Source organism: Eucalyptus grandis, chromosome 2 (assembly GCF_016545825.1).
Source record: "Eucalyptus grandis isolate ANBG69807.140 chromosome 2, ASM1654582v1, whole genome shotgun sequence".
Classification (NCBI taxonomy): domain Eukaryota; kingdom Viridiplantae; phylum Streptophyta; class Magnoliopsida; order Myrtales; family Myrtaceae; genus Eucalyptus; species Eucalyptus grandis.
In genome coordinates this window covers 19,267,524-19,338,631 of record NC_052613.1, presented here as the reverse complement: position 1 = coordinate 19,338,631, position 71,108 = coordinate 19,267,524, and the positions used below count along the sequence as shown (strand labels likewise).

Here is a 71,108-nt window from a genome sequence, read left to right as displayed (position 1 = left end):
TTTTCAACTTTTCGGCAATGGCACTTGCTAAGGAGACCCTTTCTTTGAAGTACCGAGTCCATTCTTTTATCTTTCCAACTAAACTCTCACGCATACCAGAAGGCCAAGTCATGCAAATAGAGTTTGTTGTTTGAACTATCTTCCATGAGATTAAGCTCATAGGGCTTTTCTTTCAGTAGATATGTCTATTTCTTACACTGCTTTATTTTTCAGGCTAGACAGAAATGGTGTGAATTTTGGCACTGAGGACACAATGCCAAATGAGGATCACAAAGAACTCACTGACCACCAGTTAGATCATCTGAACAGGTTGATGAAACGTGAAAGGGCGTTTCAATTGGTTTACGGAGTATTATTGTTTGTCTTCGGGTTATTTCCAATTCATATACATCAGCTGGTAAGCCGATCCCAGCGACCAAGCACGTCAGGGTTGCTGAAATTCAGTAACCCAAAGGTTATCAGTGACATTTCATTGTGGGAGATTCAAAAACATGACTTATATATCGTGAATTTGAAAGTTTTGAAATGGACAAGTTCATATTTTTGGGCTAAATGTTCACATTATGTATTGGATTGAGCAAGAAAACACCCTATTGCAGATAAATGTTCAATGGCCATTCCTATCGGAGGATATCGAGGTTCCCAGGTGAGAAATTTTTTCCCAACGAATTTCCCTGTATATTAATAAATGATGGGCTTTGAGTTGATGACAAAAAAATTGTATTGTGATGCGAGGTTTTGTCTTCATTTAGGGGCCTTATTATTGTGGTGTTGGGACTGATAAGTCATCCGACTAAGATATATCTGATGATCGCTACAAGGCTTGCTTATATGCTGGTATCAACATTAATAGCACCAATGGAGTGGTGATCTAGGCCAGGTAATACCTAACCTCCAGCTTGCTTGTTATTTCAAAAAGGAAAACAGAAAGAAAAAAAGAAGAAGCACAGAGCTATTGCTATTAACACTGGCTTCTATCTTGCAGTGAGAACACCAAGTCAGACGAAGCATGGGAATTGAAGCAGGAGATCATCTCTGGTGTTCAAGATACCTTCTTTAGGTGAAAATTCAATTACTTGCTCAAGAAAATAATGAAATTCCATTAACAGCAAACAAAATAAGTGCATACAGACATGTTCTGAGGTATTTAAGTACTTGATTGTTTATTTTTTTTATACAACAGAGAATAACCAAGCAAGCTTTACCAAAAAAAAAAAAAAAAAAACTGAGCAAGCTTGTGTTGTCCTCATGTAAAATCCAAAGCCAATAGAGGTAGCTGACGTCACTATCACCATTTACACATTATTATAACCCAAAATTGATAAAAGCATTCTCTTCCTTCTCAGGGTGACTACAACGGTGCAGGATGCCATACTAACTAACAGGTTCGCACCATAGAAATAACTTGGACTTGTTTAAGAATTTTTGTTCAGTGAAGGACCTTTAAGAGTGTGTTCTTTGACTTTTCTGCAATACAAAAAGCATGAGAGAAGAGGGAGGCTTTGAAGCGATAAAGAAGGCAATTCTGAATCTCTCACTTTGCCATGAGGAGCACATTAGCGCCTATGGAGAAGATTGATGGGAAAGCATGAAACAGTCAACACCGACACATTGTCTTCAGTAATGCTCAGAAGAAACAAACCAACTACTAGTCAAATTTAAAGATTGCCCTGCTAATGAACTCATATTTCATTGTGATGCCTGAATTACTTGTATTGTTATGCAGGGAGTTGCCAATTGTGGTTGATCAATCTGTGTGGGCCGTGACAATGAGAAGCAAGGAAAAGGTACCATAACAATGACCATACCAGTTCCCTTCTGTGCTCTATCTGAAAATCATTTGGAGATGCTCAACTTTATCAAATGATTCCAGAAACACTACCACGAAAAAATAATACATATAAGTATTATTTATCCTTTCTAGTCTCAGTCGATTCCATGATTGCAACTATGCACAAGGAATTTTGACTTTTTAACAATCATAAAGCATTCCCACAGTCTTGCTTCCTAAGCTGAAGTAAGGACTTTGGACATCTTGGTTCTTTTAGTGCGTCAAAAACTTTCTGAAATGCTTCACTATTTCTGAATCGATAAAACGTACAAGTTCACCTTCCTTGCTCAGTTAGTTAATGGCTTAAAATGATATACAGGTTACTTGGAAGACAGGTGTCCTGCCTCAAACAAGAACTTATACGCCGTGACCTCATTACTTGCTGAAACTACAATTGGGAGCCCCCCATCAAGGCTGAAGCTCTTGCTGCTGAGAAGCAAGCATTGAAGGCCTAAAATTCGAACTGCTGGCTAAGAACGGCCAACTGCCTTAATTAAATCAGTGGAGACCTCCAGGCTGAGATACTATTGAACTCCTTTTCATTCAGATTTAGGTCATTGACAGAAGATCCTCATGTAAATAAGGCTTCCCAGAGGGAGAGAAATTAGGTGTCCAAGCTTGGACGTGATCTCCATTACATTGGTTTCTTCCTGCATTTGCGAGTAGTTTCACCGTTATGGGCATTTGAGTTCACCTATTTGCCTTTAGTGTCACGGATGACTTCTTGTCTTTGCATTCTCAGTTACTTTGATATGTCAGCATAATTCATCCAAACTTTGAGTGTCCTCATAAGCTCAAGTCATTCAATTTGGCATGTCGACCTTTCTTTTGAATAAAAAGGCCGTTTGACTTCTCATTCACTAAACATGAGATTCATGAGTCAATTTCATCTCTTCCAATTTCTTATTAAGAGAACTTTGGGAAGAAGGTCGACCGAGTTTGTCCGTGCAATTTGGCAAGTTCATTTTATTTGCAAGGTGAAGAAATGTTTCTCATTTACATGGAAAGTGCAGTACAAACATTGAAATGCAATTTGGCAATGCCTACCATTTTTTGCTTCTACGAAACTAAAAGTTACTCTGGGCCTTTTTCTTTTCATCTCCTCACACCGATCCAAACTTCTTATTTGAAAATAGAACGAATATTAAAAAATGATACTAATGCTAATTTATAAATCACATATCTAGCAGATAGCAAAATAGCAAAATTCAAGAAGCAGGATAGGTGTTTCTCTAGACATACGGATGAGATTCGGCAGCAGAGGCACATCGTAGAGTGGTGGTCGTCGCAGTGGCTTAATTCAATGCACTCGAATGTAGTTCTTCGGATGGAATTGAGTTCGGCCCTGGTTAGGCTATGTGCTGGGCAGGGTTAAAGGGATCGCATCTAGACACGACCCCTTAACGCAGCGACACAACTGATATCGGCCTCCACCACGTCTCTTCCGATCTCTATCACCGCCCCGCCTCTCCCTCTCTTCCTCCCTCCTCCATACCCATCGATGAGATGACAACAATCGCGAGAGCCTTAGGCACCAAAACAGGTCTCTTACACTAAGGATGTCGGTGCTATATTTTGACCGAACAACTTAAATTCAAATGATCCATCCAAGTCCTTCCAGATCACCCAGCTTGAAATGATTCATTGTTCATGTCCACTGACCCTCAAGCATTCAAAATCAATGTTGCTCATCTGTTCCTGTACATGGAGATGACCATCAAATAGCAAGAACTGGCTTAGTTTCAACGCGACTATGTTCAAACGATAACAAGGAAGAGACAGAGTAGCTCATTGCAGATCAACCGCGGTTAATACAGAACTGGGACCGACTCCAAGCACTGGGTAACCCCACAAATTTATCTGGTGTCTAAGCCCGGGAATACACATTAAACCGACAATAAAGAAAAACCAGACACATATAAAGTTAAGAGCCATGCATTAAGGTCGAACGTAGGACTTAAGAGTGACCAGCAACCAACAACCAACAACCATCTTGGACTTGATGTTCACAAAGCCCAACTCCAACAAAAACGTACAAAGCATTTCTAGAGGCATAGCCCAATCCATGATATTTAAAATTCGAAGAGAGCGACAGGATCTTCAAGAGGACACTGTTTATCGTTCACTTTGATACTTGGAAGTGCACTTTGCAAAGAACCACCACTGGCATACCACCATCTTGACTGCAAGCCCCGTAATTCTTACTCAGAAGGCTCTCAGCGTGGGCTGCACAGGAAATGCACAAAGAAACTACTTCAATGAACAGAAAATATGCTAAAACTGTAGATACTAGCACTATGCCACCATAAACCAGATAAATCCCCTGGCTATTGGTTAGTAGTAAATGGGACTGATGAATTTCAACAACATAATGAGGGAACATACTTCATTTATGCAAATTCAAAGTATTAATACTTTCTCTCGTAAGAAAATTTGAAGTACTTTACCATCTTTATCAATTCTCTTGCCAATAGAACATCATATGGGTGTCACAGCAAAAGCAATCACCTGATAAATATCAATTGCTATCGGTACAGCACCTAAAGTTGAGTAAAATATCAAAAAATACCGCATCATATGCACCTGGAGGAATTCTCACAGATCTATCTCAACAGAACAACCTATGCCATTTATGGTCAACCACTAAATTTGCAACATAAAAATAATTACCAAGTTCATGCCAACCTAATCGCCAAGGTCATATTCCGAAAACAGAAAATTGACTTTGATGAAAGGAAAAATTATTTGACAATTGGATGCAGCGCAAGGAAGAGATGCGTTGTTTCCAACCAAGACTAGAAAAACAACAGATATACCTGTAAGACTGTGAACGAGACCTTGAAGGACTGCGAATATTGCCCCCTTGGACTCTGAGACCTGCTTGCTGGATAACCCTCTCCTGAATGGGACTTCGACTATCTTCCCTTGGACTTGGAGACCTCTTACTAGACCGCTTAATCTTTTGCTCCTGAGGATATGGAGAATGTGGTACAGACCCAGAACGCATTGGAGACTGGTATCGATCCTTTGCCCCACAGCTCCTGGTTCAAGGAATTGGTATATCCATTGAGATGGGAAATAATAAAAATGGAACATAAAGATTCCCTTACAAAAAACAGAACCCGATCTAGGGTAACAAAAGATCTTACAAGGAAACATTGCTCGGCTTGAAGCATGAATTTTACGAAAAAAGAAAAAAATACCATCAGCAAAAGCTAATAAAAAGTACCAAGAAAATCTGTTTTGCAAGTAAAAAAATTACACTCAACTTACAAAATCATATAAGCATCAACATGATGGCATCACTATCTAACTAATTGAAGATGACCGTTACCTGCACCTTAATAAGAGTTCCGTACAAATTACCAACTTGGGCCCAAATACTGGAATTAGTCTCATTAACGATGTACCGGTACGTCAGCGTCCAACAACTGCATGGCTCTCTTTGGCCCAACTTTCTAAAACCTCAAACTATCTTTGACAATGTCATCATATCTCTACACCGGTATTGCTTCCCTTGATTGAGGATGATTTCTTTCTTTGGCCATAAAAAGGCTCTAGTTCTTTTCTTAACTGGATGGTATATGCAAAACAAAATAAAGCTTCAAAACCTTTTCATTAATAACTATGTTAGATCACAGAGATAACAAATAGTGAAAAAAAGGTACTTTAGTGATTTAATCATCTGCTGACAGTGCTTTACTAATCAGTTCAGTTGCAACTGCAGGCCACCAGACCTAGTAAGCAAAAGCCCATGCTTTGACAGTAATTGGCGAAGGTGGGATAATAACATTAGAAAAGCTTTGACAGAATGGTAAGGAGTTGTCCATCTCTCTCTTTTGTCGTTTAACTTTATTTACCCATAGGTCTTTAAAATCTTCCTGTTCACTTTAATATCTGCATAAACAAGGCCACGAGCAGATACTGTTCAATACCACAGAAATGATGCTGCACTGCATCAATCACCCCAAATCGATAAGAACCACTGTAGTATGAACATAATAGGATAGAGATGCATCAGATTACTAATACTAAAAGGAACAGGCCAGCAAAAAAATAAAATTCTCATATACAGCAATCTGCCATGCTAAAGTCAGCAAAGTTTTCCTTTCAATTGTACATGGCCACTCTTTTTCACTCAAAAGCATAATGTGATTGGTCCACAACTAAACCATTCCAAGAAAAATGGTTGGCTAGGACGATCGGTCGCCTTTGCCACTCATTTAGCCAGTCCTAGATATTTTAACAAAAGGCTACTATTTCAATAAATTAAATTTGAATAGGTCGCCATGGTCTATATCCAGAATAGACAAACAGCTTCCTATCTATAAGCACAAATGTCCAAGGGAAATAAACAACAAAATGTTTACCTATATTGACAAGAAATGAATAAAGAATGCATAGCTTTCCATTCAAAATTTAGCTAGAGTGAAAATCCCATACCACAATTACTACAAACATACAGGGCTTACAAAACACATAAAACTATAAAAAGAGTGTGAAATTCTACTACTTTAATGCATTGGGCAATATCATCCACTAAAGTTCACCAAGGATGAGAATCGACAGATAACTCAAACTACTTTTTATATAGCAAAGATTGAACTGAAATAACTTGATCTAGATTTCACATACCAAAAGATTAAAACTACAATGTACAAAGCATTATTAGTTGAAAATACATATAGACAATATAATATCACGTTATACTTGACATAAAAGTGAAAGAATGCCACTAAGAGTTCTGTATATTCTTCCCAGGCCAATAAGGCACCCTTAGTACCGTAAGTTCCTAATATGCTCAACTACAGTGTACTTATCATCCTAAAAGAGGAACAGAAAAGTATAAAACCAGTAACAATGCAATTAAATCCACTGACAAAAATGCCAAACCTTGAGTCATGCCTATCTGGTGTTGGTGACCTCGAGTAAGCTGTAAGAAAATACAAAAACAGAATAAATTCTCCAAACTCACGAGGATGTCCATCATGACAGACTGCTCCATTCGTTGTACAGCCCAAAGGGAGAGAAAGCCACAAATCAGAATGGACATGAAGTCAAAATTACTGACAATGATTGTGGTGTCTTGGAGACCTTGATGTACTTCTCCTTCTTTCCCTGTGTCGCCCACTTCATTTTTAAAATGGGGGAAAAAGAGTTTACCAAAAAAAACCTGTCATGAATCGATGGAAACAAATGCCATAAAGACAACCTAGTGAAATGGAGAATGTGACAAATTGTACCTCACACGCTCAGTCACGCGCATCTCGTGAGGAGTTTTTCTGTTCTCCTCAGCAAAAACAATTCTTATCTCACGTCCTCCAATAACAGTATGATTCATTTGCTGCTTAGCCTCAGCTGCATCTTCCGCATATCGGAACTTCACAAATCCAAAGCCACGAGGCTCCCTGTTAATGCAATATACAATCACTGAAGTCACTAAATTACATCCCCCGTGATTGTTGGAGATGAGATATAAAAAGATCAACACGTAATGGTTCTCCTCTCTTCAATTTTTGCCTATTTCTGAAATCCCAGTAGCTTAATACCAAAAAAGAAAGTAGTATACAGTTTATTAGTTTGTATCAGAAAACAGCCAAACAACAAGCCTCTCAAAAATGGCACCCACGTTGTAAACACAGGTAAGGGAAACCTGTAAAACAATGGCAATATGGCACACTCACAAATGCGGATGTCTTGTGACAAGTACCATCCTTTTTTGACAAAAAAGGCGACAGCGAATTGACTTTATGTAAGCCTGGAATTGTAGAACCAATCATTCTCTCAAAAGTTCTTTACATCATCTGTTCCTTCAATCATATGCAGCTTGGCAGCTCAATGTATTCCAAATTAGTATTCCCATGGGAGGGATGGAGGAGGAGGAGAATCAATTAAAACAGCAATTCTTCCTCCAACCAGAAACCAACACTAAAAACAGGTTTCTTCACCAACCATATGTCAAACAGAAAAAATAGTAGCTGTAAAACGAATAGTCCGTCATGCAAATTTTAAAACAAGAAGTCGAATTTTAGAACCGTGAAACAAGGATGATATATGACTTTACACAATCTGCAGAAGCAACGTGGGACAAAGCCAAGATTATTATGGTATCGATTGATAATCTAACTTTATACTCCTGAACAGTGAAATTATAAGTCCACGACTATACAGCTAAGAGTTACTAATTTGCTCGTCAATCAATTGGCTGCTTCGAAAACACAGTTCTTGCCAGACTTCAGTTTTCCAACCGACCACCATCAGCCACAAACCTTCACTTAATACACAGTTCGCACCATGTGAACCCCACATACCCTGTGTAATAATTCTTAGGAAGGTAGACATCCTTCACAGGACCGAACCGCTCGAATGGCACCCTGAGATCTTCCGCCCTGCAAACACAACAGCGATAATTAGACAAAAATCAGCCGCGACGACGCGAACAACGCCAATCCCACACTGCCAAGAGCCACCGACAGCAAATCCAAGTCGAACATCGACACGACACTCGTCGCTCGCACACCGTACGCTTCAACGTCACTTCCACCAAGCAAACGAAGCAAGTACGAGAATCTACAACCCAACTCCGACATCCAACAGCGCGAGCCAAAAACACTGAAGACAAGGGGGAAGGAAGACCTCGTATCGAGGGGGAGATTGCGGAGGAGGAGGCCGGAAGGAGCGGGGGAACGGCGGTCGCGGTAAGCGCGGCGGTCGCGGGGGTCGCGGGGTCGTCGTCGTAGCCGTGGCGCGGCTTGCGGGCGCGGGGCGGGAGCGGCTGCGGCGGCGGGGCTGAAGCTCCGGCTCCTGCTCCGGTACCTCGCCATGGCTGGCTCTCCGATCGGGGGCTGCTTCCGGTCGACGATCTCCGGCGAGAGAAACCCTAACCCTAGCTGGAAGGAAAAGGGGGCGCTGTGGTTTTTTGTGGTGCGTTTTTGGAGGGAGAAAAGAAAGGAAAGGAGCGACTTTTTCCTTTTCTGGTCTTCTGCTTTCTTTGGGGTCTTTCTAGGGCCTACTCGGCGAGGGCATTTTAGGCATTCTGTAGATTGGCATTCTGACCAAAAATGAAGATTGGCTTTTTTTAGCATTTAATTTTAAATCTCACATTGCGCATTATTTTGATTTCATTTTAATAGTTTTTTTTTTTGTCAGTCCTACTCTATGTCTATTCTACACTCACTCTCAGACTTTTACCCTGCCTCTTACAAGGCGTTGGAGTCAAAATCCACTCCTGAAACTTACGCGTCCCTACCCCATCCCCTTAGAAGGTGAAGAGTTGAACCCCTCACCTCCCCATTCCATGTTGAAAAGATGGCCACTAGGGTGAATCCCGGTGATTTTTCATTTTAATAGTTGAAGTGCTAGGTAATAAAGGGAAGAACACATTAGAGGAGGGTGACCACTTTTGTCCCTACACTCAGCTGATTGCTATCAGCCTCTGTTTGAGATGTCCCTCGACATTAAACTTAGGGAGTAGAGGCAGCCCCCACTCCACGCCTCAAAAAATATAGTGATTGAGAACATCTCCATAAAAATAACGAACCTAGACAGGTCCTTAAAAAGTCTACTGGGAAAGAGGGGGAACCCTTTAGAAGAGGATGATCCCCCATTTTGCTAAGTGATTAGGCTCACTCCTATGGTGGGAGTGAGTTAGCTGATTGCCATCGGCCTTTTATTTGAGGTGTCCCACAGAATTAAATTCGAGGGATAGAGAGGTAACTCCAATGCCTCGAAAAGTATAATGGCTAGGCCCCTATAAGATTTTGAATGTAAGCAAATTTTAAAAAAGACTTCTTCCTAGTTCAATCTAGACCTTAAGACTTTCAAGATGTAAATCTCCTAAAGAATATTCCCTCCTTATAGGGAAAACAAATATACAAAAGGGAGATGGAGGTTATTGGGCATGTAAATATCGACACATTAAAAAAAAGGAATGCAATCCTATCAATTCACTTAGATTATTAAGTGGCTCAAAAAATTTCGACAAGTTATTTTCTTCACTTATTTTGAAAAAAACATAAACAAAATTAGACATCATCATGTACTATCGAAAGGCTATCAATTTTGGAGAAACCAAAAAGATATTTTTTAGTACTTTTTTTGGGTTAGTTACATTTCTGCACTTTACAATAGGGATTAAATGAGATCCAATAACTCAACACTCAAGAGCAGGTTGCTACGACTTGGTAATTAGTCAAAATCAACTCTCTTGATTTCTAGTTGAGCTCAAGCCTAAGCCACTCGAACTTGTTTCACCACTGCTCGTAATTTCACAAGATGGATCAAGCTTCTTCTTCTTCTTCTTTTTAATAATATGTAACAGTTATTAAAATAGACTATTTATATGATCATTCGAATTTTTAATTGGGATAGGATTGAATGTGATAGAATATGAAATCGAGATATTTTACTCTATCATATCCATTCTTTATGATTGCAATAATAAAATCATATATATTTATATCATATCATATATATATTATTTGGTATAAACGGTATATTAGTGTAAATGAACCAAAAATTTTAATGATAAAAATCTCTTGTGACACTCTTATCTACTTTTTTTTTAATTTGTTTTTTTTCTTTTAGTTCCTCTTTTTTAATTAAGTTCTTTTTTTTTTCTAAGTTCTTTCTTTTTATTTCTTTCTTCCCCTTCCATCATTCTCTAATAAAATTTTATTAAATATTAAACCATACTAACATACCTAAAAAAAATGTAATAAATATATATATGAATTTACAGTTTGAATTTATAATATAAAATAGAATTAAGTTTGAATATATAAATAAAAATAAGATTAAATTAAAATAATTGAATTGTTATTTTTGTTATTTTGAATTTCTAATATTAGAGTTCAAATATTATTCATATTCAAATATAATTTTAATTTTGTTAATTTAAGAAGTTTATCATTCGAGGGAAATAATTTTCCTATTATGGATGTTAAAAATTCTATTTAGTTTTATTCCACATCTTTTATGGAATAATTTTATCTAGTTTATATCTTCCTTATATCAAACTTTATCATGTCTTGAGTAGGCGCAACAAATGCAAGATAAGGTAAATGTTATCTTGACTACTAAACGCAGCATAAAGAAAAACAACTCAAGTTGTATTAATCTCGAACTTAGTGCTTCGGTTAAATAAAAGTCGAACTCATAATTTGGTTGTCCATTCAAGTTGAGCTTGCGTGGAGAAACTGATACTCGATCAAAGCTCGAGTCGTGTTTTAAACACCAATGCATGAGTCCAATCAAACTCTAACTTGGCACTTAATCGGCTTGAGTCGGCTCGATTACGTCCCTAGTTGGTATAATATAATAATTAATTTGAAATGAAGCAAGTATGACGCACTCAAATACTGCCCAGCTTCAATATTATTTTTCTTGACCATAAATTCGAAAGTTAATGTTTTGTGATTTCGATATTTCTCTTACAGATGAAAAAGATGGAATCAAAAGTACGTGCTCACAAATTTCAAACTTAAAGAAATTCTTCATTTTCATGTACTAAATATTCTTTTAAAATAAAATGAAAAAATATTTCTGAAAACCAAACTAATCTTGAACTTCCGGATGCCATCTCCAGACATTTCTCTCAAAATTCAATTAACTGGGTGTTGAAGGTCCCATTTGCATCTTAGACGAGGAGTAAAAACCATAAATTTCACAAAAAGAAGAAACCTAGCAGAAGAAAATGGTTTCCCCGGCTCAAAATTAAGGGATGTGAATAGGGAAGGAGAGAAGGGTAAACGACGGCCACCACCTTGCCTAATCCCTATCCGAATCGCCACCCCGGCTAAAGCTCGAGAGAGGTTGGTAAGTCGCAGCCCTAACAATTTATTTGATGCTCAACAAGGTCGGCATCTTCGTCACTATGTAGTGATCGACAAGATTAGTAACCCAAATCTCCTCTCCTTGAGTTTATTATTATTATTATGCTTTTGTAGCATAATTTACTCAACATTAGCAATGAGTCCTGTCACTGTGGACACACGTCATGACATTTGGTATGTGAAAGCGATTGTTAGATGCTCTGGATAGTGATTTCATACCCAAAATCATATGTACTAATGGAAGTTTCCATTATCCTTTGGATGATTAATTTACTGTCCTAAAGACATCATATCCTAATGCTTTTTCCACACTTCTAAAAACGTCATACGGCACACACTTCAAAAGGTTTTGAATGAATGGTCGAGACTTAATTTTCTATGATCTAATAGTTGCCAATCTCCAAGAATCAAATCCTCCACGATCCGTATGATCATGGGGATTCACTCCCAATGTTTCCGAATAAGGTCCATCTCGAAGGCTCCCCCCTGTCTGAGCTAATTATGCCATAGAATGGTAAAAGCAAGTTCCTTTTCCCATCCATGTACACAACACAAAGTAGTGACTACTATAGAATAATGAGAATTGTCCTCAAAATCCCATTGTCTATACCACATCAAATTAATGCTCTCTCCTAGAATTACTCTCCATATTGGGTCTGAGAAATTCTAAAGGGCCCAATTAGCCATTATCAAAAAGAACTTCATGGGCTTAGGCACCGATGGACATCCATCGACGGCGCCGGTTTTGATGCATGAATCCGACGGCCCCTCGATTTAGCTGGCGGTGGCCATCAAGCATCTCGGGCTTGCACGTCGCCGAGAAAAGTAGTCCCCAAATTTCACCCGGTGGAAGACCGATCCTTAAGAACCAAGTTAGTATGAAGCTGGAGAGAGAAACCCTAACCCTAGCTGAAAGGAAGGGGGGGCCGTGGCTTTTTGTGGTGCGTTTCCAAAGTTTTGGAGGGAGAAAGGAAAGGAGCGCCTTTTTCCTCCTCCTAGTTTTCTGCTTCCTTGAGGTCTTTCTAGGCCCTACTCGGCGAGGGCATTTTCAGCATTCTCTAGATTCACTTTTTATTATATTATACTTACTATATATATAATTCAAATCTTATAGAAGGCATACTTTGATTTCATTTTAATAATTGAAGCGCTAGAAACAGAGTGAGGAACACACCAAGGGAGGGTGACCACTTATGCCCCTATTGCAAAATGATGGGGCTCACTCCTATGGGAGGAGTGAGTTGACTAATTGCTATCGGCTTCTATTTGAGACGTCCTTAGCATTAAATTCAAGTAACAAGAGGCAGCTTCCATGCCTCAAAAAATATAGTGATTGAGAACTTCTCCATAAGAATAACAAACCTAGGTAGGTCCTCAAAAGGCCTATATATGGAAATGGAGGGAAAAAACCTCAAAGGGAGGGTGACCCCTTATGCCTTTGTTGCAAAGTAATGAGGCTCACTCCTATGGTGGGAGTGAGCCAGCTAATTGCCATCGGCCTTTATTTGAGGTGCCCCGCGGAGTTAAATTAGGAGGATAGAGGTAGCTCCCACACCTCAAAAAATATAGTTGCTGGGATCTCCTCATGAGATATTGAATCTAAGCAAATCCTTAAAAATACTTCATCCTAATTTAATCTAGATCTCAAGACTTTCAAGATATAAAACTCATAGAGGACATTCCCTCCTCCTAGGGAAAACAACTATATAGAGGGGAGATGGAGGTTAATGGGCATGTGGCCACCGACATGTTAAAATAAGGAACGCAATCCTGTCGATCCACTTAAATTATAAAGTGGCTCAAAAAATTTCGACAAATTGTTTCTTTTTGCTTATTTAAAAAAGTATAAACAAATTAGACATCATTGTGTACTATCAAATGGTTATCAATTTCAAAGAAACCAAAAATATTTTTTGGTACTTTTTTTTATGGTCGGTTATATTTCAAGTACTTGACAATAGGAATTAAATGAGATCCAGTTACTCAACACTTAAGAGTAGGTTGACTTTGACTTGATAATTAGTCGAAATCAACTCTCATGATTTCTAGTTGAGCTCAAGCCTAAGCCACTCAAGCTTGTTTCACCACCACTCGTAATTTCACAAGATGGATTGAGCTTCTTCTTCTTCTTTTGATAATATGTCATGGTTATTAAAACAGACTATTTATATAAAATAAGGTCACGTTTGGTCATCCGAATTTCTAATAAGAAAATTCAAGGATTTTGCTATATCCTATCCATAGTTTTGTAATTGCAATAATAAAGTCAAATTTATTCATATCATATCACGTATATTGTTTAGTATAAACGGTATATTAGTATAAATGAACAAAAATTTAGAAAAATAAGTGATAAAATCTCTCACGACCCTTATTTACTTTATTTTAACTTTTTCTTTAACTTTAGTTCCTCTTTTGTTATCAATTTCTTTTTTTTTTTTATTTCTTCCCCTTCAATCATTCATAGTAAACTGCACTAATATACTTAAAATACTAAAATGCCTAAAATATGTAATAAATATATTTTTACTTATATATTGAATTTATAATAAAAAAATAGAATTAAATTCGAATAATTATAATTTTGTTAATTTAAGAAGTTTGTCATTCAAAAAAAAAAATAACTTTCTTATTATAGATGTTGGAAATTTCATTTACCTTTATTCCACCTCCTTAATGAAACAAATTTTACCGATCTATATCTCTCTTATATTAAACTGTATCTTATTTTAAGTAAGCACCAAATGTATAATAAGATAAATTTTATCTTATCCTAAATTTTATCCTAAATACCGAATGCGACATAAAATAAAACAACTCAAGGTGTATTAATCTCAGACTTCATGCTCCAATTAAATAAAACTTGAATTCATAATCTAGTTGTCTATTCAAGTTGAGCTTGAGTGCAGAAATTTATACTCGATCAAAGCTCGAGTCGTGTTTTAAACACCAATACGTGAGTCCAATCAAGCTCCAACTCGGCACTTAATCGACTCGAGTCAACTCAATTTTGTCCCTAATTGGTATTAAATAATAATTAATTTGAAATGAGGCAATTATGATGCATTCAAATACTGCCCAGCTTCAATATTATTTTTCTTGATGATAAATTTGAAAGCTAAAGTTTTGTGATTTCAATATTTCTCATACAGATGAAAAAGGATCAAGATGCCATCTCTTCTACAACTTCGATGGAATCAAAAGGACGTGCTCACGAATTCCAACTTAAAGAAATTCTTCATTTTCATGTACTAATTTTTTTTTAAAGAAATTGAAAATATTTCTGAAAACCAAACTAATCTTGAACTTCCGTAGATTGTTCCATGCCATATCCAAACATTTCTCTCAAAATTCAATTAATTGGGTTTTGAAGGCCACATTTGCATCTTAGATGATAAGTAAAAACTATAAATTTCACAAAAAAAAAAAAAAAAAAAAAAAAAAATAGGGGATATGAATAGGGGAAGGACCACCTCCTTGCCTAATCTAGATGAGAGTCACCACCCCCGCCAAAGCTCAAGAGATGTCGCAAGTCGCAGCTCTAACCACGTATTTGATGCTCAACGAGGTTGGCATCTTTGTCACTATGTAGTGATCAACGAGATTAGCAACCCAAATCTCCTTTCTCTAAGTTTTTTGTTATTATTATTATTATTATTATTATTATTATTATTATTATTATTATTATTATTATTATTATTTTGCTTTTATAGCATAATTTACTCAACATTAGCAATGAGTCCAGTCATCATGGACACACATCATGACATTTGGTATGTGAAAGTGATTGTCAGATGCTCTGGACAGTGATTTCATACCCAAAATCACTTGTACTAATGGGAGTTTCCATAATCCTTTGCATGATTAATTCACTGTCTTATAAGACATCACATCCGAATGCTTTTTTTCCAACATTTGTATAAAAACGCAGTACAACGCAAACACTTTAAAAGGTTTTGAACGGAGGGTCGAGATTTAATTTTCTATGATCTAATGGTCGCCAATCTCCAAGGATGAAATCCTTCACTATATGTATGACCATGGGGATTCACTCCCAATGTTTCCGAATAAGATCCACCTTGAAGGCTCGCCTTTGTCCAAGCTAATTATGCCATAAAATGATAAAAGCAAGTTCCTTTTCCCATCCATGTACACAACACAAATTAGTGACTACTGTAGAATAATGAGAATCGTCCTCAGGATCCCATTGTCTATACCACATCAAATTAAATGCGGACAGCAAGAACTTCGGTCGTACGAATGCTCTGTCCTAGAATTACTCTTCAAATTGGGTCTGAGAAATCCTAAAGGGCCCAATTAGCCATGATAAAAAAGAACTCCATGGGCTTAGGCTTCAATGGACATCCACCGTCGGCGCCGGTTTTGATGCATGAATCCGAGGGTCCCTCAGTTTAGCCGATGGCGGACATCAAGCGTCTAGGACTTGCACGTCACCAAGAAAAGGTAGTCCCCAAATTTCGCCCGACGGCAGACCTTCCGATGCTCAAGACGCAAGTTAGTTTGAAGCTGGGAGAGAGAGAGAGAGAGAGAGAGAGTAGGCTTGTGGAGTTGAGGAGGAAATAGACGGGCCACTTGTGGACCTTAGGCTTATGGACCATGGACCCTAGCAAAGGCGTGCTCAATAGAGGCTTTTTTAGAGCCCATGTCGATTGTGGGCTTTTCCATAATAAGTAAGCTTCAATTAATGATGCATTTGATTCAGTTTTGCAAATGGCTTTGGGTGTAAAGTGAATACTGAAAGTCAAAACTATTTGGAGAAATGTAAATTGCGTTTGGTTAAAACCTCTTTGTAAATAGACTTTGAGTTGAATGGGTGTTTAGCAAAAAAAAACTTTTGCAATGGGTTTTGGATATTATATATATATATATTTAAAAAGGACCAAATCCTTCCCCAGTAGTTTTGGAATAAAATATGAAATTGGAATTTTGAAAAATTGGTGAATGTAGTTTTGGAATATAAAAAATGAGTTTTAGCATTTGGTTAAATCTAAAAGCTCAAAGCTAGTCTACTAGTTTTGAGCTTTGAGAGCTTTTCAAATGCTAACTTTGAAGTGAAAGCTTATTCAAAAAGTAATTGTCAAACGATCCAAGATTTTTTAAAGAGTTTTGGAGGCTAAAAGCCTACTGGAAATATTGAACCAAATTCACTCTAAAAGGTTTAAAACAACTTAAAGTTTAAAAATATGCGTACTTGTGTCACCTCAAGGGGCTTGCAGAGCTGACTAATTCTGAGCCTCAAATATTTGAGTCGAGCCGAGCCAAACGCGGAATTATGTCACCCCACCCCGAATCGATCTGAGTCCCTAGCGTTTCATGCCATGGAAAACGAAACGACTCCGACCACTGACGCGAACATACGGAGGTTCATGGGTGAGAACAAAAAGCTGTCGATTCGCATGATACCTCCCGAAAGATCAACATCGAACTTGGGCAGTTCCCATCTGATTTTCTAGCTTTTATCTTGGCACCGTGAAGTCAGATCTTTTTGGTTGGCCAAACGTGGGAAAGTGACCGATACGAATTGTTGAGGTACACCCTCGGTGGTCCAAAATTTATTGAGCTAAATAATTCCTAATTATCAAATGATCGGAAGCAAAAAAGCTAGGGCAAATTTCCATGGCTCAGCTAAATCAAGAGATAAGTGCAACGTAAATTATAAGACAGCAAATGTTCCGGGACTCGTGATATACGCACGTGATTAGCTGATCCCCCTTTGAATAAGTCCTTTCCTTTAACAAAAATATGAGCACAGAGACTCCACTATCTGAAGACTCGTGAATGCTCTACAAGTCATATGAGCCCGACCCAATTTACAATTTGAAAATTACCCGATGCCTAGACGATCTATGATTAGAAACTTGTTACGTGGGTTCATATTATGTTAAGCAAAAGTCATGCCCAAGTTGCATGGAATGACATGCTCGGAATCATGACCACGGCACTTAATTGCCTGGGTCAAATAATTCAAATCATGACTTATTTTACTAATTTTTTTTATTATATGTATTTTGACATTTTCCATGATTTTGCCTATTGTCAACACCAACCCTAATAGTCCCTTTTTTTTTATATTCCCGTCGGCATCATTACGGGGAGCATTAATTTAATTCAACGGATAGTCCAATTTCAAATCATGGATAAGATGAGTAATTAAGGAATTAAAAATTATAATGCCAGGACACGTCAAAGTGTCGCCATTCATCGATCCAGGAGGTTCACCCTCTTCCATATACGACAAAATTCATAGAAAAACGAAGGAGAATATTCGATTGAGATATAAACCATCGTGACCCATTAAGTGACCTCATACTTTTCAATATGATGTGAGATGAAAAAAGGAATACATATTTTCGAGCTAAAAAGTTCGTAGAATTTTTAATAAAAAGATAATTCTTTATTATCAACGTAAAAAAACTCTATTATATAATCACTCATTTAACTAGTATTTCTGGAGCACCTATTAATTATATAGGAAAATAACACAAATGATTTTAAGATTTCATAAAATATACACTATGGTTTAAACTTTTAATTCGTCAAATGTGGTCAATGTTTAATGTTGAACAACATTGACTATTTTCATTAACATGGCCACATTAAACGAATTTAAAGTTCAGAGATCACATTATATATTAAGTTAAAGTATAAAAACCGCTTGTATCGTCATCTCTGATTATACTTAATGAAATGATATCTTAATTTCGGTGCACTAATTATGCAAGACAAGAGACATATGCTACCGTAAAAATGTCAAACTTCGATCATTTGAATTTTTTTTTTTTTTATAAGTGCCTTGCGACACTCATTAACAAAATTCCCTTTTTTGGCTGCGCAACAAATATGGAAAAAAATATTTATCTGAAATTAAAAGATTTATCCGGGAAACCCTTTATTAAAAGATATTAATTTACGTGGGTAAGGAGATAATGAGGAATCGCCTCTTGGGGAAAACAAAAGAGGGCCAGCTGCTGCCTCCAATGATTTCGCATCTCAAATGTCATCATACTGCACAGAGCATCTCCTGACACGGTCCGAAGCATCTCCCCCGCCTCCCCCACGCGCGCAGGACCTAGCTTCTGCCACGTGGCGGCGAGGGAGCGGGCGCGTGGGACGTTGGCGCGTGAGGGATCTCGCTGCTGGAGCGCACGCATCGCCCGCTGATGTCGTCATTATTCTGTGATACTTCTGGGGACAACAACAACCTCGTCGCCGCTTCGCACATGGCCAGGCCCACGCGCCCCTCTGCGCAGCTTGGCGTCGCCATTCTCTCCTCCCTTTCTTTTTTTCTTTTTTTTTTAAGGGGATAGGATATCACATTTGGAAAATATTCAAGAAAAAATATGAATATATATATATATATATATATATATATATATAAGTTTTGTAAAATCGAACAAAAGTTTTAAAGTCAATCTAAGGATGTGTGATAGGAAATGCAACGTACCCGTATCGACCTAATATCCTACAAAACCTTCAATTTTAATTCTTGTTTCAAATCTACCTTTTTGTCTCATAAAAAACCTCTACTTTTAGGTTTAATTCCAGTTCTATCATCAACTTTTTTTTTATCCCACAAAAAATTTCGACTTTAAGTCTTGTCCCAATTTTACCCTCAAGTCCCAATTTTATTCTAAATTTTTTACAATCTCGTAAAAAACCACAAAATTTTACTTAAATCATACATCTGCCCCATTAACCCTTCGCCCAAATTTTTTGTTGACAACCGAAAAATGGAAAATCTAAGCACAAGATGTTTGAGCATCTCGAGTGAGAGCTCTTCGACCACGAGAGATTGAATATTTCCAAGCACCAAAGGTCAAAGATCGAGTTGACGAAGGGTTAATAGAGGTAGATTTGAGACTCAATTAAAATTTGATAAGTTTTGATGAGAAAAAATTGGAGAAAAATTGAAATTGATTCTAAAATTGGGATTTTTACGAGACAAAAAAAAACTTAGGGAAAAATTAGTATTGGAATTAAAATTGGGGGGTTTTTTATGAAACAAAGAGAAATTAAGATAAAATTGGAACTGTACCTAAAGTTTGAGGTTTTTTGTTGGACAAATAAAAGTTTAGGGTAGAGTTGGACATGAACCTAAAGTTAGAGGTATTTTATTCAATAAAAACAAGTTTAGAGTAAAATTGCACACGAATGTAAAGTTAGAGGCTTTTTACAAAACAAAAGGTAGATTGAGGGAAGAGTTTTTTTTTTTTTTTTTTTTAAAGAAAATATCATTCATTTATCATAATCAAACATGATTGGAACATCAATGACAACAAAGTTTGGTTTATGGCTCTAAGCGCACTCTCATTCCAAAAAGTTAGATTTTGTACAATATAAAAAACAATTGACACCTGATCACTGGAACCATCAATGATTGGCATATGCCGAGATATTTCCCTCTAGAAACTATGACTTGCACTGTGCATTTAGGTTTTGTGTTCTCAACACCATCGCCATACAAAGACGACAACAACAATAATCTATTGAACCACCAAAGATTGAACGCTTCTTAGAAACCCCCATGTCTAGATTTAGATCGAGAGAGAAAAACTCCCAAATTTAGACCTACACATAAATTCGTATACTTGTGAGAACTACCACGAAAAACCTAAAACCGGTATATTTGCGACAAATTTAACCAAAACTAAAACTCCAAACTCATATCGTACACTTGTAAGAAATACCTTTCATTAGTTTCCTTTAAATTTTACATTCAAATTGTTGAATTGAATAATACGTGACGGTTGATAGGTATACCAATTTAGAATTTTACTCTTTGTCATACCCTGATGCATTTTTTTTCTCACTTTTTGTATAAATACGTCATCCAACACAAACATTTCAAAAGGTTTCCGATGAACGATCGATATTCAATTTTCTATGATCTAACATTCGGTAATCTCTGAAGATCAAATCCTCCACGATATGTATGACGGTAGGGAGTCACTCCCATGTTTCTAAAAAGGTCCATCTTGAAGGCTTGCCCTTGTCCAAGCTAATTAATTCTTAGAATTATAAAGCAGGTTCGTTTTCCCACCAACATTAGTGACTACCTTAGAACATTGAGAATTGTCCTCAAAATCCCAAACGTCTAAACCACATCAAATTAAATGCAAACGACAGGAACTTCTGTACTACAAATGCTCTCTCCTAGAATTTTTGTCGATATTGGGTTTGAGAAATCCCAAAGGGCCCAATCAATGATGATCAAAAGAACTAGCTTAGAGCGTGCATGACAAATTTTTCGTTTCTCAATTTCTTTGTTTTTCAGTTTCCCAGAACATGTTTGTAATAAAAATCTGTTTGGTAACGTAATTTCATTTTTCTATTTCTGAAATAGATTTCTATTCTAGAAATAGATTTGAAATAGAAATTAAAATTTAAAATTTTTAGCTTTTCTATTTTTAAAACAGAAATGATAAATCAAATTTTTCTCATCATTTACTCTCGTTGTCGCCCACTTGTCGCCCATAGGATGCTGGATGCCCACTGCCGGTTGCCGGCCGCCTGCCACCGGCCCCGACCACCAGTTGTCAAACGTCGGCCACCAGACGTCGGCCATCAGCCATCGCAATCCAAGAACTCGTTGCCAACCACTTGTCGCCGAAAGCAATGACGTCCACTAGATGTTCGTCGGCGACCATCCACCACTCCCCACCAGTCGTCGGATGTCGGCCACCCGCCACCCGCCGCCGAACTCCGGCCACTGGCTACTTGCTGCTAGCCTCCTATCGTCATATTTTGAATGTCGGGCGTCGACGTTGAGCTATGGATGTTAGACACCAATTGTCGATCGTCGAACTCCAGACTTTGGCCGCTCACTGGACTTGGCACCGGACGCCGAACGTTGGACTTTGGACTTTGACCGCCCACCATCGGTCACCGAATGCCGAACGCCGGTTGCCGAACATCAGACTCCAGTCACCAGACGCCGGTCGTTGCTACTCTTAGAAATAGAAATTTTATTCTGTTATTAAACAAATTTTTATTTTAAAAATAGAAATTTTGAATTGTTATCAAACACGTTTGTTTACTCGAAACTCGTCCATAGAATAAAAATTGATTTCTATTCCATAAATTTTGTCATGCGATCCTAGACACCAATGGACATCCACAGACAATGCCGGCATTGAGGCGCAAATCCGATGGGCCCTTGGTTTAGCCGGCAGCGGACATTGAGCGTCTCGAACGGTTTAAAGACCTTCCGATGCTTAAGACCCAAGTTGGTATGAAGCTAGAGAAAGAGTGTGGAGGTGCAGAGTTAAGAGGAAATAGACGGGCCACTAGTTTAGGCAGCCCAATATGGGCTTTTTTTAGAGCCCATGTTGATTGTGGGTTTATTCAAAAGCATTGGGCCCGATCCATATACCTTTTATCAGCAAGCTTCAATTAAGGGATTTATTATAGCAAGTTACGGTTCAAAAATACGCACACGCGTGTCAGCTCGAGGGGCTTGCAGCAGACTAGTATGAACAATCGTGTGCGCATCGTACGCAGTCAAATGCATTTTTATACAACCAACAACTCATCCTAGATAGATGAACTCCAAAATAGTAAAATGTTAGAATATTTAAATAATAAATTACGCATTCATCTAATAATTTAAGTTTTTAGATTAAATGACAGTGATTTTATAAAATATCAATTAGAAAGTCGGTAATAGTCTCATAAAATCTCACATATTAGAATAGTTGACGATGGTCATATGATATCAGAGTTGGGAGGTTCTCAAAATTTCGCACGATATCAACATTAGGAGTTCTTGAGTTCAGATTATTCCGACCTTGAATATTCGAGTTGAGTCAAGTGCAAAGCTATGTTGGATTGGCTCGTATTGATTCGAGTTCCAGCTGTGTCACTTGAAATGCATTGCTTTGTCCCATGGAAAGAAGAAAACCGATTCTGACCACTGACGTGAACCTGCGGAGGATCGTGGGTGGGAACAAAAGACCGGTTGATTCGCATAATGCCCCCCCAAAATCACCATCGAACTAGGGCAGTTCACATCTGATTTTTTGGCTTCATCTGCTCCGTGAAGTCAGATCTTTCTGGTTGGCCAAACGTTGGAAAATGACCGATAAGAATTATTGGGATACACTCTCGGTGGTCCAAAATTTATTGTGTTAAATAATTCCTGATTGTCAAATGATTGGAAGCCAAAAAGCTAGGGCAAAATTCAATGGCTCAGCTAAAAGAAGAAATAAGTGCAACAGAAATTAAAAGGCGGCCAACGTTTTGGGGCTTGTGATGCATATGCGTAATTGGTTGATCCTGCCTTCAAATAAGTCCTTTTCTTTAACAGGAGTGCGAGTACGGAGACTTGACTATTAGGAAGCCTCCTAAATACTTTCCAATCAATTTGAAAATTGCCCGACGCCAAGAAAATCTGTGTCACCATTGGGAATTGCCCTTGGATGAGCTAATCGTTGCATTCTAAGGCTGGCTGACTGTGTATTCTCTTTTATGCCCCTCGGATCTCTGCTTGATCTCCAAAAGCCTCACTCTTAAGCCCGTACGAATTGGAAAAGGATTAAAATCACGACGTTTGATCAGGTCTAGTGATCATATCATGTTTGCCTGTCGAGGGTGTCAACAGCTCGTCCCTTATAAAGTCTGTTCATTCGTGATCAGAAACTTGTTACATGAGTTCATATATTATTGAATACTCCCATTGGAAAAGTAATGCTCAGGTCATGTCGAATGACATGCCCGGAATCATGACCACGCCACTTAAATTGCCTGGGTCAAATAATTTGGATCATGGCTTATTTTTCTACTACTGCTGATATTATTATTATTTGACATTTTCCTTGCTTTACAATTTTGCGTAATGTTCCCACCAACCCTAATTAGTCCTTCCTTTTTTTTTCTATCAAGCATCATTGTCTTGTCCCACCGGCATCATTACGTGGTTAGAATATTATTTAATTAAAGCATTAATTTAATTCAGCGGATAGTCCAATTTCAAATCATGGATAAGGTGTGTAATTAAGAAATATAAAATACAATGCCATGACACGTCAAAGTGTTACCATTCCATCGATCTATGAGGGTCACCCTTTTCCATATGAGACAAGATTCGTAAAAAGCCCCAAGAATATTCGATTGAGGTATAAACCATCGATACATGTTTGGCGTGGTCAAACTTTCGAGCTAAAAGAGAAAACATATTTTCGAGCTAAAAGATTGTAGAATTTTAAATAAAAAGATGGTTCTTTATTATTGACATGCAAAAAAATTTATACTAAAATAAAGGGAAAATTTCAAATAAGAATCCGAAGTGAATCTATTTTCTCAAATAAGGATTCAAAGTAAATTTTATGTCATATAAGGACCCGAAGTGGACCCATTATTTCAAATAAGGATCCGAAGTGAATTTTGTGTCAAATAAGGACCCGAAGTGATCAAGTTAATCTCTATTGAGAACCTTCGTTTGCCAGCAGATATTTTCTAACGATTAAAATATGGGCAATTTTGTCAGAAATTTGTGATTGGAAAAAAGGGAAAATTCTTAATTTATTAAGTTTAGGTTATTCATTTAGATGTTTACATTTTCTTCTTTCTTCTCCCCCGCTGCTCCTCAACCAAATCGTTGCCTGGTTATCATCGCAACTCGATTCTCGTCGCTCCTCGCCTTGCTTGACTAGCAGAGAATTTGGGTCTCCGCAAACAAACAAAGAAGCATCTGGTTTTTCTTCTTGTTTTTGAATTTGTGCCTCAACTGGTGGAGAATTTGGGTCTTCGACTTTGCGGATGATGGGTACAATTAATGGAGAGAACTTCGGTCTTTGACTTTGCAGAGGATGGGTACAAGGAACCAGGATACCGTATAAAACCTAGGGTTTTTTTGTTTCTATTTTAGGATTTGTTAATTTTCCCTATATTTTTTTTTTTTGACAAAATTGCCAAAACTCTAGTCATCGGAAATGTCACATGCTTGATAGTCGGCGAATATTTGGCTGACCAGCAAGCTCAGGTTCTTATTTGGAATTGATTTAACCACTTCGAGTCCTTATTTAAGACAATGGCTCTACTTTAGATTTTTATCTGACACAAAGTTCATTTCAGGTCATTATTTGAGAAAATTGGTCAACTTCGGGTTCTTATTTGGAATTTTCCCTAAAATAAATGAGTACTGGACAATTACATCTGATTCATTTAGATAATTAAAATCACATGTGTGTCGTTAATTTTAGAATTAACATCTTGAAAAATTCTAAACTGGTACACTTGTAATAAATTTACCATAAATTAGTTTTGTGACCATGAAAAACCCAAAACTAATACATTTATGACAAATTTACCATAAAAAAATCCAAACTTATATACTTGTGATAAATTTACCAAAAATTAATTTGTTTTACTTCCAAAATACCAAAAAACAAATAATCACCCGTTAAATTGGATTAATACTACAAAAAATCACAAAAATTATATAATTGTGATAAATAGAGAATAAAATTTTAAATCGGTACACTAATTAATTATCACGCATCATCCAACTTAATAATTTGACAGTAAAATATAACAAAAATTAACACGGGGTAAATTTGTCACGAATGTTCAAGTTTGGGGTAAATTTGTCAAAAGTGTATAAATTTTGGATTTTTTGTGGTCAAAAATTAATTTGAGGTAAATTTGTCACAGATGTATAAGTTTAGGGTTTTTCAAGATATTAACCCTTTATTTTAACCGTGTTTGTGTAGAACAAATTTCACATACGGGCTTTATATTGCAAGAACACCTATTAATTATATTTAATGAATAATAATTTTAATTTTATCACAATAATTATGCAAGACGAGAAAGAGGCAGAATTTTAAGAATCGGTAACTTTCATTATTTGAATATTTTCCAAGTGCCTAGGGACACTTATTAACACGATCTTTTAAACATAGTGACCTCTATGCGTGCAAAATATGAAAAGGGTTGCAATGGAGGAAAGTAAAATGTGATGTGAGTCTTGAAGTAAATTTAGGTGACCGTTAGATAAGGCAGATAGGTTAAATTCAAAACTTAAATAGAAGACATTTATTCGAATTGTTAGTACCTTATTACTAATAATAGTTATTTATTTATTTTCATTTACTAGTATTTCACAAAATTTCAAAGTGAAAATTTGAAAAAAGAATTTCTTTGGGGTTTGATTAATGGGCAAATATCACCAAAAATCCAAAATTATGTCAATTGTAATACAAATGCTCTTATTATTATTATTATTTTTTTTGTTGTTCACTAAAAATCTTAAAGTTACCTACCATAACATGAAAATCCCAACCTTTTTTGTGTCATATAAAACCTAATATTATACATATGTGGCACGTATATCTTTTATTATAGTTCTATTTAAAATATATTTGTCATATTGGTATAAGTTCTGGATTTTTTACAACAAATTATTATTTTTTATTTGCGTCACAATGGGTAAATTCAAAATTCTTATGACGTCTTAATTTTACCGAAAATAAATGATTTGAAAAATGTCTTCAAATAAATAATTACTCGTATATCTTATAAAAATAAATGAGAGAAAAATATTTTCACCATCCACAAAAAACATCTAGATATAAATTGTTGTCAATAATGAATACATTTTTTTATTACATCAAGCGATAGGAGCAATTATCTTTTAAAAATATTTTTGAATAATTCAATTTTAAAGAAACAAATGAAGCCTTAACTACAAAAATACTAGTCGAGATTCTTGCATTGCAGTACGCATAATTTGAGATTTTTTACGATATTAATCATTGACTTTTTTGAAGAAAAAACCCCTTCGATTTAATAACGATATTTATTTACGTGGGTAAGGACATGATGACGAATCAATTCTCGTTGATGGCTCCCGGGTGAAAAAAACAAAAGCCGCGGGGGCAGCCGCTGCCTCCAATAATTTCGCGTCAAATGTCCTCATAATGCACACCCGCCAAAGCATCCCCCATCCTTCCCCCACGCGCACTCCCCCTGCACGAGCCGGACCTTGCCACGTGGCCGCGAGAGAGCGGGCGCGTGGGGACAACGGCGCGTGAGAAGTCGGGCTCCCGGAGCGCACGCATCGCCCTCTAATGTCGTCATTATTTGGTAATACCTTCTGGGGACAGCAACCTCGTCGCCGCCTTGCACGTGGCCACACGACCCTCCACGCGCAGCCTCGCGGTCCGATTTTTATCTTTCTGAGGCCTCACAATTTTTTGTGTGCTGCGAATAATTTCGCTTTCGCTCGGATGGGATCGAAATGACGTTTGGAAAATATTCAAGAAAAATGTGAATTTATATATATATATATATATGTATAATTTTTGTAAAATTAAGCTAAAGTTTAAAGTCAATCAGTGATCATTGAATTCATTTGAAGGAAGACTAGATCTCGAGCATGCTTCATGCATTTGCGCAGTCGCTTTCATCATTTCTTGAGATTTAAAAAATTCACAATGTCAAAAAATACTGAATTATTTAAATATTAAGCTATGCTTTTATTCAATATTTATTAGTTGGTGTGGCCCCGTAAAATCTCTTATAACATAAAGAAAATGAGATTATAAGTTTAAATCTTTTAGGCTTTTAGCGGTCTCACAAATTTTTTTATGAACAACCAAATTATAGATTTTTCACATTAAATTGAAGTTTCAAAATAACAGTGGTCTCACGAAATTTGTCATTAACAAACAAATTAAACAATGTATATTATGGAAACATTTCAAATTAAATTGAAGTTCAAAAAGCTTACAAAAGACATTCAAGACCTGAGAGTGGGCGATGTAATATGTTAGTGCCAAAAAGTGGCGGGTAGTTACAATTTTGTGGATTCTCAGGGTGCAAATAATAATTATTTTGCTCAAGAAATCAATTTTTTGGCTAAAAATTGATTTTTCTATTTCTATCAATGAATGAGTTTCGAATAAAAATATGCGTTCGATAATGATACAAAATTTATATATATATCTATTTGATAACAATATAAAAATTATCCTTCTCAAATGGTTGACGACAACTTGGAAGCGCATGATAGGCGAGCAGCACGCAATCGACTAGTAGTGAGGTGAGCAATAAAAGTTTTATTTCTCATTTTTTTTTCCAGAAATAGAAAAGTAAAAAAAATTTCATCTTTTGATTTTTATTCCAAACCTAATTCCAAAGTAAAAACTCATTTCGAAAATAGAAAAATAAAATTGCTTTACTAAACAAATTTTTATTGCAAACCTATTATAGGGAACTAAAAAGTAAAAAAACAGAATGGTTATCATGCACATCTAAATAATCAAAGTAAATGAGTGGATATGTGAAGCCAATAAACATGGATGGTCATCTTTTTTTTTGAATTAGTGGTTGAGTCGCATCTGGTTCATTATGAATATTTGGCGGGTGATCAAAGTGTAAGTATATAATAATAGATTTCAGCAAAAACAATAAATAGTAGGAACAATCAAGAATATTTTTGTAATTGTGAAGTTGGCACTAAATTCAAACGTTTGCTTCACACTGACCCAAAAAAAAAAACAAAACGTTTGCTTCACAATTAATACGGCTTGATACTGAAATCCTTTTCCAAAACCCAAAACCCTAACACCATAAATATTGCCCATTTCTCTCTCTCTCTCTCTTTCTTTTAGGGGCAAAAATCCCACCTGTGGTTTGAGAATAAGCAAATAGAGAAACATAATTTTTTTATAGCAAAAAATCACACCTGAAGAGATTCATCCAATGAACATCGTACAACCGTCTCTCATGCAATGCAACCACTCCGACCAACCTTCGGTTTTTCTTCAACGGAAAGTTAATTTTGCTTTCCAGACAATTTATATTTTGATTTATTTTTTCTTTTTTCTGCAGATGGGAAGTTAGACCAAACCGGACGGTGAGCCACCCACCAAGTTGACATCGACTCAAACCAACGAAGCTTTTTAACAAATTTTTGATGGGTACAAAAGTAATGGAAAAAATAAAAAAAATGATTAGGAGAGCCCACCGATGCATTGTTATCATTAGAGTCGCACGGTCACTATAACCCTTACAATCCTATATCATGATTCACCATTGAGCTGGTCCAAATTTAAAAAGTGGTGAGAGATTCGTTTACAGGTAATATTTGAATTTATAACTTATGAAAGACAGTATGACCCTTTTATCTTTTGAGACAGCATTCTTGATGGTACGTCGATAAAACTCTCGAGGTAGCTACTATATTTTATTACATAACAGGTTTATTCAATTATTGGCGTTAAACACGTTAAACATGCTCCTAGAAAATCCATGTTTGCAAGTGTTCTTACAGTTAGAGCACTAGTAAAAAATTACAAATAAAAAGATTTGACTTTCGAGTACCAAGTTGATCGAGAATTACTACCGCATCCCACTTTCCCTCCCTAACAAAATTTTTTTTTTTCGCCAACAAGGTAAAAGACAGAGTTCCACCCGCAAGTCAATCATGGTGCAATGTCTGCCCTCATGCAGCCCTAGAAATAGCCCTCCAAATAAGTATTTTCCACGTGGGCATTAGGTCGATGCGCACTTGAAAAATTAAAAAAGTATTCACTTTTTGCCCAATACACCCACTCGATAAAAGGCAAAAAAATAATCACTACCCTTTTTAACTTTTCAGCAGGGCAACAAATATAACAAAGAAAGGACAAAACTTTTCATTTCCTTTGCCTAATTTTTTCAACAAATAATGAAAAAAATAAGGAGAAAAAAAAAAAAAAAAAGAAAAAAAGGAAAAAAAGGAAAGAGACTGACCGGATCCAACCACCAAACATCACCTCAAAAGTCTAATGCGTGCTGGCCAGCACCATTCGGTCATCGGACAAGTCCCCCGAAATCCATGGAGCCGCCGCCGTCCCCCTCCTCCCCCACCTGCTCCCCTCCATGGACCTCCACGCGCCGCCGCTCCTCGACGGCGCCGCCGCCGACGCCGCCGACTGCGTCTGGGACTTCGGCGACCTCCTCGATTTCACCGCCGACGACGCCCTGATCAGCCCCTGGGACGAGCCCCCGCGCTCGACAACCCGGCCTCCGTCCCCTCCGACCCGGATCCCGACCCCGCTCCCGAGGACCCCCCCGCCGGCGGCGCCGCCCCGCCGGCGGCGACCCGGGTCCGGAAGCGGGACCCCCGGCTGGTCTGCTCCAACTTCCTGGCGGGGCGCGTGCCGTGCGCGTGCCCCGAGCTCGACGCGAAGATGGCGGAGGCGGAGGAGGAGGAGGCGGCGGCGGAGGGGCTGCACACGAAGAAGCGGGCCCGGGCGCCGAGGAGGGCCGGCACGGGCCAGGGGATCGCCCGGTGTCAGGTCCCGAGCTGCAAGGCCGACATCCAGGAGCTCAAGGGGTACCACCGGCGGCACCGGGTTTGCCTCCGGTGCGCCAACGCGTCGGCTGTGCTCTTGGAGGGGGATAGGAAGAGATACTGCCAGCAGTGTGGCAAGTAAGCATACTTTAATTCGCAGTTGGTGCGGGGGTTCGGGTTTTAGATTTTCGAATGATGATTTGAGATTCTTGTATTGTTAGGTTTCTAATTTCTATAATTGGTTTGGTTTTGAATTCGCGATGATTATTGAGTTGGTCAGGGTTGAAGTGAAGTTAAGTAGTAAGCTGTTTGTGCTCAATTGGAGACTGGTTGAATTCTCGGTAGCTAGTAACTCCGCTATTTAAATTCTAATCGAGATCCAATCGAGATCCATTCAAGGTGTAAGTGACGTGAATTTAAACAAATGAATGTCATCCACGTTGTGTATTAGCCAATAGGCAATGAGGATGCTGTCGCGAGAGTCAGGGTGGCATTGTTGTGGTGCTCTTGGGTTTTTTCGTGTGGCACGGTGATATGCCTTGTGTTGGGTAAAGGGTACTGCTATCCCATATTCTGGGATTGCTATAATGGTTAAAAGCTGTTGCTTGGTGTGCTTCCAAGTTGGTGTTGCCGGATACCGTGGGTTCTCGAAATCATTGATGTGCAGTTTACTTGTGCTATTAAGGGGAATTTGTGTGTTACTTTTACGAGAGGATTCTGCTTAAAATTCCGTATAAAGGAGAAATCGAGGTCGTGAAACTTTGAAATAACATAAAGTTTGAGAAGCTAGGTGGATGCATCCAGTGGCTAAGTGTTCGGTTGTAGTAACGGTAGCTGTTTTGAAATGGACCCCTTGCTCCAGAAAGAATGCTTGATGGTTTTTACTGCATTCGTCTGCTGCACAAGCTTGTTTTCTGATAGGTTTAATGGCATTTGTAATATATCAGGCCTCTTTGAATACCGCTTAGATCCTAGTTTCCTGATCGCCGAACCCCATTTCTAGGTTCTTTTGGAGTTAATCTTGTTCGGTCAGTTGCCATATCGCTGAAATTTTGGTAATCTTGTTGCAACAACAGCTTCTTCTTCCAATCTGCTTTTTGTCTATTTTCTTCTCATTGTCCTAACTTGGTCAGTTGATGACACATGTTCCTACGGTATTATATGTTATGGATATTAAAGTTAGGTCGAGTTTTCTGTTGCCTTTCATTTACTTAAGCCAATTTCTTATTAGAAGTACTCCTTTCCTTTACATGACTATGTATGCAGTTTAACTTGGATAAACTCATTGTGGAAGTATCTGATAACTGAATGAGTTAAGGAAAATGGCTAGAGTATCACATGGCCAAGTGTTGTCTTATGAGCTCAATTGACATAGCTGAAAGGCACCTCTTTTAACCTCTCTTCGAGGGGGCAGATGATATTATGCAGCAATAAGAAAGTATACAACTAGTGTTTATATTTTCCACAAGCAATTACATCCTTATATGCGAAGAATGAATTGATATACTAGCACTGATATTGTATGCCTTCCTTGTTGACATGATATGCAGTTTTTTTTTTTAATATGGGTTTTGGATTTAAATTGCCACCATCTGCTGTTCTCTGGTATAAATTACTGAAGATATTAAGCATGAAACTTAGAGGAAGTTTCTAGTTTCTTGTTTGGAATTTATTTGACCATTGGACTTTCGTCTGGTTGCATAATTGTCTGAATGAGGAATGGTATATGGTATTATGGGATTATATTATTGCTAATTGCCTCATAATGTGGTTTCCTTTTGCAGGTTTCACTTCTTGTCAGACTTTGATGAAGGTAAAAGAAGTTGTCGAAGAAAACTAGAGCGCCACAACAACAGAAGGCGAAGAAAGCCTGCTGATTCTGGCAGTGGACTAGTAAAAGAATCTCAACAAGATATTCATTCTGAAGATGTTGGCTGTGATGATGAAGATGGGAAAGGTACAGACCATAACAGTTCAGAGAATATTTTTCTTGATTATGTTTCCTAACTAGCTAATCCGGTTGCTCATGTAATGTAACAGATACCTTATGTTTGAGTGGCCAGTCTGTTGAAAAGGAAGCCTCGTTAGAGCCTGAAGATGGAGGAGCATCTCCACTAGGATCTGCTCCTGAGTGTCAGATAATTTCAACAGATAGCATTGCGTCTGCTGTTTCTCGGGAAACCCAAATGGAAAGTAGGAAGGATAATTCGAAATTTGCGCTTTCTCCTTCTTGTGGTGACAATAGGAGTGCATACTCATCTGTGGTGGGTTTAAGCTGGATGGTGTACTTGCTTTGTTTTCCCCTGATTTTTTTTCTAGTGCTTGTGTGTGGATTCTTGGTTGAGTTATACTAATTCATTTAATTTTTCTTTAGTGCCCAACAGGTCGAATTTCATTCAAGCTTTATGATTGGAATCCAGCAGAGTTTCCTAGACGTCTTCGCCACCAAGTAATTTATACTTGTACTTAATCATCTTAACATCTTCTTAGCACGGGTAGAATTGAATGGCTTATGGTTGGTTCAATGCATATTCAGATATTCCACTGGTTGGCGAGCATGCCGGTGGAGTTGGAGGGTTATATCCGCCCTGGATGTGTTATTTTGACAGTGTTTATCGCCATGCCCAAGTTTATGTGGGGAAAGGTAGCGTATGCAAAATACAAATTTTTGTACAGTGATTGTTATTTGTATTAACTAATTCAGTTTTGGCTTTACTGTTAAAGCAATTGTTGTTTGTTTAAGCCCTGTAACTAGTGGGTTTGGGATTTCTTTTTATGTGTTCAGGTGTTGATACTCATGTTGATTGTTATTTGTATTAACTAACTTAGTTTTGGCTTTACTGTTAAAGCAATTGTGGTTTGTTTAAGCCCTATAACTAGTGGGTTTGGGATTTCTTATTTTGTGTTCAGGTGTTGATACTCATGTTTATTACCTGGCCAAAAATATATGGATTTTCTGTGAAGTTTTAGTGAGCATTACAATTGCCATTTCTGTTGCATTTCTTTCTTGTCAAACCAATATTGTTTGGTCTGGCACTGGAAATGGTGAAGTAGATATAATCTGGCTCCTTTTTTTTTTCTTTTCATTACAAGTTCTTCCATTTTGTTATGTATTAGTTAGATTGCTATGGGTTTTACTGATCTCAGGAAGTTGCTAAAGCTTGAATGCAGTGAGATTGCTACATCAGTTTCTGCCCTTAGTTTCTTCTTCTGCTCATCTTGACTTGTGTGTATGGTTTCTTGACTTAAACATCTTGTGGTTTCAAGCAGTTATATGAAGATCCAATATCATATATAAATGAATTCATCCTTCGACCTGGAAGATTGCTGTCCGGAAGAGGCACTATGTATATCTTTCTAAATGACATGGTATTCCATCTTAAGGAAGGTAAATTGATTCCCTTGAGCCCTCATTGTCAAGCCTGCTTTGTGCACCATCAATATTCTCTCAATACTTTGACTGTTAATCCAATTGTCCAGCCTGGGATGCATGAATTACTGTTCATGGTACTTCCATCTAGTTTTCTGGTCTGAATATTCAGTGGTGGGTGCAGTTCGCAAAAAGAAGTGGGCTGCTTACATAGAAAATGTCATATTCTGTTTTTGCATGATGCTTTACTTGCCTACGAAGCTGAGAATTGATCATCTCTTAGCTGAGTGATAGTTTCTTGTTGTCAGCAAAAATCATATAATTGCACCAACTGGTCTGTGTATATTTTGGAAAGAGCTAAAATTCATGTGCAACAGTTTCTTACTAAGCATGAATTTGATGTTGGGGATTCTTATAAATGCCACTGTTATGGAGATATTCTTCAAGAACATTACTGTAATTTGATAGTTTGACCACAGTGTCCTGCATATGGATCTGCTTATTATCCCAGCAAAATAAAGTTTCTGGGATGTATCTTTTAGATTAGCGAGCATGCTAGTCAAATACCTTGATCAGTTGGTTCTTTATTAGTGGCTGGTGTCTGTTTCTTGTATTATACGAACTCTCCATATTGAATGGAGCCTCTCAGCTTTACTGTTATCTTGGAAAATTAATATGGTATTCATAGTGGTCCATGATGAAAATGTGTTTTCTCCGTGTTCAAGGGATCCCATGCCTTCTCTTGCAATAGATTATGTATAGATTCATTTCTATCCTCTGTGTGGCTTATTGTATGATTTAAAGAAGCTCTTGCGGACTCTCTAGAATTGTCTTGGAGTTGTGTCTCCTTTTCAATCCTTATGATTTATTCCTGTTGTCTGTAGATGAAACTTCTGTTACGAAGGTTGAGGGGGGGTTTCGGACACCTAGGCTTCACTATGTTCATCCTATGGTTTTTGAGGCTGGCAAGCCCATGGACTTAGTTGCTTGTGGAAGTGATTTGCTGCAACCCCATTTTCGGTATGGCAAAGTATCTTGATATATCTACTTTTCTTTGTTCCATTTTTAAGTACTCTTGCATGAGAGAGAGAGAGAGAGAGAGAGAGAGAGAGAGAGAAGCGAAGGAGTACCCTTAATTTTTCTCACCTTCTCATCCTTCTATAGACTACTAGATTCTTGAGTCTTGGAGTCCATTACAAAGTGCGTCGAGAGAATTGAAGAAGTACTGCTAGTTCTTCTCACCTTCTCATTCTTGTATTGTCTACGAAATTCTTGAGTCTGAGAGTCCACTTACAATGTGTGCCATGAAGTATCTTTTACCAATCAAATTGGAGAGACTCAACCTGTATGAGTTTTATTAACAGAAGTGCTGTAACAGCATACTGTAATTATAACTATGAAATATATGTTTATGAGAGAGATTCTTGTGCTGCAGGTTTCTCGTATCTTTTGCTGGCAAATATTTGCCATGTGATAATGGTGCTGCATCTTCCTATTGTGGAAGTGAAAGGGGCATCAACTATAATTCTGGTCATCAGCTGTATAAGATGCATATTCCTTGTACTGAGCTCAATCAGTTTGGTCCTGCATTTGTTGAGGTCTGTACCAGCATTTATTTAGGAATTTGTTTTTGTTCAGAACATTGTCATGTAGGTTCACCTTTTCCCTTTTGGGCGACAAGGAAATGGTATTTGTCTTTCCAATTATTTCAATACCTTCTTTGGTATTTTGGTTGGCCTCAACATACATTGATATCCCTTTCATGCTGTTTGCTAATATGCACAGTGGTAGCTTATGAGAATACTCAATTGATGAACTGGAGATATGCTTATAACAACTTTCTAGCATGATGATGGTGGCTAACAAATATTAGCTCTGACCACTTTCTGTTATGTCTATATCTTCTGTAGGTTGAGAACCAGTCTGGCTTGTCGAACTTCATTCCTGTTCTCATCGGTAACAAGGAAGTTTGTTCTGAGATGAGGATGTTACAGCAGAGAGTAGATAAATCTCTCTTAAATGAGGGGCCTCAAATTTCGGACATCGGTAATGTCCCAGATTCATGTGGGGCTTTCTCACAGAGACAAGCCACACTTTCTGAGTTCATCCTGGATATCGCATGGCTGCTGAAAGAACCTGCTTCTGAAAATCTTGACCACAGTTTTTCTGTGTTGGAGATTCAAAGATTCAGCTCTTTGTTGAGCTTTTTGATGCAACATGATTCAAGCACCATTTTGGAGAAAATATTGCAGAGACTGGACTTTCTTATGGAGAATATCGAATTAACCAGTGAAATTAGTAGTGGCAATAATGATGCTGATATTAGATCATTTAATACCCAAATAGATCAAGCAAGAGAATTTCTTAGGAAACATCAGTCATCCAAGAGGGCAGTGCTGCATTCAGAACACTCAAGGCGAAAAGAGGAATGTTCCCATCAAGGTTTCTCTCAGAATGATGTGCTTTCAGCTGTGACCAACGCTAATCAGGTGAGGGTTCTTTCACTCTACAAACCAGAGTCTTTTCTTTGAGGATTATGTGCGGTCTCTTGCGGTTTGGCATTGCAAGGGCTTGTAAATTCCTGTCATATAGCAGCTTGTGAGAGTGTGTCATGTGGCATGGTTCTGCTAGTTTGCTGCCCACCATCGAGGTACTTCTAGAGGACCAATAAAAGATTTTTGCCATGGTTTCAATCATTTTTTTTGCCTTTGGACATCAAAGTGAACTTTCACGTGAGAATGCCTATTCAAACACAGTGATTACCTTGTTTTCTGCCAGTTTAATCTTTTGCACTTGTCAATTGCATGTTTTAATATGAGGAGTCTCATTTTTTCAACCAATCCATACATCCTTGTTGATGCTTGTCTGATTTTGCAGGATATGGAGAAGGGGGAGAGCTACAGGGTAGAATTGATGACAGGTTACACTTACTCACATAAAAATGAGGCAGCTCCACTTTTGGATGTGGAGTTGGTCATGAATGGGAACCTGCTCAAGGAAAAGCCCCGGAGTCGAATGCTCCTCAGCTCTGTTTTGAGATCTCGTCCTACTCTATTCGCAGTCGCAACTGTCGCCGTTTGTTTTGGAGTGTGTGCTGTCCTCCTCCATCCTAATAAGGTTGGTGAATTTGCAGTTTCTATTCACAGAAGCCTCTTTGACCGACCATAGGGGAAATTGCTCAAGATCTTGATCTCACAGTATGTACATAGTGTACTCAATGACCCTGACGTTCTCTTGTCGGATCAAGCTACCAGTCTTTTCTCATTATTGGGAGCTTTGATGGTGGGAGATAGCTCTGCCTCAGTTTTCCATCGGGTGCATTGTCACTCAAACACAACCTTTGGATTATAGATGTGACGAAGGTTATTGCTTGGTGGAGATTGTAATTTCGACGGGGACTCACCTGATTAGCAGATATCGGGAACCGCTTAGTATGCGCTCAGCAGATATTGCTCGGCTGTTTGTTGTGACAACTGAGAGATTTGACCCTGTTTAATGACTCCACTGGACGTTCAACTGTGCATTAGCAGCAATCAGGTCAGGAATGTGCAGTCCTTGTACCTTATTCCCTTTCTTCCTAATTCAACACAATGTGGCTATCTGCAAACATTCCTGACTTCGAGAAGAATCGAAAAATGTACGTGCTTTGTGATTTCTGAAATGGGAATAGTGTTGGCAGCGGGATTCGCTTTCTCCGTTGTACTGGTATCAGAAAAGGTAGTGAGGCTTTGGGTTGGTGTCATGGTCGTTGTTGATAGTCTTTCACTTAAAAAAGGAGGAAAGACGTCAAATTGTGATGTAGCTTCTTACTTTTGTTGTTTATTCATTTGATGCTTTTTCTGTCCTATAAATAATGTAGCATGAAGGCTCCAAAAGCTTGTTTCGTATTGTTCTCTTGTCATAGAAGGAGTCGTCCACGTCCTGTTCAGTTTCTGTTTGACGAACAGAAAGTACAAGGAGGCTTCAGGAAAGCTAAAGGGAGCGTTTTTGGCTTCGAATTATGGCTCAAATTGGACATTTTATCATGAATTTAGAACTCCGTTTGTGCTACATGGTTGGTAAATTGATCAAAATAATGGTTGGTAAATTGATGTAAGAGTCGACAATTTTAGAATACCGGCTAACGTACACAGATATATGTCTATAAGCTACGTGAAACGGGGTTTCAAGTTATTACAAGAAGTTCGAAATTTGCAAACAATCAAAATACCAGTACTCATTGGAGTTTTTCCACAGTTTGCTTCGATTCTTTGTTTTTATTAAATTTGGTAGCGTATGTAGGCGCACATTTTTTTTTTTTTTGTTTTCATTTTTATTTTTAAGCACTCGTACTTTCATGATATATAAGTATCGACATATAGATTTATCATATATTTTGTTCAGACCTTTAAAATTCGAGTGATGTTTTGGGTTTCAGCCGAAGCTTTTGATGTTCTATGGGTCCATACGAATAAACCTTGAGGTTACGTTTGGTAACCCGAATAAAAATTAGGATAGGATGACATTTATACAATCTTGAGCTTGGTTTTTACCTAATATATGATAAAATCATATATAAATGGGATATAATTTAGATAAAATTATCTTATGGGAAATCTGGAATAAATGTGGATGTAATTTTTAATATTTATATTATAAAAGCTATTTTTTAATAACAAATTAAATATTAATATAATTAAATAATATTAGAATTCTAATATTAAAAATAAAATTAAAAATAATTTTTATTTATTTATTCCAACTTTTGTTTATATATTTGAATTTCTTTCTACTCTATAATATATATTTTGTATGAGTAGTATCTATATCATTACATTTATTAGGTATAATAGAGTAGTTTATTATTTGATATAATTTTTATCAACGAGGGATGGAAGGGAATGATAAAATAATAAAAAACATGGGATAATAATATAAAAATAAATAAATAAAAATGAAGTAGAAGAATCTAGATTTTAAATAAACAAATTCAAATTTGAAAAAGATCATTTTACTTCTTGAAGAATGAGAGGGGCCTTGAATTTTTTTTTTTTTTGATACCTGGGAACTCCGTACTGCCCGGCGGTTGGCGGGTAAATCGAGGCAACACTAGTGGAAGACCCATCATCTTGACGTCGCGCTTAAGATCCTGTGTGTCCCACATCCTAGGAAGACATCATGGGAACTCTTATCCAGCTAGGCTATCGCAGGCGGTGGTAGGGGCCTTGAAATTTGTAAAAAGAAAAGAAGGAAAAACAACACACCCTCTGTATCCCTGGTTTACTTGAAGTTCAATGAATCTTTGTAGTTTTTTTAGTTTACGTCAAAGCCCCATGAAAATGGCGAGAGAACCAAAACTTCTTCTCCTTCATAACTCTTTGGTTCATGTAAAAAACCTATGAAAAAAATCAAAATTCTTTCTCCTCCGTAACTTTATGGTTTGTATTGGAATTTCACAAAAGTGGCAAGGATGTCAAAGCATTATACTTTTCGTAATCACAAAAATAAATGATCATATTTTTCTTCTTCACTAGATTTGGTTGTGAATTATGAAATATTTTTACAATTGCCGTTTGTATATTTTCAATTTCATTACTTATATGTTATAAATATCAAATAATGGCAGAAAGGACATAAAAATATTTAGCTTTACTATTATGATCCATCAAATGGTGGATAAAAATATAGCAAAATTCCTGGATTTTATATCTTATTTTGACTAGCACAACATAAGAGTTTTGCGACCCAAAAAAATTTAGGAGCTTTATTTAATCAACTACCATTGTAAAAGTTCTCTCATAAATTTACCATTGGATGGATGACACACGAATAAATTTAATTACAAAACAATTTTTTAGTACGCATCGCATCTATGTAACGAGGAATATGTAATTTTTTTTTTTTTAAAACTGACAATGTATCTAATAAAATAAGTCGTCACGAATAAGAAATTCATACCAGCAAATCCTCTTATAAACTTCTCATCTTTCTTTTAGGCCATATACTTTGGAAGCCGAAGCCCACGAAAGACAGGAGCCGAAGGAACCGGACCGGACCGGACCGAGAGAAAACCCCGATATGAATAAAGCTATCCCGATAACCAAACACCCTCCGACCTCTTAGCCAACTTCACCCGCCGTCTAAGGGAAGAGAGAGACTAAAACCCTTCGCCTCCACCACCGGGCGGCACCGCCGAGCAGCAGCAAGAAGAAGAAGAAGAAGAAGAAGAAGAAGCAGCAGAAGCATCAGAAGGAGAAGCAGCAGAAGAAGGAGGAAGAAGGAGGAGAAGAAGAAGATGGCGTATCAAGGAGGGGACCTGAAGTCGACCTCCATCAATGGGGTGAAGATGTACACTGTCTCCTCCCAGCAGCGCTCCCTCGCCACCTGGCTCGGTCCCAAGAAGCTCCGCGCGCTTCGCAAGGACAAGGGTATGATGCCCCACCTCGCCTTCCCTTCCCTCTTGATTTTCTTGGCTTTTCCCTTCTTGGGTTTCGCCCGCTTTGTGTTGGCGCGAGTTACTTCGATCGTGCTTGTGATGGGTCGGCGGGCCACCCAAGAGGGTGATCATAATGAGGCTTGAATTGTTGGAATTTGAGTAGCATGGTATAGGCTGAATGATTGGCATGGAGGTCAGCTCGGCTGAATTCTTGGTGGTGTGACTTCGCTTCGTTTGTGTGATCAGATTATATGCAGAGGGTGGAGTTGATACAGGACTTGAGGTTTGAAACCGCGACCACGAGGATTAAAGCGACCCCCGACGGGGAGTATCTTATTGCGTCAGGTTATCTCGCTGTTTCTTTCTTTAATTACTTGTGCAAGGGAAGAAATTTGGAAGATTGTAAGAGGTATGAGACTTCTCCGATGTATTACTGCCAAACAGGTATATATCCACCTCAGATGAAAGTATATGAGCTAAGGGAATTGGGTTTGAAGTTTGAAAGACACCTGGATTCAGAGATAATTGATTTCGAGGTGCTTTTCGCCATCCGATCATATGCTAACTCTTGAACTGGTGAATTGTTGCGCTTTCGTGATATCCCTCCCCCCCCACCACCACTCTCTCTCTCTCTATGGATACTTTGCAACCGGCTTTTATGGGTGACATAGTTCCAGAAATTCAATTTCTGCATGTTGTGCATTCTGAAGTACTTTTTGGAAGTCTGCCATCCTTTATCGGATTGCAACTGTGCAGGTTCATAGTCAATAATCTGTTTGGTCTCTTTCTGTTGATTGTTTCAACTCAACAAAGAGTGAAGGAAATGCTACTGCGTATTCTGTTCTGCGAGCTTGAATTAGCAAAATTTGAACAATATCAATTATCACTTCCCTTTCTCATGTTGAAGCTGTGAATTTATCTTATAGTTTCATTTGTGGTATTTAAATTTTCACCTTGAGTTCCCAGAAGAATGATGAAATTATGGATCCAAGAAAACTAATATGGTTAAATTCTCTGGTGAAACGTGATTTAGTTCTCTGAGTTGTAAGGGTTTATTGGTTCTATATTTGCATGACTAGAAGGATAAGAAGGATGATAGCATCTTAGCCATCTGCGTGGCAATAGTTTGTAAAGTTGAAATTATTTCCACTTTGCTCTGTAGAATTTAGTGTTCGAAGTTTTTTGGGATGTTAAGTGGTGGGATGTATTGTCTGAACCAGTTCTCACGTTGTGCAAATATTGTGCTATATTGGTTAGGTTTTGGGTGATGACTACTCTAAGCTTGCCTTCCTATGTGCGGATCGTTCTGTCATTTTACATGCTAAGTATGGAAAGCATTACACCCTACGGATTCCTAGGTACTTCTTCAGTTCTTTACTGGTACATATGATTTATAGTTTCTGAGAATTCTTATTGGATGATTATGCTTACATGGTCCGATTGTTATTTTTGTAGCATACATTATGATTCCATGTTTTAAGTCTTATGCCTTTAGTTTTTACAATTAGTGCAAAGAATGTCATTGCAAACTGGATGTTATTTACATTTTGCTAGGCTCCTCCCTTAACTTGGACGGACTTGGATCAAACACAGACTTTTCCCCCGAGTCTTGTTTCAACATTTTCAATGTTTTCCTTCTCTAATTTTTTAACTTTAGAATGCTGATGTCCCTTTGGTTTGGAAGGGGACATCTAATCTATCTTGCTGCTTTTGATGTCTGGCCGTTTCCACGAGATATGTCATCCTCTGTATGTAGCATTTTTGCAAAGTACTTATTGATGTAATTGATTGGAACTACTTACTTTCTGAAGATATCACACTAGAAAGCTCCCTATTTTTTTTTTTTTAATTTCATCCTGACTTGAACACTTTGCCTTTATGGAAATTGTTCCTTCCTCCATGTTAAAAACAGATAATGTTTGATCTGTGCCACATCTGGAGAATTTCCTATCACCAGTTGTTTCCCTTGTATGTTCCATGCAGGAGAGTTTTTTGAGATGAGTTGCATTTTTGGAGTTTGGAGAATATCTATACCATTTAGGCTTTACTGTTGATGCATTGATGTTCTGGTTTTCGTGAACCATTTTGATTAAAGTCATTTTTCTGTGTGTGTTATTTGCAGGATGGGAAGGGATATGGCATATGATTGCTGGTCATGTGACTTGCTATGCGCTGCATCTTCTCCTGATTTGTACAGAATAAATTTAGAACAGGTTCTTGTGTAATTCTTCTTACACTGTGATGAGTTATTGAGTTTTTTTTTCTCTGTATTGTTTACAGTTGCTTGTTGTCCAACTGTAGTTTGAGAGACGGGAAGTTTTTATTTTTCAACTCCAGATCTTGGCCAATTGATGTAACTTTGAGCGTGCATGAGTTTCGTGCTTTTGTGTGTGGGACCTTCATGTGAAAGAAAGGGAATTTGATGCATTTTTCAGCTTTTCAGAGTTCTATTAAAACTTGGAAAATTGTCTTCTACTCACAAGTCATGATATCTTATTATATTTGGCATATTCATTGGTGCTCGGTGAGAGGGATCCATTTTGTCCTTGCAATGATAAATCTATAGGGAATATTCATACTTCTGAGGAGCATGCACGATGAACAAAACCAAAACAAAGCAACCCCCCCGGGGGGGGATGCACACAAAAGGAAAGAAAAAAAAGAAAGAGAGAGAGGGAGGGAGAAGAATAGGATAATGATTTAACCTTTTCTTTTCCTGGCAACTGTTTTTTCTTGTACTTTAGATGAATACATGGGAAATATTCTTCTAATGGGGGGCAATATTTTTCCTGTATAATAATTTTAATGTCTCGTTTTTTCCTTGCAGGGACGATTTCTCTCCTCTCTTAGCACTCAATCGCCAGCACTGAATGTAGTTTCTCGAAGGTTGATATAGTAAAATGTATCTTAAATTCAATATTTCCATGTACTTATTGAATTTATACTTGGTGCAATTTGCTGTGGATTCACAAGGATGTTTTCATTTTCAGCAAGCTTCATGGGCTTGTTGCGTGTGGTGGTGAAGATGGTGCTCTTGAATGTTTTGACTTGAGGATGAGATCTTCCGTTGGTAGGATAAATGCAGTTGCACCTACTGGAGACATTGACTCAGTAAGCCTGCTGTTCAGTTCTTAAATTCTTATCTAGAAATTTTCAACATGGAGCTGAAAATGAAACATGGATGTGTGTGGGGGAGTTCTTTCTTAGTGCCAAATTTATGCATAAGCACTTGCATCATTGTGTTTTCATCTCATGGAGAGGGGAAGTTTTCTCATGTACTTGCCTGACTTGTAGGAGGTCACTGCTGTGGAATTTGATGGAGATGGTGGCTATTTGGTGGCTGTTGGAAGTAGCGCAGGCAAGGTATGATGCCATTCTTACAATATGTGGTCAAGCAGGCCTTTCCTCAGTTCCCCTTTTCGAAGCACTTGCTACTGTATTTTTGAAGTCATTTGCGGTGCTCAAGCTCATACATATTTTTCTCGAGGAACTTCTGTTATTACATTAGACATTAAGCACTGCAAAGAACATGCTTGTATTGCACACTGTACTTTTCATAAAGTTTGTGTATTTGGTCATTGCCAAGAAACAGGATTGTTCTCGAGTGTAGTTAATGAGATTGAGACAGCTTTGGATGGTTTGAAGGGTGATTGTAGATTTCTTTTCGGAGGCCTTTTATCCTGTAGATGGTTGAGTTGCTAAATTACACGGGCTTACCAGATACACATTTCAAACAAGTAGAGCTGATCTTGCTTACTTGATAGTGGGAAATCTTATAAGAACGGACCAATGATTGTTTGACCTTATGAAAGACTCTAAGGGGTTGGATGAGAGAGTCATAGTGAGGGTTATTTTGCTGGTGTTTACAGCATATAGGCATCAAATATATATAACGGTGTACTGAGGATCAAAGTAACAAGGGTCAATCCTGTCTGATTATCAAATCATGTTCAGTAAAGGTCTATGATCACACTAATGTTCACTTTCTGCTAGAGAATTTTGGTATGGAGATTTGTTAGTGATGGACATTTTGTGAATTCCTGAGTTGGCAACATCCACCTTATTGTGGGCCATACTTGATTATATTGAGAGGCCAAAACTTTTATCTACTGAAATAGCAATCTAATATCTTACTTGTGATGCAGGTTATGATATATGATTTGCGTTCCTCACTTCCCATACGAGTAAAGGATCACATGTGAGATTTCTCTTGGTTATTCAAATTATCAAGTTGTGTCCCTTTTTTGGTTTTTCCTCAGTTTGAAATGATCATGTTTTTTGAATTTTCTCGATAACAAAAACAAAAGGTTATGTTCTTATGCAGGTATGGTAGTGCAATATTGGATATTAAATGGCATCGTACTCTGAATTCTGAAAACCCAAAGCTGATTTCCACTGATAACCATGTTGTCAGGATTTGGGACCCAGAGACGGTATGAGTTGTATCAATAAGAAGCAGCTCTGCTTCTTATTTTTTCCTTTCCATACTTTCTTTGTATATGGTGCAAATCATTTAGGGTAAAAATTGGTGCTATTATTTCAATGCTGTTGCTGTTTTGTATTCAGCCTGGTTAACTTAAGCCCTATAGGAGGAAGATGCCTAGATTGACCAATGAGTACATGTTTTCTCTATTTTTGCCTTTCCTAGTCTAGTAAGACTGAAATTTTATAATTAGAGTTTCTTATACAAAATGAATGCTACTTGTTCTTATCCTTTGTCGTCACTATTTCTATGTTCAAGTGGTTTCTTTGGTATCTTTCCAACAGCAATGCAAAATTTAGCATGTTAACTTTTACCTGGTTCTTTAGATCATTTTGTTTAAAATGTCAATTCTTGACTTAAGTCTTGTCGCTGTTAGAGAAAGAATTTTCAGAATTTGTTATTTGTCAATACTCCCTGTTGCAAGTTCATTTAGATTTTTAACTGGTTTCTGCTGGATTTCAGGGTGATGGCATGACCAGCATTGAACCGACTGCCGGAGCAATAAATGACATTTGTGTGTTCAGGGACAGTGGACTGATGTTACTGGCCTTGGATTGCAGCCAAATACCCTCTTATTTCGTACCTGCTCTTGGACCTGCTCCTAAGTGGTGTGCTTATCTTGAAAGCTTGACGGTCTGGTTCTAAAGTGTTATTTGCTTCTATTTTATTCTATCCTTGGTTAGTACTATGGTTTCATTGAAGATTTTCCTTTTATAGGAGGAGCTTGAGGAGGGAGGCCAAACAACCATATATGACGACTTCAAATTTGTAACAAAAAGAGGACCTTGAAAAGTTGAATTTGACAAATTTGATTGGCACAAACCTTCTAAGAGCTTATATGCATGGGTTCTTTATTGATCACCGTCTTCACAAGAGAGTGAGTTCATCTCCTCTTTACATCAATTGAATAGATCTGATGCATTGTTACTCTGATTTCATGCTTGAAAATGCTTTATTATGCTGCAACTTTTCTTTTGGTCATTTTCCATAGATCTTGCATAAAGGGGGAAATGTTCTCAACATTTGTTTGAGTGAAGTTCTGCTTCCCGTGCCATTTTAGCTTGACACAATCATGTGGCTCTCTGTTTGCACGGGAACGTGCATATATAGGCACTCGTCCACTTATGTGTATGTGTAGTCATTTAAGGTTTATCCAGAAATTTTTGCAAAATTACTCCCTTTCGAGTTTATATATGCACAAAAATTATTCTGAAGAATTCAGCCTTATTTATAATCAGATGGTTTTATATTTTAGAGGATTTGGTTGGGAAAGGAAATGAAATATTGATTGTGCTGCTTTTAGAATTTTATTCTCGTTAAACAATTGTGTTCTTGTATCTGGTATAGAGGATGCTCGCCTTTTTATTGTTAATGATGTGATGTCAGGATATTTTACTTTATGCATTTAATATTGCAGTCTGTATTGCCTCCAGTTGGCAGTTACGCATTATGTGAGGAAAAAAACCCTACTTCTTAAGATTCTAAATTTCCTTGCATGTGATTGCATATATCTAGACTTTTTGAGTAATGAGCAAGTCATTATTGATAGAGATCTTTTAGAGAAATATCAATGCAACTCTTTTCTGAATATATTTTTGAAACTGCAGGCAAAGGCATTGGCGGATCCTTTTGCATATGATACATATATAGAGCAGAGAAAGAAAGAGAAGTTGGAAGCTGAACGTGCCTCTCGGATCACGGTTAGTAAATGCAAGATTTCCTTGCTTCTTTGCATATGATCTCTATAGCTATATAGCCTCATCTTAGCTTTGCATAAATGGGGATTACACAGCAGATTTGGCTCCAGGAGTTGTTGGTAGCTTTTGAAGTGTAATTGGTTTGACATGGGCAAATGCTTCCTAGTCGGCCATTACCTTTGAGTAGTAATCATTTAATCTAATTGATTATTGTTTTCTCTTGCAGATTAAAAGAAAATTACCTAAAGTTAACAGGGTTCTTGCTGCTCGTCTCCTTGAGAATGATGAAGCTGAAAACGAGAATAAAGAAACTGATGACAATGAGCCCAAGAAAAAGTCAAAGAAGAAGAAAGGACTCGACGGTGAAGTTCTTAAAGATGAAAGATTTGCAGCTATGTTTGAAAATAAGGTAAAGAAAACCCTCACATTCCATAGTGTGCTAAAATGTTTTGCTGGTCCTGAGGTTCTTGCTGTATTTTCCCACTCCGGCATCCAATTTACTTGGGTAGATTTTGCATGGTCTGATGCTGACGATTAACCAATTACTCTTCAGAGAATAAGTAGTGTACATATGCACTTGTACTTATTTCAACATGTGTGTGGATATACATATATAGTTTTGGAAGTTGCCAATGGCTTGGTGTAGTGTTGTCGTCTTAAAGGTGCAAAATTGTAGGATTTTAGGTTTTAAAACTTCTGGTTAGGTTTCAAAACTGCTTATTGAAATTCGATATACTTTTGATTGTTGTCCACAGGACTATCAAATTGATGAACAATCACAAGAGTACATTTCCTTACATCCAATGTCTTCTACAAAGCAACCATCATTGGTTGAGGAGCATTTTGAGCCTGTCGATGTGGAGGATGACGATGGTTCAGATTATCCTGATGCCTCTGCTGAGTCTCAGGCATCAGAGGAAGAGCCTGATTTTGATAAGGATAGAAGCAAAAAGAAGTCTCATGTTCCAAGGTAAATTTTGTCCATAGCCAATTATAGTTTGATGTGGTGGACGGTGCATATTACGTTGCAGAAAATGGGAGGAATCAATGTTTCCTTTTTACCTGGTGTGGATGTCCTATGGATATTTATGGATATTTGTGGCATGCATGTATGTTCTTAAATTGGCAGGCTGAAAAAAAACACTGGAAGTGAACGGGGTGGACTCATTGGATTGGGTGTTGGGATACATGAGATTTTCTTTCTTTTTTTCGTTTTCCTTTTAATGGCTAATATTTTCCTTTGATGAACTGTAGATTATATGAAGTTAAGGATGAGCGTCATGCAGAGGCGTTCTTCAACCGCGTGTCGCTAGCAAAGGAGGACTCTCTTCCTTTGGGAGAGAGGGCGGCGGCTCTCCAACGCAATCAACGCACTCCTGGTGCTCCAAATGATGTCAAATTGGGACCAGGAGGGTCCAGAGAAATATCCTTCATTTCCAGAAGCTCAGCCAAGTATGTCGAAGACGAGGAAGACAGAGATCCCCGGCGTGAAAAGAGGAGGGGAATTCAATCACTGGGGTTGAAGTCGGATCAACGAGGCTTCCCCGGCAGAGGGAGAGGAAACCGCGGGAGAGGAAGCCGTGGGAGAGGAAGAAGAGGTCGCCGGTAACTGATACAGCAGTCTCCCTTTGTATCCCTTTTTTTCTTTTTTTCTTTTTGTATGATGTAGCATTCTAAATTAGTTGACGAGGCGCACGCGAGGACTGGTTATTGAAATTGCGGTGCCTATCCTTTTTGACTCAATGGATAGAGGGTTACTCTAGATCTGGGTGGTCCGGGAGTTCAAATCTTTTTCCCCAGTTAAGGAGCATTGTAAGGAAATACACTTTTCATGTGAGAGTAGTGGCTGTTTCCAAGAGAACTTTAAATTTGTCAAATGCAATTTTTGTTATATGGTAACGCTGAAGTGCAATTTCTGTGAAGTCCAGGCATGTAAAAGGTTATTCCATCATGGGTATGGATAATACTTGTCATATTCGTGATGAACATAGTATCTATACTAAATTGAATTTGGAATATTGAGGGTAGTAAGAAATTACAGGATATGGATTCATTTTGTTCTTACGTTGTCATCGTATTATTTAATGTACAGGTAGTCTTGGAATGTTAAATAAAGTGAGACAAAATCCAATGTTGACTTAAATATTGATATAGGTAGATGCTATTCTCATAAAATAATTCCTCCGAGCCTATGCGTGGCATGGCAACTGATGCGCGTGAATTATGGTGATAACCTCGTTCTGGGCTCGTGTTTGCGTGTGCGGGGCGTGCGCACTTGACAAGTCACTGTTTTTCTTTTTCCTTTTCTTTTTCCTCATAGTTGAATTGAATTGAATGACCCATCAAACGAAAACAATTAATTGCACTCAATTAAGACCGAAAATAAGAAAAAAAATCCATCAAGTCAGGGAAAAAAGAGGGGGTGGGGGGAGTACGAGAAACAGTTTACCAAAATAATGGAATGAAAGCCCACTAACAAACTCAACACATACATATGCCTATTCTAATATGTGGTTTGTGTTATAATGTCCGGTCTAGAAGCATAAGCTGGTAGGTGAAAAAAGGATCACATATATATAAAAAGTGTATAAACCTAATAATCAAATAATGTAGGACGTTTTTAAAACCTCATAACGTGCAAGTTAGGCTACGAGTGGCACGTGAAATTTGAATATTGATGGTGTATGCACAAGCGAAAATGACAAAATTTGGCTCTAAAATCATGTGAAAAAAGTCCATCCAAAATGTTAAGGTGGTAAATAGAGGCATGATGTCATATCTAAATATTCTAACAGTTTATATGGCATACGTTTAACCAAATAAATCAAGAAAAAAGGCATAGAAAAATGCATTGGAGTGCTCGTGCATGGTCAGCAACAGAAGTGAGCACAAGAAGCTTAGCCACACAAAACCCACGAGTCCTGCACACGCTAGAGATACACGCGTGCACGTCAGATGAAGCTTTAGACAATACATCCATAAATTAAATTTTGTCCAAAAGAGATGAACTTGTTGATGTCACGGTGCCTTAATCAACCCTATTATTCCCGGAGAAGATAAAGAAATCAGTCATGCTCCAATATATTATGTGACTAATCTTTAGTTGAGTTCAGTAATGGGAGTTTATATATAAACAAGTCATGGTCATCCCACCTTCTTGTAGATCTAAACTTTCAAAAACCTTAGAAAGAGTAATACATACCGATGTTGTCTTTTTCTCCTAGTGGTTGGCCCTTAGAGGATTCCACAAGCCATGAACAGTGGAGCCACATGCACAGAGATGCCTACACTTGCTATTCTCCCCCTCTCCTTCGTTTTCCCTTCTCATCACCACCTACGCCGTCTCCTCCGGCGGAGCTAGCGCTTGATCCTCTCGATATCCCATTTGGAGGGGCCAAAGGCGAAGAAGCAACGATGGTCAAGAAGCTGAACCACAACGCCAGCGAGCGTGATCGGCGGAAGAAGATGAATGGTTTGTACTCCACGCTCCGTTCGCTGCTTCCAGCCGCTGATCGAATGGTAATTATACTAATGCTATTAGTCCCATATCTACGAAGGAGTTTTTAAAAGCTTTTGTTTTATTCCTTTCTTTGGATACACTTTACAAAAGTTAAAAAGAGCGATGGAGAGAATAGTAAAACATTAGTAGCTAGTGGACGTTGTGTAATCATATATAACCCTAGTTTCTTTTCTCTAAATCCATTTTTTTGTTATTGTATATATTCATGTTTTTGATCTTCTTTCCTGACAATTAGGATCTTTTAAGGCTTCAAGCGGATTCTTTGACCTAATACCAGCCTATTTTTCGACTTTATTATCTCTTTTATCTAGAAAAGAACACTAGAATTGCCCCAATTTTCATACAACTTTCAAATTTTGGAACTTTTTTGAGTGGTCATTCCAATGCCACTTTGGTAAAACAACGATCACATAAGTGGTCTTGCTGATTTGGGATGTCAGAAATTTGACATGACAATATTCTAACATTTTTTACAACCAATGTGGCTTGCCGGTATAGTGGGTCAGCAGCACATGACTGCCCTGAATTCAACCTTTTCTTTAAACCCTAACCTCACAACCAAGAATTTGGGGCAAAATTAGTAGCTGAAACATGCAATGGTGGTTTGCTACTTCATTTGTGTGATTTTGTTTCACCGGTATTGAAATTTAAACACTAGAAATTTGATGATGGATAGTTAAAAAGGCCAGCGTTGAGAGTAAACCAGGAGCCCTGATGAAGGGTTTGGATTTTGGTAAAAAGAATTACAGTGAAGAACATGTTCAAATTAAGAGGACAAGGGACAACTAATTGGTGGTGGTGATGACAGTGGTGAGGGACATGACCAAGAGGCAAATGATGGGAAAGGAGGTAAAGTTGGGGGAGAAGAGGACGGCGACGTTGCCCTTCCGGATGCCCATGGTGGAGAGGTAAGAGGCGAGGGAGTTGACGAAGCGCCAAAGGTTGGTAAAGGGGACGAGGAGGCTAGGGAGGCGTCCAAATAAAGGCCATAGAGCCGCGGTGGGAACGGGAGGAGATGAAGGTGGTGACGTTGAGGGAGGGGTTTGGGGGAGTAGAATGGGCTTGCGGTTGCTGTTAGAAGGGGGAGTTGGAGCTGGATAAATCGTTTATGAGGTCGATTTGGCGTGGGTGAGCCACCATTGGAAATGAACCGTGACATAAGGAGAGCTTAAGCTTGACACACAATCCCTCCCTCCCCACCCCCTCTCTCTCTCTGAGATTAGTCTACTGTAGGATTAGAGAAAGGAGAGAATAAGAGAGAATGAGTTTTAAGTGACAGATTATTGTCCACTTGGATTTTCCTTTTTATAAGAAAGCCAAGTAAACATTAAAATTTATACAAAAAAAAAAGTCATATTTTGTCGAAATTTGTCACTAGAGATACTTAAGTGATTGTTTTTTCATTGATATGGTATTAAGGTGATTGCTCGAAAAGTACAAGAGTAACTACACTTATAATATCCCTTTTCCATTTTTGTCAATAGCTGATATAACTTCAAGTCACCGCTTACTCAATTTATCTCAACATTTAGGTACTAGAAAACTTAGAGAAAATCGCCCCGGAAATTTGGTTTTAATAGAGTTTGATCTCATTCCTTTTCCTTCAGAAAAAGTTAAGTGTCCCGACAACGGTGTCCCGAGCGCTGAAATACATACCGGAAATGCAACAGCAAGTGGAGAAACTCACTCAAGAGAAGGAAAAGCTGTTATCAAGAATTAGTGCTTCCCGAGATGGAGATTATTACACTAGTCACCAAGAAATTAGCAGAGGGAAAGGTTCACTTCAAATTTTGGTGCCATCCATCTCTACGACTCGTTTGAGTGAGAGTGAGGTTGCAATTCAAATAAGCACCGGAAAGGTCATGACTCATAAGACTGTCGATTTCTCTGAGGTCTTGCTTGCCTTGGATTATCTGGGATTTCCTGTAATAAGCTCTTCCACCTTCGAGTCATGCGGAGGAATGAAAACAACCTTCTACAATCTACACGTTCAGGTGCTTTACCATCGTTAATGACCCATTTATTTTCTTTGATTTGATTTAAACTTACAGAATTCTCCATGACATGGTATAGCGTACGGATGTATTAATGACATGCTTTGTGATAACTTGAATTTTGAAGGTTGAGAGAAGCACGGGGGTGGAGTGCGGGGATTTGAAGGAGAAGCTGTCAGCATTATTTGATCATCGGAAGAGAAGCCATGTAAACTTCCTGAGGCAACTTGGGAACCAGATAATGTAAAAATAGTTTCTCCATTAGTTTTGAACATAATGTCAAAAGAAAGCTAAAACAAATTAATATCAATGAAGCCTTTCAACTAGTTTTTATTTTTTATTTTATTCATGCCTTTCTACACATCCTGCATGTACTCCGAGATTGTCTTCGAGCATTTTCTTTTTGCCTGTTTCGAAGAGCTTTAGATGATATTGAGTGCAGACTCTACTACTTATCTTACCTTAACCACTGTATAAATGAAAAGAACATTTTCAGTCCGTTCCACACCCCAACAAAAAAAAAAAAAAAAAAAAAAGAAGACAAACGAGGGCCTAATTGCATAATATGTAATTACATTTCATAAATATCTAGTAATGCCTAGTGATTAGGATGATGAAGGTAACTACAAACAGGTGTTTGAAAGAAGCAAAGATATACTCTCCAGGCATCTAGATTTCCTTTACCCTATGAAGGAATAAATCCAAATTTTTATTGTTAACTTGTGTTGATATATTTCGTAGAACTATTGCGCAAATTTACAAGAAGATGTTGGACATTCGTAGAGTATCTTCTTTTTTTTAATGGTACTTCAGACATATAGCGACCCTTTATTGCAGTAAATGAAAAAAAATAAGATCCAGACAAACAATGATATCCATACGGGCAGGATGACTTCTTGAGTATTATATAATATTTATCTATAAATTCAAGTGAAAGTGACATTTTTCTCACTTTTTGACCTCCATAATTACTCTTGCGAGAATAACATCCAGCTATCGAATAACCAGCCCGACTCTAGAGTGATCAGGGATTGAGATGGTTAACTAATACGACAAGGGATATGCTCACCACGTAAGAGAATTACCCTAGGATAAATGGCATTTAACTCCCCACTTAGTGGATTCCACCAGGAAGTACATAGTGTACTCTAATCCAAGCGATTGAATTCATCAATAATACATTCTAACCCTCAGGAGGCCCTATGATGGCAAGTTCAGACACAAATTTCCAATCTGTGTGTCACAATGGCTCATTATACATGCATCTAAACTTTAAGAGGTGTAATAATTGGATAGACACTATAATGTATAGTAACTTTGTCGTGCGTTGATCCAGTGGAACTCGCAATTATAGGAGTTTTCTATTGCTATATTTAATCAAGCTAAGGACATTACCCAATCCCTCTAACCTATCTAATAACTTCAATCGTCGCTGGAGACGAAATTGTTGGATAAACATGTGTTGACATGGCAGAAGATGAAAACCCTAAGAATTACTCAACTAAAAACATAGAAATAAAAGAGTTGATTTGATGATGAAATGTTTGAAAAATTGGAAAGGGGTTCCACCAGCAACTATGAAGTAAAAGATTTAGTTCTATCTGAACGTGTGTAATCTCTGAAGATATACGGTTTGGACTCTTACTGCAAATTAAGCCAATCACTCTCAAGCAGTGATGTTCATACAAATACTCCGCACTGTTGTATAAGTAGGGGAATAGTATTGGGCGGAGGTTGTGTCCTTGTAGAAGTCTTATCTACTGAATATTGAGGCATCTATTATGTTCAGGACATTATATTTTGTCATGTTTGGCTAACCTCAGTATAACGCACGAATATTATGTATTTGTATGCAACAATATGTAAAAAAATGAACATAATGATTTGTCCATTCATATACAATCATCTTTCCAATTTTCTAACCTACAAAATGCTACCATTCAAAACTAACGAATCGAACAAAGCATTTCAATTGGAGAAATTAAGAATAATGATGCAAAATGCATTTTGATATACGTCTTATATATGTGTATTCGTGCAATAAACATGCAATAGTGTCCTCAAGAGATAATCTATATCTCTCAAGATTGCATGAAATGGTTTTGGTACTATAAGAATTTTAGGATTTTGTGTCTCTAAATTCCCTTAAAGTCTTGTCTTGCATTCCAAATGCGGAACATTGGACAAATAGATGGCCAGTTTTGCAAATTTATTTGTTTTGATACTAGTGTTTATGCGGATGGTTTCAAAGTAACAATGAATTCGAGGACTAAGTCCATCCTATGAAGGTGAGTTCATAAACACAAGTTTCCAATCCGTGCCTTGCAATGGACTTATTATACATGTATCTAGACTTCAAGAGGTGTGATAATTGGATGGACACTATAATGTATAGTAACTTTGTCATGGCTAGGTCTAGTGGAGCTCCCAATTGTAGGAGTTTTTGTTCCTATATTTAATGAAACCTTTTTCTAGCCAGTGTAACAACTTTATTTGTCGCCAGAGAGAAAATTATTAGAAAAATATGTGTTGACTTTGCAGAAGACGAAAATTCTTAAGATTGCTCAACTAAGAACATAAAAATGAAAGAATTGATGCTTGATGATGAAATATTTAAGAGATTGGAAAGAAGTTCCACCAGCAATTGTAAAGTAAAATATTTTGTTCTAGCAGAAGGTACGTTATCTTTGAAGATATATGGCCTGGACTAATATCACAAATTAAACCAATCACTCTCAAGCAGTAATGGTCATATAACTAGGGTAATAGTACTTGAGGCAGGCTATGTCCTTGTAGAAGATCTCTTCCACTGAACATTGAGGCATCTATTCTCTTTTATATTGATGTTCAAGACACCATGTTTCTTTATGTCTGACTAACCTATACTCGTTAAACGGGTGGGTTGGGTCGGGTTTGGGTTAGGTCATAAATGGTCCGACCAAATCGACCTACTTAACCCGTTTATGACCCATTTATTGCAATACAAATTTTTTGATCCATATCTGACCCGACCCATACCCGACCCATTTAACTAAACTAAAGAAAGCTTATTATATATATATATATATATATATATATATATATATATATATATATATATATATATATATATATATAAATGGTATTGCTAAAATAATTTTATACAACGCAAATATAATGGACAATTTTTATAATTTTAAAAAAATATTTTAAAAAATCGTTTTTTTATTTTTAAATTAAAATTAAAATTTTTATTTTTTAAATGTAAATTTTATTTATTCTTTTTGTTCTTCTTTGGCCTTGACCGGCCACGGGCGACACGGAGCTCGCCCGGCTTGTTGACGTTGGCGAGCTCGAGCTTGCCCGACATCGATGAGCTCGAGTCTCACCGGATCGGCGAGGCTCGAGCCTCACCGGATGTCGGCGGGGCCTTCGCCTTGCCAAATCTGGCGAGCTCGAGGCTCACCGGCGTCGGGCGAGCTCAAGCTCACCCCTCATCGGATCGGCGAGGCTTGAGCCTCGCCGGACGTTGGCGGGGCCTCTATCTCGCTAGATTGGCGAGCTTGAGGCTTGTCGGCGTCGGGCGAGCTCGAGCTCACCCTTGCCAGATCCGGTGAGGCTCGAGCCTGCCCTATGCCGGTGAGCTCGAGGCTCGTCGGCTGGTTGCTGGCCATCGCCGTGCGGTGACCGGAGGAAGAAGAAAGAAAAAAAAAGAAGAAAGAAAAAAAAGAAGAAAAGGAAAAAATAAAAAGAAAATTCAAATTAAAATAATTATAATTTCGGTTTTAAAAAATATATATTTTTTTGCAAAGTTAAAGAGAGAAGAAAAAGATTGTGAGGTTTTGGGTGAAAATAAATGGGTTGATAAATGGATCTTAAATGGGTCAGCTCTTTGACCCATTTAAGACTCATATATCTCAATCTTGACCCATTAAAACCCATGATAGGTACTTTAGGAAATAAGCTCGACCCATTAACAACCCATTTAAACATAAATGGGTCCATAAATGGGTCAATGACCCATTTTGACACCTCTAGGCTAACCTCAGTCTAACGCACGGATACTATGTCTTTGCATGTAGAATTATGTAAAAAAAAAATGAACACGATGATTTATCCATTCAAATGCGCTCATCTTTCCTATTTCCTAATGTATAAAATGCTACTATTCAAAACTAATGAATAGAATGAAGCATTTTAATTGGAGAAATTAAGAATAATGATGCGAAAGAGAGGAATATGGAATATGTGTATATTTCAATACATGTGTAATATACGTGCAATATACGTGTATTCTTGCAATATATATGCATTAGTGTCCTCAAGACATAAATTATATCTCTCAAGATTGCATGGAAATGCTTTTGGCACTGTAAGAATTTTAGGATTTTGTGTCTCTAAATTCCTCTAAAGTCTTGCATTCTAAGTGTGGAACATTGGGTAAATAAATGGTTGGTTTTGTAGATTTATTTGTTTTGCTACTAACGTTTATATGGATTGTTTCAAAGTGATGAAGACTAAGCCCATCCTATGATGGCGAGTTCATAAACACAAGTTTCCAATTCATGGCTTATTATGACTCATTATACATGCATCTAGACTTCCAGAGGTATGATAATTGGATGGACACTTTAACGTATAGTAACTTTTTCATGAATAGGTCTAGTGGAGCTCGCAGTTGTAGGAGTTTTTATTATATTTAATGAAGTTTTGAATATTCTTCGATACCCTCTAGCTTGTGTAACAACTTCATTTGACGCTAGAGAGGAAACTATTGCAAAAATATGTGTTGACTTTGCAGAAGATGAAAACCCTTAGAATTGCTCAACTAAGAACATAGAAATGAAATAGTTGATGCTTGATGATGAAATGTCTAAGAAATTGGAAAGTGGTTCCACTAGCAACAGTAAAGCAAAAGATTTTGTTCTAGCAGAAGGTACGTTATCTCTGAAGATATACAGCTTGGACTCATACCACAAATTCGGCCAATCACTCTCAAGTAGTAATGTTCATATAAATACTTTGCACTATTGTATAACTAGGGTAATAGTACTTGGGGGAAAGTGTCCTTGTTGAAGATCTTGTCCACTGAACATTGAGCCGTCTATTCTCTATTCTATCGATGTTCAGGACATTATGTTTCTTTATGTTCGGCTAGCCTCAGTCTAACCCACGAATACTATGTATTTGCATGCAAAAATATGTAAAAAATGAACATTGATGATTTGTCCATCTTTCTTATTTCTTAACTTATAAAATGCTACTATTCAAAAGTAACGAATAGAACAAAGCATTTCAATTGGAGAAGTTAGGAAAATGATGCGAAAGAAAGAGATATTGTATTCATGTAAATTTCGATATATGAGCAATATACGTTTATTTTTATTTTTTTGGAATATACACACAATAGTGTTCACAAGGGATAATTTGTATCTCTCAAGATTGCATGGAAATGCTTTTGGTACTATAAAAATTTTAGGGTTTCGTGTGTTTGAAACCCCCTAAGTCTTATCTTGTATTGCTAATGCAGAAAATTGGGTAAATAGATAGTTGGTTTTGTAGATTTGTTTGTTTTGTTACTAACTTTTATGTGGATGGTTTCAAAGTAACAATGAATTTGAGGACTAAGTTCATCCTATTATGGCGAATTCATAAACACGAGTTTCCAATTTGTGCCTTACAATGACTCATTATACTTGCATATATACTCCAAGAAGTATGATAATTAGATGGACACTATATATAATAACTTTGTAATGGACAAGTCCTAGGGAGCTCGCAATTGTAGGAGTTTTTGTTCCTATATTTAATGAAGCTTTGAACATCATAACATATCTTCTGGTCTGTGTAACAACTTTATTTGTCGTTGGAGAAGAAACTACTAAAAAAATATGTATTGACTTTACAAAAGATGAAAATTGAAACAAATCGACTCCAAGTTGCGGGGTTATCGTTGCGACGTACAAGGTGCGTTACTGTCTCATTTCTTTTATCTTTGTTACAAGCATGTGGAAACATACATATATCAAGCACCCGTACACAACAACAATCAACTAGGAAAAACACTTCACAAACACACTACTTCTTATGTTACCTCAATATAATTTACAAGCCCTTTCTATGAGCCTCTCCTTTTTACATCATCCTCATATATGTGTAGACCAAGGAAATTCTTATCTCCTCTAGTGTGACTACAGCTCCCAAAACTGGTTGCAGCTTCAACATCTACAAGTATTAAGATGACATCTCGTCATCAAATCTAGCATGTACAGTGCTCATATTACAATATCGATGGTGGATCAATAGCACTATTACTGTTTCACCTCGACTATATGTATGTGTCCATTTGCCATAACTTCCATGCATGCTTACCTTCAGTTTATCCATAAGCAGACCAAGTCACATAGTAATAAATATACCGACATGCATAAAATGTTCATTAACATACATCCTAACTCAACTGGGGCATCACAGCTCAATCGAGACATCTAGTTTCAATCTAGACATCCGGCTTAACCAAGGCATTTTGGTGCTAGGTCATCCAAGGCATCCGAGCTCAACCAAGATATCCTGACTCTATCAGGGCATCCCGTCCTCATAAACGAGATATTGCCGCCAATGCTGTGTGACGACGGTCGTCTTCTTTAATTTAGTGATCACATATCATGTGTCATACAAGCCGATTTATTATCTTCTATCTTAACCGACACATACAAGGCCCAAAGGTGTGCTCATAAAATATGCGTCATGTATTACGATATCGCAACTACATAATATGCCAAGCACGACTCAAGACACATGGCTCGAACCAACCCGTCTAGACGCCTACCTTCCATCAAGTGAGGCTCAGATCAATATGCCTTAATATGAATCCATGGTCAAGCAAGGTTCGATCCGTCATGTCTTAACACTGTTCCAAGACCAAGTGACACCTGTTCGTGTCCCAAGCATGAATCAATCAACACATGAGCAAACCATACAAAATGGACTCGTGACATGTAAACGACTACTCATAGATAAGTACATTACTAAACTTGATGACGTAGCATATCGCCCCAAGGATTAGGACTTCTACTTACTACACTTCAAGGATGGTGATGCGAGAGCAAGCGGTGCAGCAAGAAAAACCTCACATGCTATGGTGTGCTAAAATGTTTTGCTGGTCCTGAGGCTCTTGCTCTATTTTCCCACTCTGGCACCCAATTTTCTTTGGTAGATTTTGCATGGTCTGATGCTGATGATGAGCCGATTACTCTTTGGAGAATAAGTAGTGTACATATGCACTTGTACTTATTTCAACATGTGTGTGGATATACATAAATACTTGTGGAAGTTGCCAATGGCTTGGTGTAGTGTTGTCGTCTTATAGTTGCATAATCCTAGGATGTTAGGTTTTAAAACTTCTGGTTAAATTTCAAAACTGCTTATTGAAATTCGATATACTTTTGATTGTTGTTCACAGGACTATCAAATTGATGAACAATCACAAGAGTACGTTCCCTTACATCCAATGTCTTCCAAGAAGCAACCATCATTGGTTGAGGAGCATTTTGAGCCCGTTGATGTGGAGGATGATGATGGTTCAGATTATTCTGATGCCTCTACCGAGTCTCAGACATCAGAGGAAGAGCCTGCTTTCGATAAGGATAGAACCAAAAAGAAGTCTCAATGTTCCAAGGTAAATTTTCTCCATAGCCAATTGTGGTTGATGCGGTGGACGGTGCCGATTAGGTCGCAGAAAATTGGGAGGAATTAATGTTTCCTCTTTACCCGGTGCGAGTATTCTATGGATTTTTGTGGCATGCAAGTATGTTCTTAAATCTGCAGGCTAAAGAAAACACTGGAAGTGAACTGGGTAGACTCATTAAATTGACTGTTGGGGATACATGAGTTTTTTTTTTTTTTTTTTTAATGACTAATATTTTCCTTTGATAAATTGTAGATTATATGAAGTTAAGGACGAGCGTCATGCAGAGGCGTTCTTCAACCGCGTGTCACTAGCAAAGGAGGACTTTCTTCCTTTGGGAGAGAGGGGGGCGGCTCTCCAACGCAATCAGCGCACTCCTGGTGCTCCAAATGATGTCAAATTGGGACCAGGAGGGTCCAGAGAAATATCCTTCATTTCCAGAAGCTCAGCCAAGTATGTCGAAGACGAGGAAGACAGAGATCCCCGGCGTGAAAAAAGGAGGGGAATTCAATCACTAGGGTTGAAGTCGGATAAACAAGGCTTCCACGGCAGAGGGAGAGGAAACCGCGGGAGAGGAAGAAGACGTCGCCGGTAACTGATACAGCAGTCTCTCTTTGTATCCCTTTTTGTGTTTTTTCTTTTTGTATTATGTAGCATTCTAAATTAGTTGACGAGGCGCACGCGAGGACTGGTTATTGAAATTGCGGTGCCTATTCTTTTTGACTCAATGGATAGAGGATTACTCTAGATCTGGGTGGTCCGGGAGTTAAATCTTCTTCCCCAGTTAAGGAGCATTGTAAGGAAATACAATTTTCATGTAAGAGTAGTGGCTGGTTCCAAGAGAACTTAAATTTGTCAAATGCAATTTCGTTTTCCGTTACACTCGAATGCAGTTTTTGTTATATGGTAACACTGAAGTGCAATTTCTGTGAAGTCCAGGCATGTAAAAGGTAATTCCATCATGGGTATGGATAATACTTGTCATATTCGTGATGAACATAGTATATGTACTAAATTGAATTTGGAATATTGAGGGTAGTAAGAAATTATAGGATATGGATTCATTTTGTTCTTACGTTGTCATCGTATTATTTAATGTACAGGTAGTCTTGGAATGTTAAATAAAGTGAGACAAAATCCAATGTTGACTTAAATATAGATATAGGTAGATACTATTCTCATAAAATAATTCCTCCGAGCCTATGCGTGGTATGGCGACTGATGCGCGTGAATTATGGTGATAACCTCGTTCTGGGCTCGTGTTTGCGTGTGCGGGGCGTGCGCACTTGACAAGTCACTGTTTTCCTTTTTCCTTTTCTTTTACCAAAAGAAGAAAAAAAAAAAAGGAAAGCAGAAGATATATGATGCCCAATTACATTTAGGCATTACTATAAATGACCTTCCCAATAGTTTAGTCCAAGTCATTTATCTTATTATAAACTAATTGAAGCCTGCGTATTGAAGGTTATATATATATATAAATGTATTCTGTGAGGATGGTATCCTCATAGTTGAATCGAATTGAATGACCCATTAAACAAAAATAACTAATTGCACTCAATTAAGACAAAAAATAAGAAAAAAAGATCCATCAAGTCGGAGAGGGGGGATTACGAGAAGTTTACCAAAATAATGGAATGAAAGCCCACTAACAAACTCAACACATGCATATGCCTATTCTAATATGTGGTTCATGTTCTAAAGTCCGGTCTAGAAGTATAAGCTGATAGGTGAAAAAAAGATCACATATATACCAAAAGCGTATAAACCTGATGATCAAATAATGTAGGACGTTTTTAAACCTCCTCTCACGTGCAAGCTAGGCTACGAGTGGCACATGAAATTTGAATATTGATGGTGTATGCACAAGCGAAAATGACAAAACTTGGCTCTAAAATCATGTAAAAAAAAGTCCAACCAAAATGTTAAGGTGGTAAATAGAGGCGTGATGTCATATCTAAATATTCTAACAGTTTATATGGTATACGTTTAACCAAATAAATCAAGAAAAAAGGCATAGAAAATGTATTGGAGTGCTCGTGCATGGTCAGCAACAGAAGTGAGCACAAGAAGCTTAGCCACACAAAACCCACGAGTCCTGCACACACTAGAGATACACGCGTGCACGTCAGGTGAAGCTTTAGACAATACATCCATAAATTAAATTTTGTCCAAAAGAGATGAACTTGTTGATGTCACGGTGCCTTAATCAACCCTATTATTCCCGGAGAAGATAAAGAAATCAGTCATGCTCCAATATATTATGTGACTAATCTTTAGCTGAGTTCAGTAATGGGAGTTTATATATAAACAAGTCATGGTCATCCCACCTTCTTGTAGATCTAAATTTTCAAAAACCTTAGAAAGAGTAATACATACCGATGTTGTCTTTTTCTCCTAGTGGTTGGCCCTTAGAAGATTCCACAAGCCATGAACAGTGGAGCCACATGCACAGAGATGCCTACACTTGCTATTCACCACCTCTCCTTCGTTTTCCCTTCTCATCACCACCTACGCTGTCTCCTCCGGCGGACCTAGCGCTTGATCCTCTCGATGTCCCATTTGGAGGGGCCAAAGGCGAAGAAGCAACGATGGTCAAGAAGCTGAGCCACAACGCCAGCGAGCGTGATCGGCGGAAGAAGATGAATGGTTTGTACTCCACGCTCCGTTCGCTGCTTCCAGCCGCTGATCGAATGGTAATTATACTAATTCTATTAGTCCCATATCTACGAGGGAGTTTTTAAAAGCTTTTGTTTTATTCCTTTCTTTGGATACACTTTACCAAAATTAAAAAGAGTGATGGAGAAGATAGTAAAAACATTAGTAGCTAGTGGACATTGTGTAATCATATAAAACCCTAGTTTCTCTCTCTAAATCCATTTTTTTGTTGTTGTATAAATTCGTGTTTTTGATCTTCTTTCCTGACAATTCGGATCTTTTAAGGCTTCAAGCGGATTCTTTGACCTAATACCAGCCCATTTTTCGACTTTATTATCTCTTTTATCTAGAAAAGAACACTAAAAGTGCCCCAATTTTCATACGACTCTCAAATTTTAGAACTTTTTGAGTGGTCATTCCAATGCCACTTTGGTAAAACAATGATCACATAAGTGTTAATGCTGATTTGGGATGTCAGAAATTTGACATGACAATATTCTAACATTTTTTACGACCAACGTGGCTCGTCGGTATAGCGAGTCAGCAACACATGACTGCCTTGAATTCAACCTTTTCTTTAAACCCTAACCTCACAACCAAGAATTTGGGGCCAAATTAGTAGCTGAATCAGGCAATGGTGGTTTGCTACTTCATTTGTGTGATTTTATTTCACCGGTATTGAAACACTAGAATTTTGATGATGGATAGTTAAAAGGCCAGCGTTGAGAGTAAACCAGGAGCCCCGATGAAGGGTTTGGATTTTGGGAAAAAGAATTACAGTGAAGAACATGTTCAAATTAAGAGGACAAGGGACAACTAAGTGGTGGTGGTGATGACAGTGGTGAGGGACATGACCACGAGGCAAATGATGGGAAAGGAGATAAAGTTGGGGGAGAAGAGGACGGCGACGTTGCCCTTCCGGATGCCCATGGTGGAGAGGTAAGAGGCGAGGGAGTTGACAAGCGCCAAAGGTTGGTAAAGGGGACGAGGAGGCTAGAGGAGGCGTCAAAATGAAGGCCATAGAGCCGCGGTGAGAACGGGAGGAGATGAAGGTGGTGACGTTGAGGGAGGGGTTTGGGGGGGAGTAGAATGGGCTTGCGCTTGCTGTTAGACGGGGAAGTTGGAGCTGGATAAATCGTTTATGAGGTCGATTTGGGGTGGGTGGGCCACCATTGGAAATGAACCATGACATAATAAGAGCTTAAGCTTGACACACAATCCCTCCCTCCCCACCCCCTTCTCTCTCTCTGAGATTAGTCTATGTAGGATTAGAGAAAGAAGAGAGGATGAGTTTTAAGTGCCAGATTATTGTCCACTTGGATTTTCCTTTTTACAAGAAAGCCAAGTAAACATTAAAATTTCACATTTTGTCAAAATTTATCACAAGAGATACTTAAGGGATTGTTTTTCAATTGATACGGTATTAAAGTGATTGCTTGAAAAGTACAAAAGTAACTACACTTCTAATATCCTTTTTCCATTTTTGTCAATAGCTGATTCAACTTCAAGTCACCGCATACTCAATTTATCTCAACATTTAGGTACTAGAAAAATTAGAGAAAATTGCCCCGAAAATTTGGTTTTAACGGAGTTTGATCTCATTCCTTTTCCTTCAGAAAAAGTTAAGTATCCCGACAACGGTGTCTCGAGCGCTGAAATACATTCCGGAAATGCAACAGCAAGTGGAGAAACTGACTCAAGAGAAGGAAAAGCTGTTATCAAGAATTAATGCTTCCCGAGATGGAGATTATTACACTAGTCACCAAGAAATTAGCAGAGGGAAAGGTTCACTTCAAATTTTGGTGCCATCCATCTCTACGACTCGTTTGAGTGAGAGTGAGGTTGCAATTCAAATAAGCACCAGAAAGGCCATGACTCATAAGACTGTCGATTTCTCTGAGGTCTTGCTCGCCTTGGATTATCTGGGATTTCCTGTAATAAGCTCTTCCACCTTCGAGTCATGCGGAGGAATGAAAACAACCTTCTACAATCTACACGTTCAGGTGCTTTACAATCGTTAATGACCCATTTATTTTCTTTGATTTGATTTAAACTTACAGAATTCTCCACGACATGGTATAGCGTATAGATGTATTAATGACATGCATGGTGATAACTTGAATTTTAAAGGTTGAGAGAAGCAGGGGTGTGGAGTGCGGGGATTTGAAGGAGAAGCTGTCAGCATTATTTGATCATCGGAAGAGAAGCCATGTAAACTTCCTAGGCAACTTGGGAACCAGATAATGTAAAAATAGTTTCTCCATTAGTTTTGAACTTGATGTCAAAAGAAAGCTGCAACAAATTAATATCAATGAAGTCTTTCAACTAGTTTTTTTTTTTTAAATTAATTAATTAGTTATTTATAATATCATGCCCCTCTACACATCCTGAATGTACTCCGAGAATTTCTTCGAGCATTTTCTTTTTGCCCGGTTCGAAGAGCTTTAGATGATATTGAGTTCATGCTGTACTACTTATCTTACTTTAACTAGTGTATAAATGAAAAGAACTTACTCTTTCAGTCCTAGCAACATATGTCAAAGCTAATTGAGCGCATTTAAAAATGGTGATGGTGAGATTTACCATCCCCCCCCAAAAAAAAAAAAAAAAAAAAAGACAAACGAGGGCCTAATTGCATAATATGTAATTACATTTCATAAATATCTAGTAATGCTTAGTGTTTAGGATGATGAAGGTAACTACAAACAGGTGTTTGAAAGAAGCAAAGATATACTCTCCAGGCATCTAGATTTCCTTTACCCTATGAAGGAATAAATCCAAATTTTTATTGTTAACTTGTGTTTATATATTCGTAGAACTATTGCGCAAATTTACAAGAAGAAGTTGGACATTCGTAGAGAATCTTCTTTTTTAATGGTACTTCAGACACATAGCGACCCTTTATTGCAGTAAATGAAAAAAAAAAGATCCAGACAAACAATAATATCCATACGGGCAGGATGACTTCTTGAGTAATATATAATATTTATCTATAAATTCAAGAAAACTAATGTATGGTTAAATTCTCTGCTGAAACGTGATTTAGTTCTCTGAGTTGTAAGGGTTTATTGGTTCTATATTTGCATGACTAGAAGGATAAGAAGGATGATAGCATCTTAGCCATCTGCGCGGCAATAGTTTGTAAAGTTGAAATTATTTCCACTTTGCTCTGTGGAATTTAATGTTCGAAGTTTTTTGGGATGTTAAGTGGTGGGATGTATTGTTTGAACCAGTTCTCATGTTGTGCAAATATTGTGCTATATTGGCTGCGTTTTGGGTGATGACTACTCTAAGCTTGCCTTCCTATGTGCGGATCGTTCTGTCATTTTACATGCTAAGTATGGAAAGCATTACACCCTATGGACTCCTAGGTACTTCTTCAATTCTTTACTGGTACATATGGTTTATAGTTTTTGAGAATTCTTATTGGATGATTTTGCTTACATTAGGGGTGAGCATGTTCCGGGTTAGGTCGATCCACCCCCTTACCCTAGGACTAACCCGCATAGTACTGATCCTCAATTTTTGGGACCGAGGACCGACCCTATTGAGTTTGGGACCGAGGACTAGATTGACCCAGTGGGTTCGGTCTGGTTCCAGGATCAACTTGGAACCAATCGATAATTTATTTATTTTATTTTTTGTACTATATGAAAAGGTAATTGAGGACCGAACCAATCCAATGTGTTTGGTCCAATTCCAAGATTAACGCAGGACCAACCGATAATTTTTTATTTAATTTTTTGTACTCCTTGAAAAGGCAATTGAGAACCAGACCTATCACGCCTCGTTCCTCGAGCGCGTACCCATCCCTCAATGGTCGATACAAATGCGACGTTCCAGGTCTCGTCGCCGACCCAATTCGATTTAATGCACACGTGGAAGCGAAACATTAAGCCCTTGACAACAAACAACATGGATAGGAAAGCAGGGCACATTTCACAAAAACACACTTTTATAAATAACGAGGTTTAGGTACAAATGAGTCTAGTAAAAAACCTACAAAAGATCGATTCTCAAAGAAGCTGTCCTACAACATACTGGTAGGTCATATATGCTGATCCCTTAGACTCCACCTTCCCAGACTTCAAGGCTTCGGTCTTCCACAACCACCATCTAAGGACCTTATACAATAACCAGTGAGATAATGTCTCAGTAAGTCCACCCCCTAAACCCTTATTAGGAAGGAAATACGCCTCGAGACGCTCTAGCCACACAACCACACAATGAGAACAGGGGACTTATCTCATCTTAGTTCATTCCCGCACGTCAGCACAGTTCATATCACAAATACATATAATTAATGCACTCATCAATTAGAACATCTCACTATAAAATCAATCAAACATAGAAGTTCCGATTATAAGGCCAAATCGTTATGATACGTCTCATTTCGTGTCATACAATTTCGTCCCATAATCAGACGCGGGTAAATCATATTGGTGGTTCAATCTACCCTCAATATTCACTTTCAATGATCCAATTTCTAATTTCACTCAACATCCCCACTCAATAAACAAACTCAAGGCTCTAGAGGTAGTTCCCATGCGACTTAAGTCACCATGTAACACTTAGCCCTTGGTTACAATAAGCGATAATCTAAGACTCTAGAAGTGACCCACACGAAATCTCGCCATTGTGTAGTACTTAGTCCTTGACCACATATAGCAATAGTGTAAGGCTCTAGAGGTGACTCAAACAAGTTCCAATATCTATAGTACTTAGTCCTTGACCACATATAACAATAGTGTAAGGCTCTAGAAGTGACTCAAACAAGTTCCAATATCTATAGTATTTAGCCCTTGACCACAAATAGCAATAATACAAAATTCTAGAGGTGACTCACACGAGTTCTAATATCGTGTAGTACTTAGCCCTTCACTATGCATGACAATACTCTTTAGAGGTAATTTCCATGTGACTCAAGTTGTCATATAATACTTAGCCCCTGGTTACAACTGGTTACAATAAACAATAGTATAAGGCACTAGAGGTAACTTATACGTAGTCTCGCTATCGTATAATACTTAACCCTTTACCTGCTCACAACCTATCAGGTTCCCCTTTACACAATACAGATCACCTCAATTCATGCAGGTGTCCATGCATTTATATACTCAAATCACATTATAAGATCAAAACACATGAAATTAGACAACTTTTCCTTCTTGGGTGAACAGTGCACGTGAATAGTGCGCGTGAATAGTGTTCGTATGAATAGTAATTTTTTAGAATTAAATAACTAATAAATTAAATTCACAAGTCATTAAAAACACTAATTAAAGCAAGCAAAGCATCAAGAACCATCACCCAACTAAAATCGGTCATAATTGGCAGAAACCGGGTCACTCGTGCATCTCCAAGTTTAAATCCAAAAACTTAATCAAATGAATTCCGAAAATTCCCAAATTTGAATATGTTATAAATGACACATAAAAAAATATTTTTCATAGGGACACCTTAACCCAGATCCTTCCAAATTCGGTCAAGTAAATCACTCAATTCAGTACCAAAACTGGGTCCGTTTTCTAAAAAATCTATTTTTTAAAATAAGTTTGGTTCGAGGTCCAAAACATGTCCGTTTGATCCAAAATTTGAGTATGTTAAACTAGAAAGTGTGACAAACAACTTTTGTGAAGATATAATTTTGAAATTCGAACCCTAAGAGTAGATAAAAACCCCTAGAATTCCAAAAGATCACTAGTTCTAGCAAAAACTGAGGTTTCGTTTGCAAATGACGGAGTTGGTATCTCCTTCTTTTATATCCCTAAAAATCTTGAGAAAAATATATGTTGTATCTGAGGATGTCTAAAAAATTTCTCAAGAAGGAATTGACCTCAAATTCACAACCCATTTTGATCTACAAAAATGGAAAATAGTGAGAGTTCAAGAATCAGTTATGAGGAAAAAACCACTGAATTCGACTAAACCATACTCAAAGGTGCTAATTTCACTAATTAGATTAACATAAATTAAATGTAAGGCTAATCTAACCATTCTATATTATCACTAATCCATACTTAAACTAATATAAATAATCCTTAAGCATAATTAACCTCCTAAGCAAGGTTTAGTGAGTAAACTCACCGGTTTAGCGTTCCGGTGAGTCCACGGCGACGGCGATGTCTCTATATTAAATATATTATTTATATATATATATATATATATATATATATATATATATATATATATATATATAATCGTGGTTAGTTCGGGTTGGATCGACCCTAAACTCCCAGGACCAAGACCAACCCGCACAAAGTGTTGGTCCAGAATCCCAAGACCAAGGATTGATCCGGTCTCCTTGGGAACTAGACCAGGACTGGCAGGATTGGGCCGATCCAAGATTGGTCCAGGGTTGACCTTGGATCGATGCTCACCCCTAGCTTACATGGTCCAATTGTTATTTTTATAGCATACATTATGATTCCATGTTTTAAGTCTTATGCCTTTAGTTTTTACAATTAGTGCAAAGAATGTCATTGCAAATTGGATGTTATTTACATTTTGCTAGGCTCCTCCCTTAACTTGGACGGACTTGGATCAAACACAGACTTTTCCCCCGAGTCTTGTTTCAACATTTTCAATGTTTTCCTTCTCTAATTTTTTAACTTTAAAATGCTGATGTCCCTTTGGTTTGGAAGGGGACATCATAATCTATCTTGCTGCTTTTGATGTCTTGCCATTTCCACGAGATATGTCATCTTCTGTATGTAGCATTTTTGCAAAGTACTTATTGATGTAATTGATTGGAACTACTTACTTTCTGAAGATATCACACCAGAAAGCCCCCTATTTTTATTTTTTAATTTCTTCCTGACTCGAACACTTTGCCTTTATGGAAATTGTACCTTCCTCCATGTAAAAAACAGATAACGTTTGATTTGTGCCACATCTGGAGAATTTCCTATCACAAGTTGTTTCCCTTGTATGTTCCATGTAGGAGAGTTTTTTTAGATGAGTTGCATTTTTGGAGTTTGGAGAATCTCTATACCATTTAGGCTTTACGATTGATGCACTGACGTTCTGTTCTTCGTGAACCATTTTGATTGAAGTCATTTTTCTGCGTGTGTTATTTGCAGGATGGGAAGGGATATGGCATATGATTGCTGGTCGTGTGACTTGCTATGCGCTGCATCTTCTCCTGATTTGTACAGAATAAATTTAGAACAGGTTCTTGTGTATTTCTTCTTACACCGTGATGAGTTATTGAGTTCTTTTTCTCTGTATTGTTTACAGTTGCTTGTTGTCCAACTGTAGTTTGAGAGGCGGGAAGTTTTTATTCTTCAACTCCAGATCTTGGCCAATTCTACGCTTTAATGATGTAACTTTGAGCGTGCATGAGTTTCGTGCTTTTGTGTGTGGGACCTTCGTGTGGAAGAAAGGGAATTCGATGCATTTTTCAGCTTTTCTGAGTTCTATTAAAACTTGGAAAATTGTCTTCTAGTCACAAGTCATGATATCTTATTTTATTTGCCATATTCATTGGTGCTCAGTGAGAGGGATCCATTTTGTCCTTGCAATGATAAATCTTCAGGGACTATGCTTACTTCTGAGGAGCTCATGCACGATGAACAAAACCAAAAACAAAGCGGAAAACACCAAAAAAAAGGAAAAAAGAAAGAGAGAGGGAGAAGAATAGGATAATTGATTTAACCTTTCCTTTTCCAGGCAACTGTTTTTTCTTGTACTTTAGATGAATACATGGGAAGTATTCTTCTCGTGGGGGCAATATTTTTCCTGTATAATAATTTTAACTTCTCGTTTTTTCCTTGCAGGGACGATTTCTCTCCTCTCTTAGCACTCAATCGCCAGCACTGAATGTAGTTTCTCGAAGGTTGATATAGTAAAATGTATCTTAAATTCAATATTTCCATGTAAATATTGAATTTACACATGGTGCAATTTGCTGTGAAATTCACGAGGATGTTTTCATTTTCAGCAAGCTTCATGGGCTCATTGCGTGTGGTGGTGAAGATGGTGCCCTCGAATGTTTTGACTTGAGGATGAGATCTTCTGTTGGTAGGATAAATGCAGTCGCACCTACTGGAGACATTGACTCAGTAAGCCTGCTGTTCAGTTCTTAAATTCTTATCTAGAACTTTTCAACATGGAGCTGAAAATGAAACATGGATGTGTGTGGGGGAGTTCTTTCTTAGTGCCAAATGTATGCATAAGCACTTTCATCATTGGGTTTTCTTCTCATGGAGAGGGGAAGTTTTCTCGTGTACTTGCCTGACTTGTAGGAGGTCCCTGCTGTGGAATTTGATGGAGATGGCGGCTATTTGATGGCTATTGGAAGTAGCGCAGGCAAGGTATGATGCCATTCTTACAATATGTGGCAAGCAGGCCTTTCCTCAATTCCCCTTTTCGAAGCACTTGCTACTGTATTTTTGAAGTCATTTTCGGTGCTCAAGCTCATACATATTTTTCTCGAGGAACTTCTGTTATTACATTTAGACATTAGGCACGCAAAGAACATGCTTGTATTGCACACTGTACTTTTCATAAAGTTTGTGTATTTGGTCATTGTCAAGAAACAGGATTGTTCTCGAGTGTAGTTAATGAGATTGAGACAGCTTCGGATGGTTTGAAGGGTGATTGTAGATTTCTTTTCGGAGGCCTTTTATCCTGTAGATGGTTGAGTTGCTAAATTACACGGGCTTACCAGATACACATTTCAAACAAGTAGAGCTGATCTTGCTTACTTGATAGTGGAAATTCTTATAAGAACGGACCAATGATTGTTTGACCTTGTGAAAGACTCCAAGGGGTTGGATGAGAGAGTCATAGTGAGGGTTATTTTGCTGGTGTTTACAGCATATAGGCATCAAATATATATATAATGGTGTACTGAGGATCAAAGTAAAAAGGGTCGATCCAGTCTGATTATCAATTCATGTTCAGTAAAGGTCTATGATCACACTAATGTTCACTTTCTGCTAGAGAATTTTGGTATGGAGATTTGTTAGTGATGGACATTTTGTGAATTCCTGAGTTGGCAACATCCACCTTATTGTGGGCCATACTTCGATTATATTGAGAGGCCAAAACTTTTATCTACTGAAATAGCAATCTAATAACTTACTTGTGATGCAGGTTATGATATATGATTTGCGTTCCTCACTTCCCATACGAGTAAAGGATCACATGTGAGATTTCTCTTGGTTATTCAAATTATCAAGTTGTGTCCCTTTTTTGGTTTTGCCTCAGTTTGAAATTATCATGTTTTTTGAATTTTCTCGATAACAAAAACAAAAGGTTATGTTCTTATGCAGGTACGGTAGTGCAATATTGGATATTAAATGGCATCGTACTCTGAATTCTGAAAACCCAAAGC

At 37.8% G+C, this 71,108-nt stretch overlaps 5 protein-coding genes, 1 long non-coding RNA gene and 1 pseudogene across 11 annotated transcripts in view; 6 read left to right on the top strand and 1 right to left on the bottom strand.

The window, feature by feature from the left end:
* Nucleotides 1-2,209, top strand: part of LOC104425476 — a 3,387-nt gene extending 1,178 nt beyond the window's left edge. Inside the window, exons 2-7 of one of the 4 annotated variants that reach the window (XR_005548059.1) lie at nt 214-646; nt 753-880; nt 986-1,060; nt 1,347-1,620; nt 1,727-1,787; nt 2,151-2,209. This is a non-coding gene — a long non-coding RNA (uncharacterized LOC104425476). The other 3 variants (XR_005548061.1, XR_005548060.1, XR_005548058.1) reach the window with 3 other exon arrangements.
* Nucleotides 2,210-3,692: 1,483 nt separating this feature from the next.
* On the bottom strand, nt 3,693-8,810 carry LOC104425390 (serine/arginine-rich SC35-like splicing factor SCL28). Of its 3 annotated transcripts, XR_001984199.2 has the most exons (8): nt 8,468-8,810; nt 8,143-8,220; nt 7,075-7,239; nt 6,903-6,961; nt 6,725-6,764; nt 5,500-5,728; nt 5,166-5,404; nt 4,740-4,872 (listed from the first exon to the last, which is right to left on the bottom strand). XR_001984199.2 is itself a non-coding variant. In XM_039307842.1 (6 exons), exons 1-6 carry the CDS (start codon nt 8,653-8,655, stop codon nt 4,048-4,050), a joined length of 540 nt encoding a protein of 179 aa, XP_039163776.1. In that variant the 5' UTR covers nt 8,656-8,810; the 3' UTR covers nt 3,693-4,047. The 3 variants fall into 3 exon arrangements, 1 of the variants encoding a protein (XP_039163776.1); XR_005548749.1 differs by lacking the exon at nt 5,500-5,728; XM_039307842.1 differs by lacking the exons at nt 4,740-4,872; nt 5,166-5,404; nt 5,500-5,728 and adding an exon at nt 3,693-4,057.
* Nucleotides 8,811-29,419: 20,609 nt separating this feature from the next.
* LOC104425381 (squamosa promoter-binding-like protein 7) lies at nt 29,420-37,364 on the top strand. Its single transcript, XM_010038071.3, has 10 exons — nt 29,420-30,103; nt 31,750-31,922; nt 32,006-32,229; nt 32,340-32,414; nt 32,502-32,609; nt 33,236-33,353; nt 34,220-34,355; nt 34,771-34,933; nt 35,246-35,824; nt 36,213-37,364. Exons 1-10 carry the CDS (start codon nt 29,457-29,459, stop codon nt 36,501-36,503), a joined length of 2,514 nt encoding a protein of 837 aa, XP_010036373.2. The 5' UTR covers nt 29,420-29,456; the 3' UTR covers nt 36,504-37,364.
* Nucleotides 37,365-39,434: 2,070 nt separating this feature from the next.
* Nucleotides 39,435-47,879, top strand: LOC104425374 (nucleolar protein 10). The gene is given in 17 exon segments (XM_018868056.2): nt 39,435-39,742; nt 39,997-40,095; nt 40,195-40,286; nt 41,008-41,108; nt 41,873-41,963; nt 42,578-42,636; nt 42,741-42,861; nt 43,045-43,113; nt 43,896-43,948; nt 44,075-44,183; nt 44,696-44,866; nt 44,951-45,007; nt 45,009-45,110; nt 45,841-45,933; nt 46,157-46,339; nt 46,686-46,900; nt 47,185-47,879. Coding segments are annotated over 17 exon segments (2,103 nt in total). The 5' UTR covers nt 39,435-39,609; the 3' UTR covers nt 47,540-47,879.
* A 1,194-nt stretch (nt 47,880-49,073) lies between these two features.
* Nucleotides 49,074-51,784, top strand: LOC104425363 (transcription factor ORG2). The gene is made up of 3 exons (XM_010038046.3): nt 49,074-49,449; nt 51,058-51,444; nt 51,572-51,784. Exons 1-3 carry the CDS (start codon nt 49,135-49,137, stop codon nt 51,689-51,691), a joined length of 822 nt encoding a protein of 273 aa, XP_010036348.2. The 5' UTR covers nt 49,074-49,134; the 3' UTR covers nt 51,692-51,784.
* Nucleotides 51,785-61,503: 9,719 nt separating this feature from the next.
* On the top strand, nt 61,504-64,096 carry LOC120290431 (transcription factor ORG2-like). Its single transcript, XM_039306687.1, has 3 exons — nt 61,504-61,806; nt 63,385-63,771; nt 63,899-64,096. The coding sequence occupies exons 1-3, from the start codon at nt 61,558-61,560 to the stop codon at nt 64,010-64,012; spliced, it is 750 nt and encodes a 249-aa protein (XP_039162621.1). The 5' UTR covers nt 61,504-61,557; the 3' UTR covers nt 64,013-64,096.
* A 6,936-nt stretch (nt 64,097-71,032) lies between these two features.
* LOC104434705 overlaps nt 71,033-71,108 on the top strand; it is a 9,454-nt pseudogene continuing 9,378 nt past the window's right edge.

Bases quoted from the DNA above. Each gene is read 5' to 3' on its own strand.
- LOC120290431 (XM_039306687.1), top strand. From the start codon at position 61,558: ATGCACAGAGATGCCTACACTTGCTATTCACCACCTCTCCTTCGTTTT. The intron at 61,807-63,384 runs GTAATTATACTA...CTTTTCCTTCAG, and splicing joins TTCCAGCCGCTGATCGAATG to AAAAAGTTAAGTATCCCGAC. The intron at 63,772-63,898 runs GTGCTTTACAAT...TGAATTTTAAAG, and splicing joins TCTACAATCTACACGTTCAG to GTTGAGAGAAGCAGGGGTGT.
- LOC104425381 (XM_010038071.3), top strand. From the start codon at position 29,457: ATGCGTGCTGGCCAGCACCATTCGGTCATCGGACAAGTCCCCCGAAAT. The intron at 30,104-31,749 runs GTAAGCATACTT...TTCCTTTTGCAG, and splicing joins TACTGCCAGCAGTGTGGCAA to GTTTCACTTCTTGTCAGACT. The intron at 34,934-35,245 runs GTCTGTACCAGC...TATCTTCTGTAG, and splicing joins TTGGTCCTGCATTTGTTGAG to GTTGAGAACCAGTCTGGCTT.
- LOC104425363 (XM_010038046.3), top strand. From the start codon at position 49,135: ATGTTGTCTTTTTCTCCTAGTGGTTGGCCCTTAGAGGATTCCACAAGC. The intron at 49,450-51,057 runs GTAATTATACTA...CTTTTCCTTCAG, and splicing joins TTCCAGCCGCTGATCGAATG to AAAAAGTTAAGTGTCCCGAC. The intron at 51,445-51,571 runs GTGCTTTACCAT...TGAATTTTGAAG, and splicing joins TCTACAATCTACACGTTCAG to GTTGAGAGAAGCACGGGGGT.
- LOC104425390 (XM_039307842.1), bottom strand. From the start codon at position 8,655: ATGGCGAGGTACCGGAGCAGGAGCCGGAGCTTCAGCCCCGCCGCCGCA. The intron at 8,221-8,467 runs GTCTTCCTTCCC...TTGTGTTTGCAG, and splicing joins AATCTCCCCCTCGATACGAG to GGCGGAAGATCTCAGGGTGC. The intron at 7,240-8,142 runs GTATGTGGGGTT...TTGCATTAACAG, and splicing joins CCTAAGAATTATTACACAGG to GGAGCCTCGTGGCTTTGGAT.